Source organism: Cryptomeria japonica, chromosome 11 (assembly GCF_030272615.1).
Source record: "Cryptomeria japonica chromosome 11, Sugi_1.0, whole genome shotgun sequence".
Taxonomy (NCBI): Eukaryota; Viridiplantae; Streptophyta; class Pinopsida; order Cupressales; family Cupressaceae; genus Cryptomeria; species Cryptomeria japonica.
Genome location: NC_081415.1, coordinates 236763215 through 236835303, shown reverse-complemented (window position 1 = coordinate 236835303; position 72089 = coordinate 236763215). Strand labels below are relative to the sequence as shown.

Sequence of the window (72089 nt, the reverse complement as noted above, 5' to 3'; positions counted from 1 at the left end):
ACATATCTTATGTTCAATAGTTACCCTGATCAATAATCTAGAGGATGTAAAGTCTGAAATAGATAAGACTTGGAATGGACATCATTGAAAAGATATCAACACTTCCTTTTACATTCCTTGATGAAAATCAAAAGCCTCTTCATGAACATATTATTATCAAAGAATTCAGTCTACTTATTGGACAAGAGGTGGACAAGGAGGTTTTCTCATTATCTTCTATTGATGAATAAATAGACATCCAATTCAATCTAGATGATTTAGCTTCTCTTCTCAAGAAACACAAGAAATGCTACATGAGCCTCGAAGATTTCATCACTCAGGTCAAAGTCATTAAAAGCCATACCAAAGGACCTGATGAAGAACATATGAAGACAATTCTATATAACTTTGAGGAGTTCATAAAACAAGACAAAAATGGAGTGTTTGGCAACACTCAGTATTTTTCACATTTTAGAAGTTGTAGATGCATTTTTGTAATAAGACTTTGACACCTCAAGTGCCATTTTGTATAGATGTGTGCTGGAAATGTGGGATCAACCTGCATTGCAAGGAAAACAACTCAAACACACACATGGAACATTGCATTAGTGGTTAGAAATCAACAAAACAAGGTAGTGAATCTAAACTCTTTAAAATCGTACCATGCTCCTCTATCTCTAAAGATCCTCAAGATTCAAGGTGGCCCTTACTTGGAAGAGCACTTGATCTCTTGGATGACAACCTAGAGAACAAGATTTAAATGAATCTAGGATCAAAATGGATGCAACTAAGATCCTAATGAATGCTAAGATGATGGATGAGAGCTAGGATGCAAGATGCAAGATTAAATGCTCAAGATGATGAAGATAATGAAACTAGATTGATTCCAAATTAAAGATTAAATGATACTAGATGAGTTAATTAAGCTAAGAAAAGATATGCATTTAAACTAGATGATGTCCTAAAACATGATGCAAATACTAAATGCTATAATGCTAATACTAATGCTTGAAGATGACTTGAATGAGCTCCTTAACCTACAAGATGATTATAATTTAGATGCACAAAGAGATTGGATTCTTTTGAAGAAGGAATGGGCTTTATTTATAGGGAAAATAGAGAAATGGATGGTTGAGATTGAGTAATCTCAACAAGGGCTAGGATTGAAAGTTGCCAATCCATGTGAGGGATTCAACCCAATCTCCAGTTGACAAATATCACCTTGAGAGGGTTTGAGAGGAGATGTAAGAGGCATTAAATGCCTAAGGAGACATGGTTGTTACCTTAGGAGGTAAGGTTATGGTTGGGTTAGTGGATAACCAATGGATAAAGCCTCTACCCAAGGGGTAAACTCTTATGCAAGGGTTAATAGGATAACTAGGGTTAAAGCCATGAGTTCTTGATGAGACCCTTGTTGGTTAGATGAGGGTTAAGTTAGAGAGAAAGTCTCTAACCATGAGGGGAGGTTGAATTAACCATTAATGGTTAATAGGACTTTGGGGGACAAATTTTTAAGAGTCCCTCAAAATTTAGGGAACTCAACAAGTTAACTTGTTGAAGAGATAAAGTCTTTAATGCATTTAGAAGACTTTCTTCCAAACTTGAGAAGTGACCTCCTCAAATTTAGGGAAAGGACATGATTAGGATGGGATTAGGAGGTTTCTAGAAGGATAATTAGGAGGCAAGTGGGATATGTAGGATTTTACAAGTGGGCGAGGGAAAACAAAATTTATTTAAAATAAAATTGATTTATTTCAATTGTTGGTTGCAACTTGCATTTGATAGATTTAAATAAATATTGATAAATATTTAAATGCGAATTTTGAATTTTTGCAAGTGGGGGTTTTATAAATAAATTTTGATTTATTTTTTTGCAAAGGGGGTTTTAATTAAATGTGGGTTTAATTAAAAGGGGAAAGGGGATAAATGGAGATTTTTATTTAAATGTGAATTTAATTAAAATGGCTAGAGGGGGGGGGGGGATTTAATTAAATGTAAATTTAATTAAATGGCTTAGATAGAAGAAGGGAAATATTAATCAAATCTTTAATTTGATTAATAGGATAATTAGAAGAATAGGGATATTAATTAAATCTTAATTTAATTAATCAAAAGAATTAGGGATAATTAAATGAATAAGATTCACTTAATTTGTTGTGCAACTTTTAGGTGTCTACAATATCTATATTTTTACATCTAGATTATGCATGAGTTCTAAGTCAAATAGGACTCTTCTTTGATTTAGTCATAGTTTTGCCTAGATTATCTCATCGCACCTCATCTATATATATGAGGTTCTTATTGTAATTAGTATCTTTAATCTTATGCAACAAAACTCTACCGAAGTGAAGAGGAAAAGTAAAACTTTGTGTTCGTATTGTTATTTTGCAAACTTGATCAAATAAGAAGATATCTTTGGCATTCAAACTTTGTGTTTGATTCATTGTGTTTATGGTGAGAGCATTTTTATTGAATCTTATTTTATTTAAGTAAAGGTGTTGTGGGAAAATATCATTAAAGAGTAGAATAAGTGTTGGTTTGTAAAATTTGTGTCATATTTGAGCTCTTCATTATTAGGATTAGTAATTAGTGAAAGAGATAACATTTTGAAGACTTTGAGCTTCATCTTGTTATTTTGAGAAAAGTTAGCTGAATCATAATAAGATAGCATTTCAAAGACTTTGTGCTTTGTTTTTTCATCTTGGTAGAAGGAGATAATAGCTTGAATACTTTGAGCTTCATATTGTTATTTCGAGAAAAGATTATCAAAAGTTGTAATAAGGGATCAAGATAAAGACTTTATGCTTTGCTTCGATTATCTTAGTTGACACACTAGGTCACAAAAGTTATTTGAAGAAAGGTTGATAGGATAATAGCGATTTATAAGACTTTGAGCTTAAGCACTATTTTCTTGTCCCGAAGAAGTAACAGAGGACTCTGAGCCTTTAAGGAAACTTTGCTTGTTTATTTATTTTTTTCATTCATATGCTCTAATTTATTTCTTTGTAACTTTCAAGTTTTATTAATTGTTACTACTTTGCATTGTAAACTATTTCCTGAAAAAAGAGGAGGGAATAACATCTATTCTAAAGAGAGAATAGGATGATGTACTGCCCATGTTTAGATTAGAAATCATAGTGTGTATTGTATTCTATATTAGTAGAGTAGTTAAAAAAAGGGGGAGCCTTCCCTTATAAATTAGGAGAGATTTAATCTCGTATACTATGGCTGAAACCACTATTTGTAAACCTCCCCAATTTGCAAAATTTTCAACCAACGGTTTTTGGCAACTCTACTGGGGAGAACATACAATCAAATTCTTTTATTTCGATTGCAACAGTATAGTGCTCTCATTTGTGGTATATATTTAAGCATCTCTTCTTGTACCAAGTTTCAAAGTTGCTAATCTAGTCGATCCAAGTTATACTCGTGGTAGGTGAAATCAAGATATTGTTGATCTTGTTTTTGAGTTGCTACAAAAGAACAACTTTGATTATTTTCCTTCTAGATTGGTTTCTCCATTCTAGCATACACAAAGTTATCCTCTTATAAGTGAAAGATCACCTATTCCTAGTCAAGCATCTAGTGCTTTAAGGTTTGTGGTAATTCCACAAGTACACAAGTTTGTAATTCCACAAGTACACAAGTTTGTAATTCCTCCATATCAACCCCTACAACTAGTAGCAATGACTGCTCAAGGACCATGGGGGTAGAATTTTGGTCCTCTTAATTTCACCCCACCTCTTCATCCTCTTCTGCAAGGTTCACAAAAGAATGTTCCCGAGTTCTTTGGAGATAGAAAACAACACCCAGATGAACATATTGCAACATTTCACATTGCCTCTAGAATTCTTGGTATTGTATATGAAGATGTAGTAATTCGTCTTTTTGTTGAGACATTGTAAGGTGCAGTAGAATTGGTTCCACCATTAGGCACCTCAAACTATCACTACCTGGGACATTCTTAAAACTCAATTTGAAGCATGCTTCAAGCCGATAGAAGATGCACCTGCTCTTTTGGCCCAATTAACTTCAATGAGAAAAGAACCACATGAACCCATGAGGGATTTTGTGGCTAAGTTCAATAAGTTGAAGAATAGAATTCCTACCACTTCTCAACCGAGGAAAATCTCAAATTTTTCTTTATAAATGCTCAGTTACCTAAGGTCAACTTCTTACTAAGAAGAAAACCTCCCGCAAACTTTAACGGTTATGCAAACTCAAGCTGTGGAAATTGAGGATCACTTGATCCTTACTGGTAAAGTTAAGAAGGATCCCAACAAAGCTAAAGTAAGTTTTTCTACTCTAGAAAATTCTAATTCTCCTTCTTCAAGTACCACTTATCTCATGTTGCAGAGGCTTGAAAATGAAGTGGTTGCTTTGAAAAATAAAATTTCACAAACATCTTATCCTGCTCCATATAAAGATGTTCCATGAAGGACCTACCCAAATGCTGCTAGCAACTATGCTGCAAAGAACTAGGCTAAACTTCCTCCTCCACCTGAGAGTTTGGCCCTTGAAGCTCCACCTTCTAAATCATTAGTGGGATATTTTGAAGCAAAGTAAGGTGATTTCATATCTTCTAAAGAAGATGTTGCAACTCTTTTCAAAGAGCGTGTAGAAGAGGTTGTTGGTGACTCTACAATTGGTTATATACATTTTGAAGAATCCTCTGAGGTGGTGGATGCCAATATAAATGTAGTTCTCACTCGTTCTTGAAATCAGCCTAATCATCCTAGGGATGATGAGGCAAAGAAGAAGGTTACTCCTTAGCTATCCGTTTCTATTGCAAAGAGGGGAACTCCTCTTCCAGTATTACCCAAAAGTACAACGAGTGACAATCAAGTAAGTACTCCTACTCAACCTCTCGTTGTTTCTATAAACATACCAAAGACCAATGTCAATAATCCTAAAACTCAAGAAACACCTTTGCCTTCTTTGCCTAGTGCATATCAGCCTTTTGATATAATTGATCATGCAAAAAAGAATAAGATCCAAATGTTGGAAGTTGAGTACCTACAATCTAATCCTAATCAATTAGATAGGTTGGTCAAATTTGTAAAGGATAGAGATCTACAACCTGTTGTAAGTTCTTCCCAAAATAATCTTTATTTCTCGAGCTTGGGAATATTCCCAATAACCTTGTCACCATTCATTCATCGGTTCTAGTAAAATATATCCTTTCTATATTTCTTTGTTGATAAATGGTTTCAAGCTAAGTAATTGTGTTATTGATTCTAGAGCTTCAAATAATGTCATGCCTCTCAAGGTAGCTAATGCAATTGATTTGATTTTGACCAAGACTTTCGGTCATTGTTATTTCATGGAGAATAAGCAAGTGCCACTTGTGGAGCAAATCAAGGATGTACAATTTGCATTCATATCCTTCCTTGAAAAAAAAATCAAGATGACCGTTCTTGCTTCATATGGTATGCTACTAAGACATAACTTTTGTAAAGATGTAGGTGGTGAGCTACATATGAGCATGACTCAAGCTAAAATTCTCATAAAGGGAGTCATGCAAAATCTCCTACTTGAAAGAGAAACCAAATATACTAGGTGAAATTGGATGATCCTCATGCACATATTATTTTTGAATCAATAGGCATGGGAGACTATTATCTACACATTGATGAAGTTTCTGAGTTTGCCAAAGATTGGGTAGAAGTTTATGAACTAGAGACATCCGAATTTTATAGTAGTGATGACAATGAAGGATCCAAATCTTCACACATATCACATATTGATAAGTTTGTTGATGCATGTGAAGACCAAGTTTCAGTTGTGATTTCTTGTAAGTCCTTTGTCATGATTGATAAGGGTAATAGCTGCTCCAATGAAGGCGAAATTCCTTTTCCTTGTGATGAAGATGTGCCCATGAGTCCTATTAATGATACTTCCAATGATGTCTGGACTTTGGACTGTGATGGTAGTTGCACCTTAGTTGGTTTCAATGTAGGTGTTGTACTCATTTCCCCTCAAAAAGAATTTTTTCCCTATTCCTTTAAATTACAATTTTATAATACCAATAACATGACTAAATATGAGTCATTGTTGATGGGTATTGAAGTTGCACACAAGAGGGATTAAAAATCTTCATGCCCAAGGTGATGTTGAGTTAGTAGTGTTCCAAGTGAGAAATATATATCAACCAAGAAATGATAGGCTTAAGCATTATCATAATCTTGTTTGGGATAGCATTTAAGGATTCGATGCTTTCAACATTTCTGTGGTTCTACGAGATTTTAATGACAAGGTGGATTCCCTTGTTGCCTCTGCCACTCTTTTGATTCCGCATAAATATTTTAGCTAAGAAAGGTATACTATTGAATCGGTTTCAAGGCCAAGTGTTCCAGACAATTGGGATCATTGGAAAATTTTTAATTATGACAAGCATATCATTAATTTCCTTGAAGTTAAAGATTATTTCAATAATATTTACTTTGAGGGTAGCAATTGTTCTTCTTTAGATTTGGATTCTGATAAAGAATTTGAACAAGATGAAGAAGTTTTGTAATTAAAAGGTAATAAAATTCCCAAAGGACTTTTTCCACTCAAAAAGTTGTTTGATAAACATGACCATTATATCAAAAGACAACAGGTGAGTCTAGATTCCTCAATAGGATATGAAAGATACACCATTGGATCAAAAGATGATCCAAAAATTGTAAACATTGGTAATAGATTTACTCCAAAAGAGAGGCATTAGTTCATTTAGTTGTTACACTAGCACATTGATGTGTTGGTCTATTCATATGATGATCTTAAATCTTTCCAACCAAAAGAGTTGCAACATGATATCCCACTCAAAGCTGGTGCGGCTCCTTTCAGGCAAAAGCAGTGGTTGTATAACCCAAAAAATTTAGGTACCATTATTTTAGAAATTCAGAAAATGTTGAATGATCAAATTATTTTCCCTATTCATCATTAAGCATGGATAGCTAATATAGTTCCAATACACAAGAATAATGGTGAAATTCACATATGTGTGGATTTCAGAAACCTGAATCAATTGTCTTTAAAAGATAATTACCCTTTGCCAGTGATGGATCAAGTTTTACAGACAGTCAATGGCTCTCAAATAATGTCTATGCTTGATGGCTTTTTTGGTTACAACCAAATTGAATTAGTAAATTTGATCAACATAAAACTTCCTTTACTACTCCATGGGGAACTTTTGAGTATCCCAAAATGCCTTTTGGATTGATAAATGTCAGTGCCAGTTTTAAAAGAGCTATGGATTTGGCTTCCCGTGGTATTATTGGTAGGTTCATTGTTGTTTATCTTGATGATCTCACATTTTTCTCCAAGGATCATGAGAATCACCTTTATCATCTACAAGAAGTGCTCAAGAGATGTCATAAGCATGACATTTCCCTCAATCCCAAGAAGTCATTTTTTTGGGTGATAGAAGGGAAGCTTTTGGGACACATTGATCTTGAAAGGGTTAAGTCTATCCAAAGTCTTTGTCTACCCACCAGTAAGACAAAAGTTCATTCTTTCTTTGGGAAGGTAAATTTTCTTCGAAGATTCTATTCCAGACTTCCCTAAAAAGGCTCATCATATTGTTTACATGATGAAAGGCAAAGATGTCTTCCAATGGAATGTTGAAGGGAAAGTTGCTTTCAATGAGATTAAGGAAGCTATTGCTCATGCTCTAGTTTTGGTCTATCCAAATTATACGAAATATTTTATTATGTACAGTTATGCTTCAGAGCATATAATGCTTGCCATCCTAATGCAGAAGAATCAAAAGGGGATAGAATCTCCTATTGATTTCATGAGTTTCCTTTGAAGTCACATGAATTGAAGTACTCCCAAATGAAAAAGAATGCTTATGATGTGGTTAAATCAGTTAAGTACTTTAGGTTCTATATTTTCAATTCTCATACATTTGTCTTGGTTCCAGATACAACAGTTAAATCAATTCTTACTCAACAAGAGTTTGGTACCAAGCAAGGTAACTGGATTGTCAAGATTCAGGAATATGATCTCGAGATCAAACCCACAAAGATTTTTCATGGAAAAGGTTTGTGTCAGTTAATAGCTGAAAATAATTCAACTCATTTAGGTAAAGAAACTGATGGAACTTTAGAAAGTTTGCCTATTGTGTTGTTTGTCAACACTACTAAGGAGTGGTATTCTAATATTGCTCATTTTCTCACTTATGGTGAATGTCCTTCCTATTTGAGTTACAAAGAAAAGGGAAATATTAAACTCAAAGCTGCAAACTTTGTCATTTGGGACAACTGTTTGTATAAGAAAAATATTGATGGCACCTTTTTAAGGTGTGTTGATAAAGAACAACAAGTGAAGTTGCTGGAATCATTTCATAGCTTGGCTTGTCGTGGACATTTCTTTGCACCTGTGACAACCGAGAATATTCTAAGGGAAAGATACTATTGGCCTACGCTTTTCCAGGATGCGTACAAATGGGTACGCAAATGTGATATTTGCTAGTAGTTTGTTGGGAAACAAAAGATAACAAATCTTCCTCTTAAGCCAGTTGTAATTGATGAACCTTTCAAGCAATGGGGAATTGATTTCATTGGCGTTATTAACCCATCTTCTAGAGTAGGACATACTTATATTCTTACAACGACATATTATTTCACTAAGTGGGTTGAATCCATTCCAATGAGTCATGTTGCTTCAGAGGTGGTATGTCGGTTCTTGAAGGAGAATATAATCTATAGGTTTGGTATTCCTAATAATATTGTGGTAAACAATGTAGCTATATTTTCTTCTTATGAAGTAACTCAATTTTTTTTTGAATATGGAATCACTCTTGCACATTCGTCTTATTATTATCCTCAAGGTAATGGTCAGGCCGAATCTAGTAACAAGAACCTGATGAATATCATTAGGAAGCTTGTTGATGATAATTAAAGGTTGTGACATGAGGCTTTATTTGAAGGGTTGTGGGCTGATCGTATTACTCCAAAGAGGGCTATTTGTATGTCTCCTTTTCAGTTACCGTATGGACTTGATGTTGAAATTCCTATTACTTTAGAGTTACCTGGTCTAAAGTTGGCAAGGTCTCCTGAAGATGAGACTTAAATGCTATGGATAAAAGAATCATGTTTCTTACTCAACTGGAAGAACAAGGTGCACAGGTAGTGGATTCTCTTGTAGAACATCAAAAGCAGGTTAAAACTCTCTTTGATAAGAAAACAAGGGAAAGAGATTTCAAATTTGGTGATCTGGTACTTCTCCGGGATAAGAGATTTGGGCCGAAAGGAATGCATGGAAAATTTGATTCCCTATGGACTAGTCCTTTTAGAATATATCAAGTGTGTGGAGAGTCAAGTTATCTACTTGCATACTAGGATGACACTCCATTTGCACTACCTCATAGTGGACAACATCTCAAATTGTTTACTTAGTGAAGTTTCAAGCTGTTGTAAATCCTTGTAGAATTTTGCTTTTATTTTCTTTTATTTCTTGTTTTTGTTTTGTATTTTTATTCACTTGACTATGTAGCCCAATGGAACAGAGGAAGACACTTGGAGATCTGAGGTTCTACACCTATTAATTATTCTTTCAAATTATTAGAAGATGCTTCCTAGTCAGAGCCAGTTGTTATCCTTGTTTTAGTTTTAGGTGAAAACAAGATAAACCCCCTACGAATTTTTGTTAAATTCGTCTTCATTTTTGTTAAATTCGTCTTCATTTCTCTAAGAGTTAGTTTTTTGAGGCATTTTCGTCGCATCATTGGTCTTTTGAATACTTTGTATTCAATCTTAAATTATTGTTTTTTAGTTAAAATTCAAAATTTTAACTTAAAATAAGTTTTTCCTGTTTTGGTGCAAAATCGGATTCTAAACCCGATTTTACACCATCTTAGGCTAGTTAGGTGCAAAGTCGGACCTAAAACCTAACAGTGCATTAAGCAGTCCAAATTAGGTGTAATTCAAACTTGTAAGTTTGACTTACACCTCATTTTGGTCTAATGGTGCAAATCGCACTTGCAAGTTCAAATTACACCATTATTATGAATGATTTCACATTTATTTCTTGCAAGAGTCTCTTTTTATTTGGGTTTTCTTTCTCATTATTCTTCAATTTTAGTTATTCTTCCTTATTATTCCTTTTCTTTTCATGTGAGACTATGAAGATTAGTTGTGAGGTCAAAACCATCCTTCACTGAATACGTATTTTATTTCTTTTTTCATGATTTCGCAATTCACTTTTGCTATTTTCAACTTAGGCTTTATTGGATTTAAGTTGAGTGAAGATCAGGATGATAATCCCAACATACACCCAAGATATATTTAGGTGTATGTCAATTATTCATTCAGCCGTCCACCGTCGTTTATGTTCCTTTTGATGCCCTAGTTCGGTGTGAGTTGGGGTTGTAAAATCGACACACACCGAAGCCCTAGCTTCGATGTATGTTGGGTTTACCCCCGACTCACATCACTTCTTTCTGATTCCTTTCCCAAGTGATTGATGGTGGGGTCGTGACCCCGCCATGCACTAGAGCTTTGTTCAATGGTGCATGTCGGGGTCATAGTCCTATCATACACCTTTCCTCTATGTGTTGCCTTTGCTAAGTGCTTTGCATAGGTGTTAGTCGGGGTTGTATCCCTGTCTCACACCATGATCCCTTCCAAAGTCAAAGTCAAGGATATAACACTGACTAGCACCTTGTGTAGTTTATTCTATGTTTTTGTCATAGTGCATATCAGGCTTATAACCTCGATATGCACCTATATTTTTGTTTGCTTTCCTCAATTGCATATCAGGGTTATAAAGCTTGATATGCATTCCTTTGAGATTTTTGAACTTCCCTAAAAGTACAGATCGAACTTATAAGTCCAATATGCACTTCTTTGCATTTTTCACTAGTTTTAGGTGCTAATCAGACTTATAAGTTTGATTTGCACTAAGTGCACACACTTGCAAATTGATAATATAAAATATTTTTTCACGCAATTAGATACTTTTGTTCTATCAATTGGGAATTTATAATCCTTGTAAGGAGGCAAATTGGCTCAAATACTGTGATGATCTTTTCAAATATTATAGTGCAATCATATTCAATGATAGAGCCATCACCAAGCAAAAGAGCAATGAAGTTCAAGAAGCAAAACCCACATCTGGTCTTCCTCCTTCATCCATGTCGTCAAACATTGAAAACATTAAGGACACAGAATTAGGGCACATTGATCTAGATGAATTCTTGAAAAGGATTAAATATCCATCTGTATCATACAAAATGGAGCCTACTATCAACAATAGAATTCATTTAGTTGCGGCCTTTCCTATGTCGGCACATAAACTTGATTTTGTGTTAGCCTTAGCTAACCGGTATGATCTAGTGAGCATTTCAATAAATGACGCAGAGGGAAAGAAGACCCTCATCAAGTTAGATGATGATTTCTTTGACACTACTTTCAAGTGTCTGCATATAGATCAATATGCCAATATTGATATGCAAACATCAATAACCTACTATGATAACAATTCAAACAAATACATAAGAAACATTAATGAGAATTGGTTGAAGACTCCAAGGTGCAAAATTGCAAGATGGCCTTAGACTATTCACCGAAATGACTTCATTGAGGAGGTAAATGATTTGATTACTCTTCTTAGTAGAGCAAAGGGACTTCTAGTATCATACACTTATCATAAGTGGATGTATCACTACATTTATATAATCTGACAAAATAAGAAGAAAATATACTAGGGTAAATAGATTGTTGATGCATTATGTGAACAGTTTACAAAAGTACCCACCACCTTGAAGTTCTACATGACTTCATATCTTGTATATGCAGCTGCCTCAATGAGGCATTTTCTAGGATTATCTACCACATGAGAGAGGATTCAAGTTCCCGTTTATCAATATTTTACACAATTGACTCTCAAGGAGAGTTTGCATCATTTTAGGTGAGTCAATGATGCCTTCTTCGCTCAGTACATGTGTATGTTTGACAAAGAATTTTAAAAGAAGAGAGTATCAAATGAAGCCTGGAATGTAGCTAACAAATATGGATGTATCTTCTTGCAATTCCCAACATTCACATATCTCAGGATTGGATGCTTCGATGGTAAGCCTTTCATGCTTCCTAGGTATCCATCTGCCAAAATTACTCTCATGGAGTTGGCTTGTTAGATGATAGCAGTGCATGAATGCTAATCCAGTGCTCACAAGAGTGGTCTCAAGCTCTCCATCACAATTGGGAGATATTCTATCAATTCCATCTACAAATTCAGAGCCATGGAAGAATAAATGAGGAGAGTGATAATGAAATTCTTTAAGGCCAGAAAACATTTTAACTATAAAGGTATGAAGAATAAAATCAAGATTTAAGTTAAACTCATGTCCATCGGGTTGAAGATGTGTGTCGTCTAATAGTAGAACATATTGAGAACACAGATCTTGCTGATACCCCTAAAGATTTTGAGATGATGGTGATGTTTTGGATCCTATGTATGAGAAGAACAAGGTTTTTGATTCACCCTTGCCTTTGATTCAATGGTCTGAAAAGGAAAACCGTTCAGTAAGGAGCAAGTTCCAAAACATTCTTGCTAATACCAATGTTTTGCCAACTCAGCATGATATTCAATTGAATCCTTTTCACATCATAGGACCTATGGGAAAGACTTTTGAGTTTTGAACAAAGAATAGACATGACACGACAACTCTGAAGGCTCCCAAGTTTAAGTTCACAGTAGGGAAAGGTAAGAGTCAAGGGGAAACATCTACCCAAGAGACTCAAGCTTGTGATGGAGCTGATTAAGAATATGATGAAGGTGAACAAGAGGAAGAACAAGACACAGAAAAGGAACAAGAAGAAGAATTTGATGAGGAGGCATTACAAGAAATCCCAAGTACTTCCCAGTCTCAAGAGAAAAAAGAGGGTGTTCCTCCTACATCATGTGATATTATAGGTACTACTTTAGTTTCAATTTATGACATTGTTCCTTTTGGTTATACTATCTCATATTCATCTCAAGATCCTATGATTCATATCATCCCTTCTGCAACTACTAGTGAGTCCACCCTTGACACACCTCATGATAACATTGAAGGTGTTTTTCTTCGTAATCTATCTAAGGTAACTTCTTCCATATTGGAAGATTTTGATAAATTTATATAAAAAACTTAGATTCCTCCTAAGGTTTTTGTTTCTCAAAATCTACCTACCATTGTTACCTCCACTCCACCAATAGTTACCACAAGCATTAAATCCCAATAACTAGCATCTCAAGTGTTAACCGCAAGAGTGGATGATAATAGATCTTTGCAACCTTGACTAGTTTCTAACACTCCCAAGAGAAAAAAAGCAATCCATCTCTATAGATGAATTTTAATTTTAGTCAATTGGTTCATGTTAAGTCTAAAGGTACAAAGAAGGCCAATACTTTATCTAGGGTGAAGGTAGATAAAGAAAATAATTAGTATGTTGAGATGGCAATTCCTCCTCTAGATACAGATTTGGATAAAGTGCAACCCACTGATTATGTCATCAATAGGATTCACCTAAGCAAGCAAACACATGAAGGAGCAATGGAAGATGCTCAAGCATCCTTTGAGTATCTTATGGAAATGTTTAATGAAGAAAAGGTAAAGAAGGATAAATTGAAAAAACAGGTGGATCAATTCACTAATGTCTTGATCAAAATAACCAAGTCATCAAAGGTAATTCAACCAATCACCTCATCAGTGGATGAACAAATCATCAAGCAAGTTGAACAGGTCAATTCACGTGAGAGATCAGTTGGTGAGTGGATGGACAAGTTATTGAGTCAAGGTACACATCTCTTTTGTTCAGTAGTTAACTTGATCAATAATCTAGAGGATGTAAAGTTTAAAATAGATAAGACTTTGGATCTATTCTCAAATGAAGTGGAGACACATGAGAATAATTTTGACTCTTGGTTGAAGTTAGAAGATTTCCAATTAAATGTTCTGGTTGACAATGGAGAACTTCCTTCAAAAGACATGTATATTGAACAAAGGGAGGTACTGGAACATCAAATGAACACCCTAAAAATGCTTGTCAAAGATATGAGAAAAGCTCAAAATGAATGTAATGATACAGGAAAGGACATAATTGAAAAGATATCAGCAGTTCCTTGTACATTCCTTAAAAAAAATCAAAATCCTCTTCATGAAGATATTATTATCAAAGAATTCAGTTTACTTGTTGGACAAGAGGTGGACAAGGAGGTTTTCTCATTATCTTCTATTGATAAATTAATAGACATCCAAGTCAATCTGGATGATTTGGATTCTCTTCTCAAGAAACACAAGAAATGCTACATGAGCCTTGGAGATTCCATCACTCAGGTCAAAGTCATTACAAGCCACACCAAAGGACCCGATGAAGAATATACGAAGGTAATTCTATAGAAATTTGAGGATTTGATGAAGCAAGACCAAAATGGAGTGTCTGGCGACACTTATTATTTTTCACATTTTAGAAGTTGTAGATGCATTTTTGTAATAAGACTTTGACACCTCAGGTGTCATTTTGTATCTAAGTTTTTACATCTAGAGTATGCACGAGTTCTAAGTCAAATAGGACTCTTCTTTGATTTAGTCATAGTTTTTCCTAGATTATCTCATCGCACCTCACCTATATATATGAAGTTTCTTATTGTAATTAGCATCTTTAATCTTATGCAACAAAACTTTGTGTTACTATTGTTATTTTGCAAACTTGATCAAATATGAAGATATCTTTTGCATTCTTATTGAATCTTGTTTTGATTAAGTAAAGGTGTTGTGGGAAAATATCATTAAAGAGTAGAATAAGTGTTGGTTTGTGAACTTTGTGTCATATTTGAGCTCTTGATTATTAGGATTAGTAATTAGTGAAAGAGATAACATTTTAAAGACTTTGATCTTCATCTTTTTATTTTGAGAAAAGTTAGCTGAATCATAATAAGATAGCATTTCAAAGACTTCATGCTTCATTTTGTCATCTTGGTAGAAGGAGATAATATCTTGAAGGCTTTGCACTTCATATTGTTATTACGAGAAAAGATTATCAAAAGTTGTAATAAGGGATCAAGATAAAGACTTTATGCTTTGCTTTGATTATCTTAGTTGACACAGTGGGTTACATAAGTTATTTGAAGAAAGGTTGATAGGATAATAGTGATTTGTAAGACTTTGAGCTTAAGCACTATTTTCTTGTCTCGAAGAAGCAACATACGACTTTGAGCCTTTAAGGAAACTTTACTCTTTTTTTTCATTCATATGCTCTAAGTTATTTATTTATAACTTTGAAGTTTTATTAATCATTATTGCTCTACATTATAAATTATTTCCTAAAAAAGAGAGGAGAGAATAACATATATTCTAAAGAGAGAATAGGATGATGTACCACCCATGTTTAGATTATAAATCATAGTGTGTATTGTATTCTAAAATAGAGTAGTAAAAAAAGGAGGAGCCTTCCCTTATAAATTAGGAGAGATTTCATCTCGCATACTGTGGCTGAAACTACAATTTTGTAAACTTCCCCAATTTGCAAAAAATTCAGCCAACACAAATCACCACATAAAAAATACTAACTACTTCTACCCAAAAATTCTTATCCAGATCATCCCTACTAAGAATACTTGTAGATTTTTCTATTAGTGTCATGTTCGTCCTTTCTACAACTCAGTATTACGAAAGGGTGTGTGGACTTGTCTTATATCTAACTATAGCATTGTTCTTAAAATGAATCTAAAACCATGGAGAAAAATTCTCTACCATTGTCCATTCCTTGAAGGAAAATATGATGGTAAGATGATCTCATGACAAATATAGCCATGTTAGTGTGATTTGTGAAAAATATATCATTATCTAAATGCAATAATATAAACATGTCATCTCTAATTTTCTCATGTAATGTAAGTATGATACAAGAAAGTGGTATAAGATATAAGCATGGGAGGACCATAATAGTAGTGCCATACACAAATATTTCATGTACACACCTACATAAAAAATATCATATGAGATGTAAGAATGTAATAGAGTGATAAATAAATGTAATATGTTAATTTTTTATTTACTGAAGGGTGAGTAAGAATTTTCTAGATAGAAAAAAGTCCAGAGGATCCCACAGTTGAGGAGGGAAAGTAAAATGATGTGGAATGTTACCTAAGTGAAAAAGAGACAAAAATAAGTGTGAATATGAAAGAAAGGGTAAAAAAAAAAAGAAAAAAGCAAAAGGTCAAGTAAATTATGCAATAAAAGAAAAATTCAAAGGAGGACATCAATTATGGATGAACATGAAAAGTCATTAAGTAATACTAAATAGAAAAGAAAAAAGGGCTAAATATTTTTGGTAACCATGAATGAAAATGTTGGGGATATTAATTACTTTTAACAATCTTGAATCCATAGGAAACCACACATGAGAAAATACAATACAAAGAAAAAAAGCCTCTGTTACAAAAGGAATGTTCATGACCACTTATGCCATCATGGACCATTAAATGTGATTTTGTGTCATCCCCATAATAGTTGTGAATGTAAGGAATAAAACAAGGAAAATAAAAATAAGTAAAATATATATCATTGTTAGGAATTGAGTAGCAAGTGTTTTATTAACTTTGATGGTTCTTTTTGTTTCTTGATTGTCGAATTTATTAGAAAGATTTTTTTATCAGTATTATAATAATTTTATTAATGCTTGAATTTAAATTTACATTGATATTAAATCCCGAGACAACACCAAATATAGAAACCCTAACAACCCTACCATCATATATCATCATACTATTTTTTAATATAACTCCATCTGATACTCGATCCCTATACAACTATACATAATAAATTCTAAAGAGCTATTACTGTATTTGGCTTTCATACAAAGATTATAGTTATCCACAAATAATAGAAAATAAACATCGCATTCTTACAAAATTCACAGAAAACTACTCTTAAAAAAACTTATTTCGTGCATGAGGGCTCCATTGACCCAATGGTCTTCAAAATTGAGCCTTGCTTGAGCTTTACCCTTTGACTCCTTTGCTGGCCCATCATCCTCATGCTCTTGTTCTGCACAAGCTTTCCTCTTCTACTCCCTCTTCATACCAACATCTTCATGGCCCAAGCATCACTCACATAGATAGTCCTTGCAGGTCTCCCACCTAATGTATGATTTTGCCTTCCTCTTGTCCACATTGCTCACCAAACTCCATCGAATGAAATGGATTTTTAATGGCTGATCTGTAGTACCCCTTCTCGATCAGACTTATTAGACTGATTTTATGTTGCAGTTTACTATTCAGTTGACACTTTATTGCTCGACATTTTGCAAACGTATTTGATATTATTTCCTGTTTATCTGGATATTAGATGCATGAGTTATTTTCAGTATTTCAGTATTGGTGATTTCTAGTATTTCATGGATTATTGCTTTGTACTGACATCTTACTTTATCTAGGCGATGTGTCATATATATGTTGCGTGTTTGCTATTGTATTGGATGCAAGGGGACGATTTTCCTTCACTCATTTCGATGAGACAAGGAACGTCGCGATTCTCCTTCATCGGTGTGCGTGCCGTGTATTCTATATTTATATGCATGCATGTGTGATTCGATGATGCAGGATATTGCAGGTACAAGTACCGGGTAGGTACGGGGTATCATCTCCACCTTGCTTCACAGGTCTGAGCGTGCCTTATATGTCCGATGGGAGTGGAGGAGATAGCTATTGACCCTAGTCCTTACCTCAGTCTATTCTTGTGAGTGTCGTCAGTCGGTCGTCCATCCCTTTTGTTCGAATTTCGAGTCTTCTTGCTTTTCCTCGATTTGCGTGCCATAGTGGTTCGGTTATTTATTTAAAGTTTAAGTTGTCATTCTTTGTTGGTTTGAGCGATTTATTCTTTATTATGCCTTTATGTCTTGAACCAAGCTTAATTGATTAGTTTATTAGATTTTAACCTATAGTTGTTTATTTTGGAAAAGTAATCATGTTTAGATCCAACGGAAGAAGTAGAATAAATAGAGTTAATTGCTTTTAATATATACAAATAAAGCTAACTCATTGTTTTCCTTTTTAGTTGAAAAGTTGATTTAATTGCTATATATGAGAAATGTAATTTTCAAAAAAAGGGAATTCTCATTTATTTTAGAGGAATATGAAAAAGAAAAAAAAGTCAATTGTTTTATTTTAATGGTTTTAAATAGAAAAATATTGCAACCTAGAAAATTAGGTTAAAACATTTGTAGTCACACAAATCTGTCCATTTTAATTAAATGAATATTTCGTATTTATTTGATTAAAAATCCACTAGCCATCAGTTAATTAAATTAATATTTAATTAATTCATCTCCAAACATTCTTCTATTAATTAAATAAATTATTCAATTTATTTTAATTAATTCATTAAATCAAATTCCATTCAATTAAATAAATAAAATCAATTTATTTAATTATATCCCCCTATTCCTCTTTTAAATAAATTAAATAAAACATTTATTTAAATCATTATCCCCACCCCACTTGCATTTTCCTACAAATGCAACTTGCACACATTTTGAAATAAATGAATTTTTATTTTAAATAAAATCTTATTTTCCCTCACCCACCAAATCCACTTGCAAAATCTAATCCCCTTCTAGATTCTTCTAAACCCCTTCCTAATTAGCCTAATCCATCCTCTAAACTTTGTCACATTCATAAGCAAAGGGAAGTCACTTCTCAAATCCTCAAAGTCTTGGATAACCATTAAAGGCTTTCAACCTTCAACCACTAAATCCTCAAAGTCTTTGATAGCCATTAAAGGCTTCCAACTTTCAACCACTTAATCCCCAAAGTCTCCAATAACCATTAATGGTTAACTCAAACCCTCCCACATGGTTAAAACATTTGTTTTGACTCAACCTCTACCCAACCCAAGGGTCTCATCAGGCCTTTAATGCTTTGACCATGATTATCTCTTAATCATTTGCACAAAGGTTTATCCTTGGATTAACTCTTAATCCAATGGGTAATCTTAATTTAGACTTGACCCTTAGCCTTTAGATAACCATGAAGTCTTCTCAGGCATTCAAGGCCTCCAACCCCTTTCTTTCAACCCAACCCTATGTTGACACTTGTCACCATTTAATTGGTGCCAATTGTGCACATGGATCCCCAACTTTCAAGCTTGACCCTTGATTAAACCCTTCAATCTTGGCCATCCATTGCTCCATTTTTCCTATAAATAGAGCCCATTCCTTCATAATCCAGATCCTGCAAACTTGTATGCATCTAAGCTATAGACATTTTAGAGAGCATTCTTAGCATAATCAATCTAACATCTTATCATTTTGGTTAAAATATATCATGTTAGCATCATTAGCATAGTATAGCTTTTTATTTCACATTCAAAGCTCAATACTACAATCTCAATCCTCCATAAGCATCCATAGTGCAAAAAGCTGCTGAGAGCTACACTATTTTGGAACTTGGAGAGGAGAGGAACAAGGGAGAAGAAGCCAAGAGCATGTTAGGAGGCATTTGGAGATGCCTCATCGTATTTATCTTCCTAGTTAGACATTCTATCATGCTTTTTGTATCTCTTTTGATATGCTTGTGTAGGAAAGTGTTTGGTTTATGATTTCTAACACTAACAACTTGGCTTTTCTTCTTATTGGTGTTGTGTTATCAATGACTAACCTAATCCTTTTTGTAGAGCATCAACATTGTTTTACTATTTTACCTTGGAGAAGATTTTGGGGAAAGATATGCTTGTTTGGAGGAGAAAAAGAAATTCTGGAAAAATTTCTTGAAAGGTGGATTTGGGTCTTGAACTAGCTGGGAATTCTGCTGAAGCATACAACTCCTTCTTGGGAACTCTAGAGGTTGGTTGAATCCTTGTTTATTTTTAACAAAAATCCTTGCTTTCTTCCAATTCTCTGTTTAATGTTTAAAGCTTGGTTTATGAGTTTTGGGTTTTGAGTCTTTGCTTGCCATGGGATTGTTGAAGAAGAATTCTATCAAATTTGTTATCAAAATTCAAACTCAAACTCTCTCCAAGTAGTTTCATAATTTAATTATGCTCTTCATTTTTGCTTGTGCAAGAAATTCATGGCTTTTGCTGTTGTAATTGGAAATATTGTTTTTGGGTTTTAGTAGTGTTATGCTGGCAAAATTTTGCCAAGCATTTATAAAATAGTTCTCCCTGGTAATTTTCAGTTTAAAAATAATGATTATGAGTTAATTTTCTCTTGTCCATGCTTGTTTGGAGCAAAGAAAAACCAATTGGGGATTAGAGATTAAGCTTATTCCCATGTAATTTAATTTTAAGAATGAACTGGGCTGATTTGGGTGAAGTTTTCTTGCCTCTGTTTTGTCTCAGATGTTTATTGCTGGCAAAATTGTTATTACCAGTGATTTTTTTTTATAATTTATCTATCTGTTTAAATGTTTAAAAAAAAAAGGGAGGTTATTGGCTGGGGAAATTAATTGTTATTTTTTTTTTTTACAGAGATTTTCATCTCTTATTTCTGTTTGTTTTAACCTTTTGTCTCAGACGTTTTCATAAAAAAAAACAGAATTTAAATTTATTAAAACCAAAAAAAAAATTATAGTTTGGGATTGGGGGCGGTGGCGGGGAGCTGGGCTCAACCCAGCCCACGCACCCCCTCCCTGCAGCTAACGCTACCTTCCCCCAGCTTGGGGTTAGCAGCAGCGCTGCTTCCCCAAGTCTGGGGATAGTAGCACTTGCTGCCGTGGGTGCTTTGGGCCCCACGTAGGTTTTGTAAATTTTTTTTATATATTTTTTTTAGTTTAAAAAAAAATAATGATATAATAATTGTTAGTTGTAAAATATAATAAATAAAGTTATCTTTTTTAATATTAAATAATAATATATTGTTATTTAAACAATAATAATAATATGTTATTATTTAATATTAAATAATAATATTAAGTTAATTGTTAGATTATAATGATATTAAGGTTAATTAACAATTCTTCGATTTAGTGATTAGAATTATTTGCCTTGCATTTTGAAAATAAATAAAATGATATGGAGGTTAGTATTAACGTTTGGAATAAAGGAGAGATTGGGTTAAATTTAATATTAATTTTCGTTATCCAAGTAATGTAATATAATCATATGGTATCATGTTCGCTGAATAGGTATCATATTGGAATTATTTTATATTAGCTTATGTATACATCTGTTTATTTGATTTAAATGTTGACTTGGTTATAGTCGAATTGGGTAATTTGTAATTTTATCATCATCAACTGGTTGGGGGTTTAAAATTGTAAATGTGGTTCCAATTCAACCTTTTTAGACATGTGACTTCATCATTTCTTTATGTTAAATAGATGCGATGTCTTTATTTCCAAAAATCCTTATTGCGAGCATTTTATGCTGTTGACTGTTTAAAGAAAGATTGCTTGTGTAGGATCTTGTGTTTCAAAATTTGCAGTCTAGTTGTTTAAATGTCGTTGCATTATGTCGTTGATGTTTACCCCTTGGTCAGGTGTCGATGTTTAAACCTTGAGGATGTGAGCCATTATGTGTTATGTCCCTAATGGTCAACCCTAGGTTTGTGACTGTGAGTCCTTCACCTGTGTTATGTCTGGATTATTTATGGTTGTCAGTCCCACCATAGAGTTCTCATAGAGAGTCTTATCCAGTTAGTGTCCTAGTAGAGAGAGTGGCTTTCGGGCGGGGGCCGCACCTGAAGTGGATGGCAGGATAACCCCTCGAAAGTCAGCTATTAAGTGATAACCTAATAATTTGATTAGGGGTTGGGTAGTTATTAATTTAATTAAGATAATGTACCCCGTACACGGTTGAGTGCTTGTATAGGCTCAAGGTGTTTGGGAAGGCCTGGAATGGCAAACCTACCACCTTGTCCTCACGAAAGGATGGTAGGGTTTGCATGATGCTTAGATGGAGCTGGGGGTTCGGGAGAGGTTACCAGGATAACCCAAGATGGGGGCCGGGACCTATGGAGACCTACCTAGGGTAACCATCTTAAGCCATGTGATGACACTCTCTCTTTAGGGTCGCTAGTGTTTTGTGAGTTGAGTCACTTGTGTACTGCGGAGTCATGTGAACTGTTGTACTTATCTTGCTTGCTTGAGGGTCTTCTGCTATCTCCTAGCACGGTGGGGTGGTTCCATTATGGGATCACATGGTCGGGTGGTAGTGCCACTTCCCATCGGATATTTTGCTCCTACCTTCTTGCGAGGATTGGCTTCGCCGGTGTATCTTGGTTCTTGCTTCGTGTAGCAACTCATGTCTTGATATTGTACTTTTGAGGCCCGTGTGGTCATTGTATCAGCAACTTGTAACCTTAGTACTTTATTGTTCTATGGAAGCCATGTAATTTATGGAATGTTGTAATTTAAGTTCATGGGATATATGTTGTTTCAATTATCTTTCTTATTATGTATAAATGAATCATTGGAAGTATATATGTTGTAATTCTTTAAACCTATCCTTTGGAGATCAATTTATGAATTTGAGTTATTTAATCGTTATTGACTTTCCCTATTTTAGATGGATAATTGGATTAATATTGTGATGTAGTTTTAATTAGAAGTAATCTTCGTTGGTAACCCTTTAGGACGTAAATGATAGTCTTCCGCTTATGTTTTATTGTGCAAAGTTATGATTAATTCATTTAATCTTTAAAAAAAAAAAATTATTGCTCCTTTCAGTTGCCTTGTTGTGTTGCTATCCTTTAGGGTTCCTGGCGGGGCATTACAGATCACTAATTTTTAGCCAATCTCGTTCTGCAACTAGAAGATCTTCACTCAGTCACACCCACTCCCGAATTGGCCTCAATCCATAAATCTAGTCTTCTTCCACACAGTCCTTGAGGACCCATTGGATGGTCCTCCTTACTTCCCAACTCCATCCCCCATGCCACCAATATTGAGACAATATCAATATTTTGTTGATACCCATGCTTTGTTCTCATGATATCTTCTCCAAATAGTATGTCTAAAATTTGCATGAACAAAGGGTCATCAAACTTAAAAACATTGTGGGGTCTCTTCTCTGAAATTTGGCCCAAGAAAGCAAGTTGTTGTTTGGGAGTGACTAGGGTTTATTTTGCTTCCATTTTTCCTTGCTTCACCACCAATTTGTTGCATGCCAACTTACTCCACTACCAATTCATATTGGACCAAATCAAAACTTGATGTTGAATATGAAATAGACCCCCATCCCATTGCATTAAGTGTGCACACCGTCCCATGATTGTATCTATTTTTGGTAGCTCATGACTTGTCATAGATTAGTGATTGGGATCCTCGTAAATCTTCCCAATAAAATTTTGCTTGATCCTCCATTAATGACACTACCCATTTTGACAACCTATCTGCCACCTTAACATTGTTTCTTGGTACACGATTTTTAATTTTTTTTTAAAGGAAATTAGAAGATTTCTAATAATTTTGATAATTTTATTTAAATTCCAAGCAAGACATTCACCCCTTATTATTACATTAATAATAATTTGAGAATCTCCTTCCAAATACAAATTCACTACCAACATTCTCTTGGCCATCCTGATTGCTAATAATGCAACTTAGATTTCAGCTTCATTATTCATGCCCTCCTTTATCCTTTTTGCTCTAGAGGCAAGAACATTGTTGTCTCAATCTCTTGCTACAAACCCTACTCCTAAAGGTCTCGAGTTTCCTTTTGACACCCCGTCAAAGTTGACTTTCACCTAATCTGTTTCAAGCTTCATCCATTCATCGCCATACTTCACCTTGGGGTCTAGCTCAACCTATACAAGCCTATTAATAAAGAAATCTATTATAAATTTAAAATTATTCTAGAGAGTTTCATTAGAGAAACTTGAATCTATTTCAATATAAGCAAAATAAAAAATACATAAAAGAGGATTGAAGAATTCTAGCTCATTGTTGTACGGGAATTCAGAACACTTGTAGCAACATCAATGGGTGTGTAATGCATAAGTTCCTCAACTTGGAAATGTCCATGATTATTAATATTTGGAAATGTATTGTTATGCATTTTAAAGAGCATTGAAAAATATTTAATGCAATGATCATTAGTTGCATGTACATCATCTTGGAATTATCCAAATGAAAGTATGAAGATATCAGAATAGAGTTCTTCATTTATTTCTAACTATCAATTTACCTATGTTGGATAATGGGATATGTATAGAGAATTGTATGATAATCATGTACACTATGGTCGTCAAAAGTTGACACATTATGAAAAGGTAGATAATGTTCCATAGTATAATCAATGTGGGCATCTAAAAATTTTTATCATTAAAAAATATACATGGATTAATAAGACCTCGTAATGAGTGGCCACTGGAGGTGAAAATATTTGAATAGCTATGCAAGCATTCTCTCAAGCAAGGATTAAAGTAAACAATCAAGACACACGCAAGAGGAATCAACAAATTATAAGAAGTATGAGACATACCAAACCATTGTATATCCTTTTCAATTTAAACATATTGATTAGAAAAGTGTTACCATGTATGTGATTGTAATACAAAAGAAAATAATTTGATATACACAAACATGCATCTTTATTTTTAATTAATCCAATAATCATTGCTTGAGATGAGTCCATTTTCTTCATTAACTTATTGTCTTTCTATTTTTATATTCTTCCTAAGGTGTATCTTATTAAATAAACAATGATTTACTTTATGTTTTTTAAATTAAATTTCAATAAAAATGCAATAGTACTTAATGTGTGTGATTGGTGTTTTTTTATAGTATGTTGACACAATAATTTATTTTATGGAGACTAGTACTTCATGAAACAAAATAACACTAATCTTAACAAAAGAATGCCACATAATAAAAATATCAAATATTTTAGAAGAGAAAATACACATGGCACAAGACTTAACTTGGGAAACCCTTTTGAAAAAATCTCACCGATAAATAACACCACTCTTCTTCTATTTGTAGTAACAAAATTATGATACAATCAGAGATTTCTTCTCATGTTATTAAACATATATTCAAATCACTTCTTGGAGTTATTACAATGATATATTCATGTCTTCCTATTAGTTCATCTTTTCCGTCCCATCTCAAGTGCTCTATAAATAGGCAAGACAACGTTGAGAAAACTTACCATAAAAACTAAGTCATTACAACCAAGAGCCTTTTCAACTTTCAAGGTAAACTAAAAAGCTCTTCCAGTCTAGGCACCCAAATTGAATTTTCACCTTCCATTGATTTTTCTTTATTTTGTAGGATGGCGTGTCTTCATTGTGACCCCATAATATACAATATAAGTATTTTCCTAGCTTTACACATCACTTCTTAATAAACTATTGCTCTACTCAAAATGTGGCATCCTACAACTTTATAAAATAATATATATTTTATGCAAGGTGTATAGTTCACATTCTATAACATTCAACCACTTATTATATACATTAGATAAAGGGACACACATAGATAAAGTAGTTGCTAAGGGGGGACTTCCCCATAGTAGTTCTGCACCACAAGAACTTATTTGTGCTCATCAATATTGTCAAACAATCTGTAATATTCTCTAAATTTTTCACACTTTTCTATCAATACCCTCTTCTCCTCCACAATATCATGAACCAAATAATATTATATATCGATGTGATTTGTTCATGTATAAACATTTAGGGTTTTTGGTCAAACTAATAACAATTTGACTATCACAATCAACACACATTGACTCCCATCTTAGGATAACATCTGAACACAATCTCTAAAGCCACATTACCTTTTTACAATCATGGGTATCTTTCATGTACTCATTTTTTATAGTCAAAAGAGAAACCATAGTCTATCTCTTTTTCATCTAATTGATTTAACCACCAAACAAGTTAAACACATAACCACTAGACTAGATCTTTCAATTTCAACATCACTTGTTCAATCGATATCAACAAAGCCCTGAATATCTCATTTTCCACTCAAAATTTATCATCCTTGGTAGCAATAGAATACTTTAAGGGTTAAAAATATATCTAAAGGCCCTCTTAATCATATATAATTATCTTTCCCTAGATTGGAAACATTTATTTAGAACTATCATTGCTCTAGTCATGTCTAGTCTAGTGTATCCCACATCATATTTAGAACATGACCATCTTTTATATCATCAAGTTTCATGGGACACTATTCCATTAATAAATTTACTCCCATAAGGGTATGAACATTCAATCCTTAATTGTGAATCTTTGTATAACATATAACCAACACACTTTCTTTGACTTAACCAAATTTCATCAAGTTTCATGGGACACTATTACATTAATAAATTTACTCCCATAAGGGTGTGAACATTCAATCCTTAATTGTGAATCTTTGTATAACATATAACCAACACACTTTCTTTTACTTAACGAAATATTTTCATTAGCTCCATCTCTCCCAATCTCCATGCCTGAGATGGACTTATGAGCTCCTAAATGCTTCATATCAAATTGAAGTGAAAGATAAGATTTATTTTTTTTTGTTCAAAATAAGGAGCATGCCATCAAATTAAAGAATAATGACAACGAATTAATCTTGTACTTGCTTTAAATAGATACAATAATTAGAGTTTGTTATAAAAAATTCTAATTTCAAAACATAAGCATTAAACTTTTAATATCACATTGTTGGAGACAAATTCAAACCTTAAAGAGACTTCTTAACATATAAATGAAATAATCTTTACCTTTTTATGAAGTTCTTACGCTATCTAATGCATATTTTCTCCTCCAAATCACCACGTAAAAATTATGTCTTGAAGTCATTTTCTTGATCTCTAGGTAATATATAGTAGTGATATATAACAAAAATCTAATAAAAGGTAAGTTTACAACATGAAAGAAAATATCACCAAAACTTAATGCTTCAACCTAGGAATAACCCTTAGCCACCATCATATTTTTAATCATACCCAAGTAGAATTGGACTTCTTCTTGAAGACCCATTTACAACCATCAAGTTTCCTTCTTTTAGAAAACCCATTCTATTCCTCTCTATGGATACCATCTCTTAATTCATGGCCCCTTTTCGAGACTTACACTCCTTTGCTTGTAATTCCTCTTTATTAGTTCTTGTTTCATCATCAATAGTAGAGAATACAAATATTTGACAAAAAATAGGTGGATCATACATCATGGGTTATCTTCCTTGTTGTGTGCACCTTCTTACATGTGGAGTAACGTGATCTTCTTTCTCCTCAAAACTAATGATCCATATACTTATTTTGTCCATCATGAACATCATGCTCATCCTCAAATGCTTATTTCTTTATATTTGGCTCAAATTATGCCACAATTCTCTCTCTTCATCTCTAGATTGTTCAATAGGAGAAGAATTGATTTCTTTAAAACCATATTATGATTATATATTGCCTTGTTTCATAATTCCAAATCTTGTATCTTTTCACTCAATCATTATAACCAATGAAGATACACTTCTCCACTTTGAGGTCTAACTTAAACCTCTTCTCTTGGGTACATACTCATATGCATCACAACAAAAATGATAAGATGACTAAGAGATGAATTCTTACCCATTCAAACCTCTTCTAGGTTCCTATCAACAAGTATTGTTGTAGGAGATGTGTAGATAAAATAATAAAAAATACTAACTACTTCCACCTAAAAATTCTTATCCAGATCGTCCATACTAAGAATACTTGTAGATTTTTCTATTAGCATCATGTTTGTCCTTTCTACAACTCAGTTTTACCAAGGGGTGTATGGATTTGTCTTATATATAGCTATAGCATTGTTCTTATAATGAATCTCAAACTCCATTGAGAAAATTTTTCCACCATTATCCACTCCTTGAAGAAGAATGTGATTGTAAGATGATCTCATAACAAATATAGCTATGCAAGTGTGAGTTGTGAAAAATATATCATTAGCTAAATGCAATAATATAAACATGTCATCTCGGGGGATGACCCCACAATGCAGTGGTTAGCTGTGAACCTCCTACATGGGAGGTCTTGGGTTCGAGTCTACTCAACTAGTTCTTAGCTCCAAGGAAAAAGCTAAAAATATTGCTTCGGCTGTGACATTAAAAAAAAATATAAACATGTCATCTCTAATTCTCTCATGTAATGTAAGTACATGATATAAGAAAGTGGAATATAATATAAGCATGGAAGGACCCCAAGAGTAGTGCCATACACAAAATATTTCATGTACACACATACATAAAAAATATTGTATGAGATGTTAGAATGTAAAGGATCGATTAATAATGTAATGTGTTTATTTTTATTTACTAACTTGGGAGAGTAACAATTTTTCAGATAAAGAAATGTCCATAGGATCCCACAATTGAGGAAGCCAAGTAAAATGATGTGGAATGTGCCATAAGTAAAAAAAATACAAAAATAAGTGTGAAGGTGAAAGGAAGGAATCCAAACAAACAATCAATAAGCCAAAGGTCAAGCAAATCATATAAGAAAAGAAAATTTCAAAGGACATAAATTATGGATCAATAAAAAAGGTCATTAAGTAATCTAAATAATAAAAAAGAGCTAAATATTTTTGGTAACCATGAATGAAACTGTGTTGGGGATATTTATTACTTTTCACCATCTCAAATCCATAGGAAACCACACATGAGAAAATACAATACAAAGAAAAAGAGCCAATGTTACAAAAGGAATGTTCATGACCACTTATGCCATCATGGACCATTAAAGGTGATTTTGTGTCATTCACATAATAGTTGTGAACATAAGGAAGAAAACACGAAAAATTAAAATAAGTTATATATATATATACTCTTTTGGTTTCTTGATAGTTAAATCTATTAGAAATCTTTTTTTATTGACAATATAGTAATTTTATCAATGCTTAAATTTAAATTTACATTGACATTAAAGTCTAAGACAACACCAACTACAAAAACTCTAACCACCCTACTAGCATATATCATCATACTATTTTTTAACAAAACACCATCTGATACTCTTGACCCCTATACATATATACATAATATATGCTAAAGAGCCATTACTGTATTCACCTTTCATACAAAAATTATACTTATCCACAAAAAATAGACCACAAACATCCCATTCTTACAAAATTCACATAAAACTATTCTTCAAAAAACCTATTTCGTGCATGAGGGGTTCATTGACCCAATATTCTTCAAAATTGAGTGTTGCTCGAGCTTTACCCTTTAGCTCCTTCGTCACCCCATCATCCTCATGCTCTTGTTCTGCACAAGCTTTACCCTTCTTGCCCCTCTTTGCACCAACCTCCTCACGGTCCAAGCCCCATTCATAAAGATAGTCCTTCAAGGCCTCCCACCTAATGTATGCTTATCCCTTCCTCTAATCCACATTGCTCGCCGAACTCAAACAATTAAAGGTTGGAGCTGTGATGGTTGGTCGTCAATTTTCATCCAATCTCCTTCTACAACTAGAAGGCCTTCCCCAAGTCATTCCCACCCCAGAATTGGCATCAATCCATCATCCGATCTTTTTCCACACACTCCTTGATGACCCATTAGATGTCTTCCTTACTTCCCAACTCCATCCCCCACACCACCAATATTGAGATAATATCAATATTTGTTTGATAGCTATGCTCCATTCTCATGAATTCTTCTCTAAATAGCATGTCTAGAATTTGCATGAATAGAGGGTCATCAAAATTAAAAAACACTATGGAGTATCTTCTCTAAAATTCAGCCCAAGAAGGAAAGTTATTGTTTGGGAGTGACTAGGGTGAAGTTTTCTTCCATTTTGCCTTGCTTCACCACAAGTCTGTTTCCTGCCAACCTACGTCGCTACCAACTCATATTGTATCAAATGAAACCTTAATGTCGACAATGAAATAGACCCACATCCCATCGCATTAAACCTACACACCTTCCCATGATTGTATCTATTTTTGGCAATGTACGACCCGGGGTGAACTCACAATATTGGTTCCCACTTTTTGACCAACTTTGACACTTATATGAATATTTTGAAAAAAACCTTCACTTTCCGACACCTGTAACTTTTAAACCGTTAAGAATTTGAAGATGATATAAACTAGTGATTTTTAACATCTTGTTTGTAGATTCTAAGTATATTTTTTTCAAATTTGTTTGAATAAAATTTTATTGATTTTTACATCTCCCTCAAAAAGTAGTTTTTTACAGCAAACAACATTTTTTAAGAGTGATGTGTATCCCGAAACGCATAATTTTTTTTCTATAAATGATCAAAACTTAATTCTTTTGAATTTTGGTTTGTAACATCAATACCCAGGGCATGCTGTTGGTTTGATAATGATATGTTGAATATTTTTCATTTTATTAAGTTTTGAAGTTTGACTAATTATAATTTAGATATAGGTGTACGTTTGAACACATAACTTGTTCTATATATATCAAAATTCAATTTTCTTTTTTTTGCTAGAAAGAAAACATCAATACCTAGTGCATAGATATTTTTTAGATTTTTTTTGAATTAGTTTACTATTTTTCCCAATGCATTGAACAAAGAAGTTCATGTTCGGTGAAAAACCTACATTCATAAGAAATAAAATAAAAATATATTAATGAAATTAAATATATTAATTGTTATACTATTTGGAAATCTTATAATAAGGACTAAATACTTTAAAAAAAAACTTTTAAATGAATTAATTTGACCTCCCAAAGGCTAAGGTAAAATTGGTTTTTTATCAGCATTTGATAGATGCAAAGGAGACTCCATTGCAAGTATGATTTAGAAGTAGAGAGGTTCTATCCAAGAAATTTTGATCTAAGAGCCTTTGATTGAACTCTCTTTAATTAATTACTTAAAATGTGACCTCTTAAAGCTTAAATCATTATTTTTTTAAAAAAATTTATGATTTCAGCAAAAATAAGGACGTACCAAAAAGTGGGAACCAACTTTGTGAGTTCACCCCCCGTCATAGATCAGTGATTGGGATCCCTCGTAAATCTTCCCAATAAAATTTTGTTTGGTCCTCCATTAATGACACCGCCCACTTTGACAATCTGTCCACCACCTTATTACCATTTCTCATTACATAAGATTTAATTTATTTAAAGGAAATTAAAAGATTTATGATCATTTTGATAATTTTATTTAAATTCCAAGTAGGACATTCACCCCTTATTATTGCATTAATAATAATTTGAGAATCTTCTTCTAAATACAAATTTGCCATCGACATTCTTTTGGTCATCCAGATTGCTAGTAATGTCACTTAGATTTTGGCTTCATTATTCATGCCCTTCTTTAGCCTTTTTTCTCTAGAGGCAAGAACATTGTCATCCCAATCTCTTGCTACAAATCCTACTCTTAGAGGTCCCAGGTTCCCTTTCAACACCTTGTCAATGTTGACTTTCACCCAATTTATTTCAGGCATCATATATTCATCACCAAACTTCACCTTGGGATCTAGATCAACTTGGACAAGCCCATTAATAGACCAATCTATTAGAAAGTTAAAACTATTGTAAAGAGAGTCATTGGAGAAACTTGAATCTATTTCAATATAAGCAAAAAAAAAAATACATAAAAGAGGATTAAATAATTCTAGCTCATTGTTGTACAGGAATTGAGAACACCTCTAAAAACATCAATGGGTGTGTAATGCATTCTAAGGAGCATTGAAAAATATTTAATGCATTGATCATCAACTACATGTACATCATCTTGAAATCATCCAAATTAAAGAAGATATAACGATAGAGTTCTTCATTTATTTTTAACTATCAATTTGTGTATATTGGATAACGGGATATGTATAGAGAATTGTGTGATAATCATGTACACTATGGTTGTTAAAAGCTGACACATTATGAAAAGGTAGATAGTGTTCCATAGTATAATAAATGTGGGCATCTAAAAAATTTTGTCATTAAAAAATATATATGGATTAATAAGACATTGTAATGAGTGGTCATTGTAGGTGAAAATATTAGAATAACTATGCAAGCATTCTCTCAAGCAAGGAGTGAAGTAAACAATGAAGACACACACACGAGGAATCAAAAAATTCTAAGAAGTATGAGACATACCAAACCATTGTAAATCCTTTTCAATTTAAATATATTGATTAGGAAAGTGCTACCATGTATGTGATTGTAATACAAAAGAAATTTATTTGACATACACAAATGTGCATCTTTAGTTTTACTAAATCCAATAATCATTGAATTTATAATAATATATGTATTATAAAAAGAACACGAACTAGTCTATTATGAGACATTGGAGCATCGTCACATAAAAATTGCTTGTTTACTACTTAACCCCCATTGCACATAAACAAGGTTGAAAAACACACAACACAAAAGATGCACACATGTTCAAATGATAAGTCAAATCTGTAGTATCCATAATGCAAATGTTGTTGCAAGATTTGATGCTTTCTAACAAGATTAAAATGCAAAGATCTAATATGAACTAATAATCTAAGCCTTGTCCTTACATATAAGATCCTTGGTGATCAACTCAAGGTGTTTTAGCATGTAAGTTGATGGGCAATAGTCAAATTATTTCACATGGTATGCTTAGTAATGTGAGAAAATAAATCTCAATCAAGAGACAAGATCATGAGGGTGTTGTTACTCGATGGTTACATCTGTGGTTGTGGTCGAGTCCAAGATATTGGAGTAGTTGTAATAGGAATTGGTTCAAACCATTCATGACTAAAAAAGGCTAATAAGTTCATAAGTTTCAAGTCAACTTATATACATAACACAATAAACCAAGTGTTATGACAATGAATTTATGTCAAAATAAAAATTAAGTTAAGGAAAGAGAATAAAATACATCTTTCCTCTCTCAAAATTTTAAAATTATTTCCACAACTAAAAATCCTCAAAATCTTAGACAACTTTTTAATTGAACATCTTAAAATTATTCTTAAAAAAGGAAAAAGCCCAACCATATCATCCAATTTACAAAAACAACAACTATATTTTAGAAAAGTAATTCTCTAGGTTGATATGTGACAATTAAATGTTGAGTTCTATCTCAATGTAAGTGCTCAATCTTGTAATTAAGTTTCTTGGCATTTATATAAAATTTTAATATATAGAATCATGCAACGTCTAAATTGTTTAAATATTTATCAAAATTCAATTGTCTAGTTTGTAAGTCAAGCTCATTGATTCGATTTTGAGTAGTGGTTCACAAGAATCTAACTCTTTTGAATATGAATAGTTCACTTAATACTCATTGTATCTAAATGAAACTTTTTGACTTCCTAAAAGATCATCTATTTGAATTCCATTCCAACTCGAATATATTTAAAAATTAGTTTTCTTTCTCTAATAAAAATAATAATTAATAATAACTATTTATTATTAATTTAGAAAAAAGCTTACTTCTGCAAGGCTGTGTCTATTTTGGCTCAAAAAAAGACGAATCTATCAGACTGACAAGACGTGTTATGCATTCTCCGTCGTTGGATAAAAATCTACAGTTGACATTTACGACTAACATCACGTATTAATCGCACCGTACCACTTTTTGGAACCGGAATAGACACTTGTACAAAATCCATCATAAATTATAATCATAAATTATATCAAACAAAAGTGGTTCCAAATGAATGTGAAGAGATGATACAACGCATCTGTTCGTAATTTCCTCATTTATGCTTTCTTGCAGCGTAAGAAGTGCTGTCTCAAACGTGCGGCGTGCCCCTGCTTTGAATTTTGCTGCAACGGTTGTTTTTAAATGGATTTTAGGTCAACTAATTCTATCATTTCAGACCGAAGCTCACAAAATTGCCTCTTTGACACGACACTCAATTCTCCGCCAGCAAAGCACAACTGTTAACATTTACTCTCGACCTTTTGCTTCTTACCAATGAATAATTATTTCAATCACGCGCAATGCGTAGCATCTAGCCAGGCAGAAGAGAGCCGTCTTTTGGGGAAGACCGCCGCTTCAACTGTACAATTTCCCAGTAAGCCCATTGCAAATTGCTCATTTGTTATCGGCACCTGTGACTGCCAGCGGTGTAAGCCCTGTTGTCAATCCCTTTCATCGCGCTTTCACTTAGCCGTGTCTGCCTATTTAAACCCATTCTTCTGTTGCTTTTCGATAAACCATACTCTTTCTTCACTACAGTTCAAATCTTTCAAAGCTGTGTTCCTCTGCTGAAAAATCCCACTTAAAATGGCTGTTCTAAGGTATCAGAGGATCGTGATGCATTTCATGCTAGTATGTATGGCGGCATTGTCCACAGTGGATGCCGCCGCTCGGCCCCTTTTTCACTGGAGAAAGCTTTCTACTCTGGTACAAGAAGAGCCTCTTGTGCTTAAATACCACAATGGCCCTCTTCTTACCACAACACCCACTCTCAATCTTCATCTCATCTGGTACGGCAATTTCACTTCAGCGCAGCGTGCCATTGTCGCCGATTTTGTGCAGTCATTGGGAATGGAAAGAGGCGAGCAGGGTTCTCCCTCTGTTTTCACCTGGTGGAAGACAACAGAGGCCTACAGAGGTTCTGCTCCTTCCCAAATAAACCAAGCTCAACCTTTAACCCGACGGCTGGGGAAGCAGAAGCTGGACGGAGCTTATTCTCTCGGAAAGTCACTGAAAAGAAGTGACATTGCTGTCCTGGTGAAGAGTGCTATCCAGTCCAGAGCTCTGCCTCCACCCCAGAAGAAGAAAAGCAATGGTGAGGTAGAGTTGTATTTGGTGCTGACATCTGAGGATGTTATGGTGGAGAACTTCTGCAGTAGCTCGTGCGGATTCCATGATAGCAGCAAATCGGGCATTGAATACGCTTACGCGTGGGTGGGGAACTCGGCAACGCAGTGCCCGGGGCAGTGCGCATGGCCATTTCATCAGCCAATTTACGGCCCGCAGAGCCCTCCTCTGCTGCCTCCCAATGGCGATGTGGGCATTGACGGTGTGATCATCAACATTGCGGCGACGATTGCGGGAGCAGTGACGAATCCGTTTAAGTCAGGATACTTTCAGGGCGATGCCGCTGCTCCGTTGGAAGCGGTCTCAGCGTGTCCGGGCATGTATGGAAGCGGAGCTTATCCTGGTTATGCTGGGAAACTGTTGGTGGACGAGACGACAGGTGCCAGTTACAACGCTCATGGTGTCAACGGCCGCACGTTCCTTCTACCGGCAATGTGGGATCCCACCTCACGATCCTGCAAGACCTTGGTCTGATTCAGTCGTAACAGGTTTTGAAAATTGTTGTATACGATTCTTTTATTCATTTATTATTTAAATCAATAAACAATTTTTCATAGAGTCATTTGCGAAAGCAGGACCTGTAGTAGATGATAATTGCTGTGTTTGTTATTATTTATTATTCTTTGTAATCGCTTTAAATGGATTGTGTTTTAAAATATATTTTATATTTTTTAAAATTTCCACTTAAAAAATTTACTTATAATGAATCGCAAACTCCATATAGAAAAATTCTCCACCATTGTCCATTCCTTGAAGAAGAATGTGATGGTAAGAAGATCTCACGACAAATGTAACCATGCGACAAGCGTGAGCTAAGTAGTTGTGAAAAAGATAACATTATCTAAATGCAATAATATAAAACATGTCATCTTTAATTTGCTCATGTAATGTAAGTATTATACAAAAAAGTGGTATAAGAAATAACTATTGAAGGACCACAAGCGTAGTGTCATACACAAAAGATTTCATGTACACACTTACATAAAAAAAATATCATATGGGATGTAAGAATGTAAAGGAGTGATTAATAAATGTAATATTTTTACTTATTATTCACTAAAGGGAGAGTAAGAATAACTTGGACAAAAATGCTCATAGGATCTCACATTGAGGAAGTTGAGTAAAATGATGTGGAATGTATCATAAGTGAAAAAGAGGAAAAAAAGAAAAAGAAAAAAAAAATTGTGAAGGTGAAAGAAAGGAATTAGGACAAACAAACAATAAGCAAAAGGTCAAGCCAATTATGTAAGGAAATAAAATTTCAAAGGACATAAATTATGGATCAACAAAAAAAGGTCATTGGGTAATATTAAATATAAAAAAAAAAATACAATTTTTTTGGGTAAACATGAATGTAATTGTGTTGGTATATTTATTACTTTTCTCCATCCCAAATTCATAGGAAACTACACACAAGTAAATATAATACAAAAAAAAAGAGAACATGCTACAAAAGGAATGTTTGTGACCACTCGTGTCGTCATACACAATTAAATATCTATATCATTGTTAGGAGTGTTTTATTAAATTTGGTACTTCTTTTGATTTCTTAAAAGTTGAATCTATTAGAAAGTTAAAACTATTTTAAAGAGTCATTGGAGAAACTTTAATCTATTCCAATATAAGCAAAATAAAAAATACATTAAAGAGGATTAAATAATTCTAATTCATTGTTATAAGAATTGAGAACACTTTTAGAAACATCAATGGGTGTGTAATGCATAACTTCCTCAATTTGGAAATGCCCATGATTATTAATATTTAATAATATTAATAGAGTGATAATCAACTGTATGTACATCATCCTAAAATGATTGAAATGGAAACAAGAAGATATCATGATAGAGTTCTACATGTATAATCAATGTGGGCATCTAAAATTTTGTATCATTAAACAATATACATGGATTGATAAGACCTTGTAATGAGTGGCCATTGTAGGTGAAAACATTAGAATAACTATGCAAGCATTCTCTCCAGCAACGAGTAAAGTAAACAATGAAGACACACACAAAAGGAGTTAATAAATTATAAGAAGAATGAGACATACCAAACCATTGTAAATCGTTTTCAATTTAAACATATTGATTAAGAAAGCATATCATGTATGTGATTGTAATACAAAAGAAAATTATTTGACATACATAAATGTGTATCTTTATTTTTACTAAATCCACTAATCATTGAATTTCTAATAATATGTGTATTATAAAAAGAACACAAAGCAGTCTATTATGAGACATTGGAGCATCATCACATAAAAATTACCGAATTGCTACTTAACCCCCATTGCACATAAACAAGGTTGAAAAAACATAACACAAAAGATGCACACATGTTCAAATGATAAGTCAAATTTGTAGTATCCATAATGCAAATTTTGTTGCAAGGTTTGATGCTTTCGAACAAGATTAAAATGTTAAGATCTGATATGAACTAATGATTTGAGCCTTGTCCTTAGATATAAGGTCCTTAGTGATCAATTCAAAGTGTTTTAGCATGCAAGTTGATAGATAATAGTCAAATTATTAAACATAGTGTGCTTAGGAATGCAAGAAAATAAATCTAAATTAGGAGACAAGATCTTGAGGGTGTTGTTACTCAATTGTTGCATCTGCGGTTGTGGTTGAGTCCAAGATATAGGAATAGAAAACCATTCATGACTAAGAAAGGCTAATAAGTTGATAGGTTTCATGTCAACTTATATACCTAACACATTAAACTAAGTGTTGTGACAATGAATTTATGTAAAACTAAAAAATAAGTGAAGGAAAGAGAGTAAAATACATCTTTCCTCTCTCAAAATTTTAAAATTATTTCCACAGCTAAAAATCCTCAAAATCTTAGATGACTTTTTGATTGAACATCTTAAAATAATTTCTACAAATAAATAAAACCCCGACCATGTCACACCATTTACAAATACAAACTAGATTTTTGAAAAGTAATTCTCTAGGTTGATAATGTGACAATTAAATGAACTAATGATCTAAGTGTTATCCTTACATATAAGACCCTTGGTGATCAATTCAAAGTGTTTTAGCATGCAAGTTGATGGGTAATAGTCAAATTATTGGAGAGAGTGTTGTGGTTGAGTCTAGGATATAGGAATAGTTGTAATAGGAGTTAGTTCAAACCATTCATGACTAAGGCTGGCTAATAAGTTGATAAGTTTCATGTCAACTTATATACATAACACATTAAACCAAATGTTATGACAATGAATTTATGTCAAAATAAAAAATAAGTGAAGGAAAGAGAGTAAAATGCATCTTTCCTCTCTAAAAAAATTAAAATTATTTCCACAACAAAAAAACCTCAAAATCTTAGATGACTTTTTGATTAAGCATCCTAAAATTATTTCTACAAATAAAAAAACCCCAATCGTGTCACACCATTTACAAATACAAACTATATTTTTCAAAAGTAATTCTCTAGGTTGAGAATGTGACAATTAAATGTTGATTTCTATCGCAATTTAAGTGCTCAATCTTGGAATTAAAGTTTCTTGACATAAAATAAAATTTTAAATATATAGAATCATACAACGTCTTAATAATTTAAATGTTACATCAAAATCAATTGTATAGTTTGTGAGTCAATCTCATTGATTCAATTTTGAGTAATAATTCAAAGAACGTAACTCTTATTAATATGAATGTTCACTTAATACTCATTGCACCTAAATGAAGCTTTGAAACTTCCTAAAAGATCATCGATTTGAATTCCATTCCAACTCGAGCATATTTAATTCTAAATTCTTGTCTCTAATTAAAAAAAAATTAATAATAACTATTTAACTAATTTAAAAAATAAACCTACTTGTGCAAAGTCTATTATAAATTACAACAAACAAAAGTGGTTCAAAATGAATGTGAAGACAGAGACAACGCATCTGTTCGTAATTTCCTCATTTATGCTTTCTTGCAGCGTAAGAAGTGCTGTCTCAAACGTGCGGCGTGCCCCTGCTTTGAATTTTGCTGCAACAGTTGTTTTTCTAGAATTTTAGGTCAACTAATTCTATCCTTTCAGACCGAAGCTCACAAAATTGCCTCTTTGACACGACACTCTATTATTCGCCAGCAAAGCACAACGGTTCCATTTACCCTCGATCTTTTACTCCATACTGATCAATAATTATTTCAATCACGCGCAATGCGTAGCATCCAGCCAGGCAGAAGAGAGCTGTCTTTTGGGGAAGCCCGCCGCTTCAACGGTACAATTTCCCAGTAAGCCCCACTGCAAATTGCTCATTTGTTATCGGCACATGTGACTGCCAGCGGTGTAAGCCTTGTTCTCAATCCCTTTCATCCACCTTTCACTTAGCCCCCTCTGCCTATTTAAACCCATTCTTCTCTTGCTTATCCATAAACCATACTCTTTCGTCACTACAGTTCAAATCTTTCAAATCTGTGTTCCCCTGCTGAAAAATCCCACTTAAAATGGCTGTTCTAAGGTATCAGAGGATTGTGATGCATCTAATGATAGTATGTATGGCGGCATTGTCCACAGTGGATGCCGCTGCTCGGCCCCTTTTTCAGTGGAGAAAGCTCTCTGCTCTGGTAGAAGAAGAGCCTCTTGTTCTGAAATACCACAATGGCCCTCTTCTTACCACAACACCCACTCTCAATCTTCATCTCATCTGGTACGGCAATTTCACTTCAGCGCAGCGTGCCATTGTCGCCGATTTTGTGCAGTCATTGGGAACGGAAAGCGGCAGGCAGAGTTCTCCCTCTGTGTTCAGCTGGTGGAAAACAACAGACGCTTACAGAGGCTCTGGGCCTTCCCATTTAAACCAAGCTCAGCCTTTAACCCGAAGGCTGGGGAAGCAGAAGCTGGACGAAGCTTATTCTCTCGGAAAGTCCTTGAAAAGGAGTGGCATTGCCGTCCTGGTGAAGAGTGCTATCCAGTCCAGAGCTCTGCCTCCACCCCAGAAGAAGAAAAGCAATGGCGAGGTGGAGTTGTATTTGGTGCTCACATCTGAGGATGTTATGGTGGAGAACTTCTGCAGTAGCTCTTGCGGATTCCATGGCAGCAGCAAAGCAGGCATTGACTACGCGTATGCGTGGGTAGGGAACTCAGCAAGGCAGTGCACGGGGCAGTGCGCGTGGCCATTTCATCAGCCAATTTACGGCCCGCAGAGCCCTCCTCTGCTGCCTCCCAATGGCGATGTGGGCATTGACGGTATGATCATCAACATTGCGGCGACGATTGTAGGAGCAGTGACGAATCCGTTTAAGTCAGGATACTTTCAGGGCGATGCCGCTGCTCCGTTGGAAGCGGTCTCAGCGTGTCCGGGCATGTATGGAAGCGGAGCTTATCCCGGTTATGCTGGGAAACTATTTGTGGACGAGACGACAGGTGCCAGTTACAACGCTCATGGCGTCAACGGCCGCACGTTCCTTCTACTGGCAATGTGGGATCCCACCTCACGATCCTGCAAGACCTTGGTCTGAATCAGTCGTAACAGTTTTCGAAAATTGTTGTATACGATTCTTTTATTCATTTATTATTTAAATCAATAAACAATTTTTCATACACAGTCATTTGCGAAAGCAGGACTATAGCAGATGATAATTGCTGTGTTTGTTATTATTTATTATTATTTGTAATCGCTTAAATGGATTGTTTTTTAAAATATATTTTATATTTTTAAAAATTTCCACTTGAAAATTTTCCTTACTGAATCTCAAACTCCATATAGAAAAATTCTCCACCATTGTCCATTCCTTGAAGAAGAATGTGATGCTAAGATGATCTCACGACAAATGTAACCATGTTACAAGTTTAAGCTAAGCAGTTGTGAAAAAGATAACATTATCTAAATACAATAATATAAACATGTCATCTTTAATTTGCTCATGTAATGAAGTATTATACAAAGAAGCGGTATAAGATATAAATATTGAAGGACTACAAGCTTAGTGTTCATGTACATACCTACAAAAAAAAATATATCATATGGGATGTAAGAATGTAAAGGAGTGATTAATAATTGTAATATTTTTACTTATTATATACTAAAGGGAGAGTAAGAATAACTTGGACAAAAAATGTCCATAAGATCCCACAGTTGACAAAGTCGTAAAATGATGTGGAATGTGCCATAAGTGAAAAAGAGACAAAAAAAAAAGAAGTAAAAAGTGAAAGAAAGGAATCACGACAAACAAACAATAAGCATAAGGTCAAGCCAATTATGCAAGGAAAGAAAATTTCAATGGACATAAATTATGGATCAACAAAAAAAAAGGTCATTAGGTACTATTAAATACAACAAAAAAAATCCTAAATTTGTTTGGTAAACATGAATGGAATTGTGTTGGTATATTTATTACTGTTCTCCATCCCAAATTCATAGGAAACCACACACAAATAAATATAATACAAAGAAAATGAGCCCATGTTACAAAAGGAATGTTCGTGACCATTCATGTCATCATACACAATTAAAGGTGATTTTGTGTCTATATATATATATATACATCATTGTTAGGAGTGTTTAATTAAATTTGGTAGTTCTTTTGATTTCTTAAAATTTGAATCTATTAGAAAGTTAAAACTATTTTAAAGAGAGTCATTGGAGAAAATTTAATCTATTCCAATATAAGCAAAATAAAAATACATTAAAGAGGATTAAATAATTCTAACTCATTGTTACAAGAATTGAGAACACTATTAGAAACATCAATGGGTGTGTAATGCATAACTTCCTCAATTTGGAAATGTCCATGATTATTAATATTTGGAACTCTAATGTGATGCATTCAAAGGAGCATTGAAAAATATTTAATAGAGTGATAATCAACTGCATGTACATCATCCTAAAATGATCGAAATGGACATAAGAAGATATCATGATAGAGTTCTACATGTATAATCAATGTGGGTATCTAAAATTTTGTATCATTAAAAAATATACATGGATTAATAAGACCTCGCAATGAGTGGCCATTGTAGGTGAAAATATTAGAATAACTATGCAAGCATTCTCTCTAGCAAGGAGTAAAGTAAACAATGAAGACACACACGAGGAATTAATAAATTATAAGAAGAATGAGACATACCAAACCATTGTAAATCCTTTTCAATTTAAATATATTGATTAAGAAAGTGTTAGAGTTATCATGTATTAGATAATAATTATTTATTTAATTATTAGTCTATTATCCTCTACACTTAAGCTAAACTTAGGCATTTAATGATATTGTAGGTATTTAATAATATCCCTTTAGGGTTTCTTTAGGGTTGCATAATCTCCTTTTATAAGGATTGTATTGTATTTCTTTATTCATTCCCTCTCTAAATGATAATCTTTTTCTTCAAAGCTATTATTGTTTTTTTGTCTCCATTCTTCTCTTGTGACATGTATTTTGCTTCTAGGTGTTCTTGGGATCTCTGAAGTTGTATTTCTCAACTTCTTCATGGTATGAGCCTCCATTTGCTGCTACTTGTTCTTGATTTTTTAGAAGATTTTTGGAGGCTAGGGTTTCAAGTTTTTGAGAATTTTTTATTTGAATCTGGGGTGCTTCTTTGTTTATGGGCATTTTGGGCTCAAACCAACCTTACCGTTGAGCTTAGAACACCCCAAAACCTCCATTTTCATATAAAATTTGTCCAATTTGGACAACTTTGGTCTTTGGATTTTTTTTGGGTTTTTGCCTTTTTTGGGCTTTGCCCAGACTGGGTGGTTATTAAAGCGTAGCGATGATCATAGCCACCGCTAAGCAGCTGTCGCCATCAATTTCTTAGTCACCGTGACTAGTAGCTGCTCCAACGGTCTGCGCCTTGCTGCAGTCGTTGCGGAATGCAGACCGCTAGCGGTCTCCGCAACCGCAGCTAGCTGTCCACCAGCAGTGATCGCCACACCTCTGCCCAACCAACACCACCGCTTGGCCCACCTGCCACCTCCGCCTAGTCACCACTCCTGGCTCCTCTTGAAAGTCTTTTTTGATAGGGGGTCATTTTTTTGCCATAACTTGGGCAAACAGAGTCGGATTTTGGCAAACAAATAGGCGTGGGAAAGCTCTTTCTGAGTTCTCTTCAGATTTGGAGGTTTAATCTTCTTTTTTGTTGTTTTGATGTCAAAGCCATAAGTTCTTTTTTGCACTCCAGAAGGCATATCTTGAGCATCCAGACTCCGTTTTTGGCACACGAGATATCGTTGGAAAGATGGTTTTGTGCGCTTTCCATTGGTATGGGTCTTCTTTCTAGATTCTACTCTAGGTACATTTTATTCAATCTTTTGCATTTATGCACTCTGGTGAATATCTTGGATGTTTCAGCTCTTGAGATCCTTTTCTTTGTGTGGGATAACTCATCTTTGGCTATTATTTATGTATTTCCAGCCTTTTGTCTTCTTTGAGTATTGTATACATCATTTTGTAAGCATTTTCCTTTTTGCAAACACATAGAGATAAAGTGCCACTATGCCTTGCATGCTTGGGATCTTGCACATCTTGTGCCTTATTGTACTCGCACTCCATTATAAAGTGTCATGGGGGTTTTGATGTTTGCCTTTGTTGACCATCTACCTTTGTCACGTGAGTGTTCGTTCCATGACATTAGTCTCATGATGTGTGTCAAGTGAGTGTTCCTTCCACGACACTAGCCTTTATTTATGTTTATACTTTTTGTTGCACTTTTGATGTTCCTGGTTCTTCGTCATGCAGTTTTTCTTGGCATTCAGTTTCAGGGTACCTGTCACCTCTCCCTTGTCAACATTATGGGGGGGGGGTTCTCCTGTTGGTTGTTGGTTCTAATGCTTCCTTGGTTCATTCGAGTGAGCTATGTATTCAGTATTTGTTCCTATGTACTAGGCGGGTGCAGTGGCTGGTTACCTATGCATTTCGGTGAGATAGATCATTTACCATATGGACACTCTTTCATTCCTATTTTTGGAGGCAACCTTCCATCTTCGATTGATCAACTCTTCAGAATTTGGTGTTTTTGCCATATGTATCTTCGAGTTCAGTTGTTTGCCTTTGTTTTCCATCTGATTCGAATAGTGTTATTTAAGGGCACTCATGCAAATTATAGTCTTCTCTACCTGATCATCTTCTATTTTAGTGGAGGTTCTTCAATTCGATAGTGTTTGTAGCTTCATGCTTCAGTGGTGTTCTTCATGTTATATGACTATTTCTCCAAGAGGAGATAAAGGGTATGTGCAAGCTAATGAGTCACAAATTTGCGGAAGTCTGCACATTGGAAAACGCACTCCACAAACCGGGGGCCCGTTAATGGTTCAACCTCCCGAGCCGAAAGGTCACGGGGTGCCGAAGCTAAATAAAACGGGCCCCCATTTTGTCACAAAACGGGCCCCCGTTTATAAACAAAATGGGTCCCCGTTTATAAACAAAACGGGGGCTCGTTTTTAAAAAATGGGCCCCCGTTTTGAAATTCTATTTTTACCATTTTTTTGGACAATTTTTCATTTTCACCGTGACAGTGAGTTGACAAGAAGAGATCAAAAACGGGCCCCCGTGCTGTGGTTTCTACTTCAAGCCTCCACCACTATCCCAGGTACATTCAGTCATCTATTTTCACATTTCATAATTTTCTTGTATATTTTTCTTGTTTTTTTGTGTATTATTTAGTTTTTTTTTTATTATTTTAGTTTTTTTTTATAGTAGCATATAAATAAATTATTTTTTATATTTATAAATTCTTGATTTTGATCTAAAATATTTTTGAACAGTTAACCCTAAACCGTAATCAACAAATTTAGAAACCAAAACCAAACCTAGATAATTAACAAAACGAAATCGACACAAACAAAAAATCGAAAATGAAATGGAAACAAAAACAAAAACGTTCGAAAATGAAATTGAAATAAAACCGAACATATGTACCTAGATTGTTCTTAATCCTCATTAGGCAATACAAAAGTTACCACTAAATTAGTATAACCTTAAAAGTAATTAACATTACTCTTCAAATTTTAGATATGAAAGTTTAGGCTTAGGTTTATGCCATGTCATGGCATAAAGGTCCTATTATGTCATGTGATGGTATAAAAGGATCAATTATGGACACAATTTTAGAGCAAAGCTAGATAAGTTACTAAAATTGGAGTTTGGTTTACATAGGTTCATAAAGGAAGCTAATATGCCAAATATATAATTCATTAATACAAAATAAAAAATATTCTTGATTTATAATGTTGATTGATAATGAGTTTTCTAAATGGGGTGCTAATTATATATACATCCGAAAGATTTGAAAAATATAATTCCCAAGAAGTATTTTGAATATCTTTAGAAGTATATTGGTATATCTAGAATGCAATTTATATTATAAAAGATTTGATATATGAATTGAAGTTGGTAGATATTTTGAGGAAGATTTATTAGATTATGTTATGATTAAGCTAATATTAGAAGAATGGTTTTAACAACATCTTTTGGTTTTAAAAGGTGCACAAGGTTTGAAGTTGAAATCATATTCGATTGTATATAATATTAAATTGTTAAGGAGCTATTTTTTTTTTAAATAGTTAATTTAAGATATTAGTTGAAGCTATTTGAGAACATGAGATAGTCCTAATGAATACACGAATTAAATTAATGAACCTAGGACAATCACAATGAACATATGATAGTCCCAATGAGCCTCAAATGATCCTAATGAATGTAGGGCAGTCTTAATGAACCTAAGAAAGTCCTAATGAGCCTAAGAAAGCCATAATGAACTTGGGACAATCCTAATGAACCTAGGATAGTCCTAATGAACCTATGATAGTGTAAACAAGCCTAGGATAGTGTAAGAAAAAATCACTACAAAAAAGACCTCAAATGCGTTAAATGAATTTCCCAATAACGCACTCGTGTTTATCTTTTTTTGGTCATTTGGCTACCTTTTTTTACAACATCTTGGTGTATACGCCCCTAAGAAGACCTTTTCCTCAAAAATTTCTTGGATCATGAACTCCTCATGTGCACCAAACATAAGTTGCCACTTGGAAGCTTCTAGTGCACACAATCCTTTCAATCAATCTACTCCATTGATCTCTCAAAACAATCTTAGTCTTTAATCCTCTATCCTTCATGACTATAAATAAATCATTATATGAGCTATTTTCAAGAACTCTTGTAATGCAATGTTATGTTGCCAGTTTAAGCACCTTACATCCTATCTTGGTCACAAATCCATCTTGAAGCCATCAACCTTTAGCTACAACAAGAGTTTTCTTTCTGAGATACTATTGTCTTTCATCTTTTATACATTATCCTTTAACTCGATCTAAAGGTGGTACTTATGCATAGCATAATGGTTTGAAATTCATAGTTTAAGTCCTTTATTGATTTTTTATGCTTGCTTGCATACACATATATTGCTAGAATTTAGCAATTCTTTATAGCTTCTGATTTAGTTTATTTATGAAAGAGTATAAATGAAGCTATATTTAAAGTCAAAATTGTAAGATCCCCTCAATCATTGAGGTAGAATTCAAAATTGATTTCACCTCTAATTATATGAAAAATTTAATTTGTCTGTACATATCAAAATCTTTCAAAATTTTGCATATTAAACAATAAAATATTGTGATGAACAAGTCTCTAGAGTCTTAAAAACCTTTATTTTCATAAAGTGCCAACACTGCATTTTTTCCCTAAAATATTCTCTTTGATTAATACGAAATTTTAAAATGGTTGCCACTAAAAGTATTAGGTCAGCGAAAGGAATTGGGATATTTAAAAATAGGCTTGCATCACTTTTTTAGCTTCATTGAGTTGTAGTTTGTTCATTGACTTAATAATTAAGTGCTTGCAAGTATGATAGTGGAATTTAGGAATGAGGATCATATAGTATGTTAGGAATTTTATTTGGAATGTTAGTCAAAATAATATTCTAGTTGATAATTATAAATGCATGTGTAAAAAATTGTTGAAATTGATTATTTTAAAAGTAAATATTGCAAGGTTAATTTTGTTTTTAATTGTTGGCATGTTGTGTTGATTTTTATGTAAGAGTTTCATTTCTTATTCAACTTTGTAAGAGAATTTGTGTATGAATTGATATCTTAAATTTTATAGAAAGATTATATATGAAAACAAATGCTTGCGGAGTTTTATAATAAATGATTTATAGAAAATAATATTTTTTGAAGGTTTTGTAAATTATAATCTTGTGTAGATTTGATTATGGGAGAAATTTAATGGTGAAATATGCTTAACTCTTCAAAAGTTTTGATGTTTTGTCTTTACATGACAACCACTTAGAATATAATATGTTTTAAGTATGTCATTTATAGTCATGGGAGATTAGTTTTTTTTTAAGATTGTCTGAAGACTAATCAATGTAATATGAATTGATGGCAATTATCTCAAAACTATGTAATTGAATTCTAATAAATTATCATGTACATAAAACACTAGAAATATGGAGCATCCAAACACACACGTGCATTTTTCAAAATAACTTTAAGTTAAAGTTAACAAAATATTATGTTGTCTTAGTAATATTGTTTCCATGCTATATATTCTTACACTAGAAGGAGGATCATCTTATTTCTCACTTCTTTATTGATCTTATGTATGAAATATTTTATATTGATTTTAATAGTTGATGCATTTTACAAGAAATGAATTTATTAAATTGAATATATAATAGATTTATGATGTTTCATTGAAAGTTTTTATTAAGTTTTGTGCGCAAATTTTATATTTCAAGATTCAATAGTATGTACATGTATATTTTTTTAAGTTCAATATTATATTATATATTTCATGTGTATCTCATTCAACAACATAGAAATGTTACTATTTATAAATGTTTTTTTTTAATTTAGTAAAATAGATTCTTCTTTGACATAGAGTTGTATATAATTCATGTATATCTTTATATATGCAAGAGTTCTTTGTTATCACAGATGTCTTTGACATAGATGAACTATTAGGTGAAAATCCCCCACCACAACCCCCTCCTCCTCCACCTCCACCTCCACCTCCACCACCACCACCACCACCACAACCCCCTAGATTGGATGAAATTCTTTTAAGAGAACGAATTAATGAAAACCTACAAGTGATTGAACAAAACATTGCTGCTATCCAAAATGAGCAAGTCACGCCACCCCATCTTGTAGACTTTGCAAAATCAATGCAAACTTTTGTTGAGTCAGTTAGATCTGTTGATTCTCAATTAGATCAATTTCATAGACGACGACAAGAGTTGCATGATTTTTATGCCGATGGTTTAACTTATAGGCAAATCACTAATTTGAAAATAACCAAAGCTCATTTATGTCCATATTTTACCAACCCAAAAACAAGAGAACCAATGCAACCTAACCAGAAAAGAATTTCAATTAGGTGGTGTGTGCATCCAGAAATTACGATGGTTTTTGATTATCCACCACATCGTAATTATGAGGTCCCTTTTTATTTTTTGAAGAAATTATACTGTGAGTTTGTAATGAACCAAAAACCAAATTATTTTGATATTAAGTCATTCCAGAGTGTTGGTCGTGGAATGCCACAGCATAGATTAGGGGCACGAAGTAATAATCCCCTACCGGATCCACCCATAGTTCCACTTGTTGCTCCATCGATTCCTGCAGATGTCCAAAATACATCATTCATTTCGACATTAGATGCTTTGACTTCCCTCACAAGTAACCTGAGTGAGCAAGCTGCTCACATGGCATCTGCTCCTCGATGGATGCCACATATGTGTTCGAGTTGTCATGAGACGTGTGTAGGTCCTACTACTGCTGCAGGATCTACTTCAGTTCCAGATGAGCATGATGCAGCAGATGATAGTATGATGACATCTTATATGGATTTTCTTTGCTCAGATGTTCATCTTGACCAGGTATAGATATATATACATGTACATGTCAATTTTTTTATACTTCATTAAATATAGGTATAAACTAAGTGCATCTCTTTTTTTATACAATCTAATACTTCATTAAATAAATTTTGTTTATGTAGATAAGGACTACACCTAATATTAGAGTCAATATTGCATCTACTGGAACACAACTCGACACACCTTATGGGGTATAGTATAAATTTCTATCTAGACATTGTACTAGATCTTTTTAAGTTAATATGTTATCATCGTATACTATATAAATTTTCATGTTGATACATTGAATGCTTCTTTCTCCAGGATTCAAGTCATGAGGGACCCTCTACATCACATCGAGAAGAGGGTCTGACTATTGTGACACCATCTATGGTATGTATCTTATAATTCTTAAATTAAATATGAACTCTTACAATATTGTAACTTAACTTGAAATTATTTAGTACACATATATATGTTCACTAAATATGATTTCATTAAATGCATGTATGCAGGTGGACACTACCATTAGGATAGGTTATCCTCATAATTTTGATCAGAGCCAATTTGAATGCACATCGACATCCTTTGAGATATTAATATGTAATACTTAATTTGATCTTATTTTGACTCTTAATTTAAGATTTAATTGGACACTTTGAATTTGACCTTGTACAGGAGTTAGCTAGCACTACATTTGGTGTTGATACTGCACAAGATACTGCTAGAGGAGATACTGCTAGAGGATCTGATGAGCATATGGTAAGTTTGTAACTTAATTTATGAATTCTACTATATTTGATAAATGATTCTTTTAATAGTTAATTTCAAGTAATATTTTAATATTATTTTTTTATTGTACAGCATGAGACAGGTGGATCTGGACCACGTCCCGGGGACAAGAGAGATACTGCTAGAGGATCTGATGAGCATATGGTAAGTTTGTAACTTAATTTATGAATTCTACTATATTTGATAAATGATTCTTTTAATAGTTAATTTCAAGTAATATTTTACTATTATTTTTTTATTGTACAGCATGAGACAGGTGGATCTGGACCATGTCTCGGGGACAAGAGAGATACTGCTAGAGGATTTGATGAGCATATGGTAAGTTTGTAACTTAATTTATGAATTCTACTATATTTGATAAATGATTCTTTTAATAGTTAATTTCAAGTAATATTTTAATATTATTATTTTTATTATACAGCATGAGACAGGTGGATCTGGACCACGTCCCGGGGACAAGAGACCACGAGATGTTATTGATGATAGCACTTAGATTTTACTATTTAGTTGGCTTTGATATGTACTTTTTTATGGACTTTACACATTTGTTTACACGTGCACATACTTTATATATATGGATAGTTGCATAATAGGATTAGATCATATATATTTTGTGCATACTTTATATATTTTGTGCACATTAGATATTATGTGGAGTGAACATCATGTTACCATCTAGACATATATATGGATTAGATATTATATGGATTATGTGGACTTGAAATTTTACTGTTTATTTGGCTCTGATATGTACTATTTTACGGGCTTTACATATTTGTTTACATGTGCACACACATACTTTATATATATGGATAGTTTCATAATAGGATTAGATCATATATATTATGTGCATACTTTATGTGTATTGTGCCCATTAGATATTATGTGGACTTGAAATTATGTGCACATTAGATCATATATATTGACTTGAAATTATGTGGACTTGAAATTTTGTGCATACTTTATATTTTATGTGGACTTGAAATTTTATTTATGGAAGTTGTGCTTAAACAACTTTATAGGCATTATGTGGACTTGTAATTTTATTTTTGGAATTTCATTTAAATAGTTCTTGTGATTAGATAAACTAAATGTGCATACATCATGAACTAAGTATCGAAACATATCTTATAATTAGAACATATTCTAAATTAAAAAGTATCATTTAACAAATATAATGAATAGAACTTGATTAAAACATAATTATCTCATTCATAAATTTGACCAATAGTCTCTCATTTATGTATATTGTACACAAAATGTAATCAAGAAGACATATCTAAAATAAAATAAACAGTCTATTTAAATAACTTTGTTTTCATTGATGCCTTCTACTTGTGGTAGACCTGAAACAAAATTTTACTATATTCATTCCGTTATACCATTTGCATCCTCTCTCTTTTGCAAAGCATCTATAATTGTCTCGTTCTCTTCCATAGAAAGAGTCCATAATTGTTTATTAGCAGGCCTGCCACGATATCTATCCAATTTTATATTAGTTGCCACTACCAAATGCGAGTAATGTATAATCTTCTTCTCTAATTCATAATCTTCAAATGCGGGCAATCCATTCTTTCTTGTTAGATATTTGCGTAGCCAAGTGCCAACAACAACCACAGATCCTGTTGGATAGTCATAACCATCATCATCTACTCAAGGAGTAGTTAGCTTATGTTTTGGCTCTACACATCGAGCCAACCAATACTCTGTCCCCTCTTCATTGTCCTCTGGTGCAACAACAACATAGACATGTCCTGTGCACAAAACAATTTTATTTTAATATTTAATGAGAAATAAAAACAAAAATATACACTGTAAGATTTCATAAATTTATGTACTATTTAATAAATCAAAACAAATTTCAAAAATAATTTTACCTTGTTGTATAAGATCTGAAATGCGATCATAGTCATTTGATGCAAACATTTGATCCATATCTTCATCAGTTCTTTCATGCGGATCATTTGCATCTATGGGTGTCAATGATCTTTGTTGCCATTCTTCAACCCATTCTTTATTCTCACAAAATTCCCAATCTCCAGAAACACAAAATTGACAAAAGCAAGCAAGTTGCCTTGTGAATATAGTCCATGTGTTTGAATTAGAACTCTTAAACGAATGCCATTTAGCTGATCCAATGATGGTATTACAATCATGTCGAATAGGAATACTATCTTCCTCTATCAACCAGAAGAAACGTCGAATTGCAGAGTTTTCAGTTGATCCTTTTGACAACTTTGAATTGTACCAATCTACAACTGCATGAGCATCTCTGAATTTCACTGCATCCTCGAATTTCAATTGTTCTCTAGCAAGAGCTCTTTTTATACAGGCATTGGCTCCATCGTGTTCCCCCTTACCATGTCCCGCTTCAAAAAAACTCCATAAATGTTGGACATTGGTTATCTTGTGAACTTTGCATAGCCAATAAAACATTCTTGCATTTTTGAATTGTCCAGTGCAGTTATCTGACCATATCATATGTTGTTTCATGTCAATTTCTCTTTCCTTAAGATTATCATAAAATACCTCGAAGCAATGTTGGACAAACTCTGAAGAGTGTAATCGATTATCGCTAACATAGAAATGATACTCCCTCAAAAATTTTCTGTTATCTTCTGTACTGTCATGGTCATGTCTATATATAATGTGCACAAATATGGCCACTTGCACTGAGTTGTAGTATTGTGATTGAGTTTCCTCTTGTGGTTTTAGAGTATAATTTTCTGCAAAATCCACAACTGATACTATTGTTCCAACTGGAAATGTGTTCTTGCATATGCGAAACTATCCATCAAGCCATCGGGCATGTTGGGAATGTTTCACATATTTTGGAACAATATGAGTTTTAAACTCACTAATAAATGCATTCACACTATTCTGTTCTGTAATCAATTCTAAACGTTTCCCCATCTTTCCATCCTTTAGAGGGTATTCTATATTTTTAAATCTCCTAACATCAACCATTTTTTGTCCAAACTCAGATGAAACATGTTCATGCAAACATTCACCTATCGAAGAATAGTTCCCACATAAATTGCAAAGACCATAAATGCATGAACTGGAAAGAAATAATTGTTCATTAGGTGGTTTACAAAATAAACTTCCAATAAAATCTTTTATAGTTTCAGGTGGAACATAAACACCACAATCCTGCACAAGATCATTACCATGCAACATACAACGAATATATCGAAAAACATCATAATAGTAACGAAACTGGACATGAGTTTTACAACAACAAGATATTCTTTGTTTATTGATTTTAACATACCAGGGTTTGCATTTTTCAAATGATCTTTGACTAATTCGTAAATTCATTAACACAGATTCATCACTAAATTTTTTAAAGAATTTTTGAGTCATGTCAAGAAGATGTTTTGGATGAGGATCACGAATTTTTGATCCCACCCTTAACTTTAAAACATCTCTACCATTTGATGAAACTCTAGTGTTATCATGCCAAAATTTTGCAATTAATTGTTTAGTTTCATCATTTAATTTCATGTCCGACCTTTGAAGTCTACCACTAAAACTCCAACAATGGTTTAGTGGATCGATTTCAATTGTGTCTCTTCTTTTGGCCGCTCTTGACAAGGTTCTGCGATGTAAGTTCAAATAGCCACTTATATCACTTAACATTCTTTTACTAACAATCATTTTGTCAACTATAACAGTTGTTATAACTCTACGTGCTGCATTCTTATCTTTAGATCGACTTGTTTTTCCTATAGAATCGATGGCACTAGCAACAGTAGATACAACTTGCTTATATGATTCATCTTTTCTTTCTGGTTTTGCATAAATACCTATTTTTTTCATGACTTTACGCATTTTTAACATTTTTATTAACTGTAGCATTAATTGACATTGGAATCCTAACTTTTTATTATATAAAAATTGTTTATATAATCTATTTGCATGTGTTCTGATTTGTCTCCAAGAAACTAACCCATTAAGATTATCTAGCACATTGCTATCAATAGTAAACAAATTACATTCATTTTCTTTTAGAGAGGGTGGTGTAATATTTTCAATTTTTATTTCTTTTCGTATTGTTGTATGAAATTTATATCCAGCTTCATTTAAATCAGCAATTTGATTGGCATCATAGTCATCAGGATTTAAAAACATACCAGGATTCGCATCCACATCAACATTTGCATCAACAGTCATACCCGTGTGTGGTTCTACATTTCTTGCATCCATCATGATGTCTTCAATGGTCTCATCTACAATGAGCACTGAACTAGATGCTTCAGAAGTGTTATTCAATTGTCGTTGTTGTGATCTTCGATCTCTTTGGCGTTTTGCCTCCTTCTCTCTTTGTGCTTGAATTTCGTCCACTGTCATTGTCCTCTTTTTTTTCTTTTGACGTTGCTTAGAACCCATTTTTACAAACTCGTCTTCAAAAAATAATAACTTTTTACTGAGTTCTTCAAAAAATTGTGTAAAAAATATTAAAAAGTACTGCCAAATGATGTAAAAAATCTTTGTCAGTACGGATTTCAATGATAGTGTGGTAAATCGATGCAATCTATCTTTTTTTTACAGTAACGGTTATTTAGAAACGGGGGCCCATTGTTAAATCCAACGGGCAAAAAATGAAACGGGCCCCTGTTTATAAAACGGAGGCCCGTTATGCAAAATTTGAATTCACAACCCGCCACTTGCCTCGGGATTAGGCCCGGGATAGGCCTGGGATGGCCACACCTGAGACATGAACCTGCAAATTCAAAGCTCCATGAATGAAAGCACAAATATGATGAAATGAAATAGTTTACGTGCCTCTAATCAGAGAATTTTTATACGAAATTGAAACCCATTTCAGATTATACTGTCTAGATTCTAAATATGTAAATTAATTAAAAAATTGATTATTTTAACTATTTTTCATTTAATTTATACTAAATCGGGTTCATAAATTTGAAATATTAACTAATTTTCTTAATTTAATAACTTTTTTATTTTAATGAATTTTGAAAAAAAAATTATATGTCATCAATCTACACAAAATTCTTTTCAATTTAAAAAAAAAAAATTCAAAAAATGCTAAGTTTACGTCAAATTATGTGGGTCATACACGTCAAATTTTTAAAAAGATAATTACGACCATTAAAAAATTAATTAAAAAAAAAATATTTGAAAAAAAAAACAGAAAAATATGCTCATCAATCTTCAGTGTGTTACAAACCATTTCCCAAAACGGTTTGAGAAAATAATTTTAATTGTGTCAAAAAGTGTGGGTCGTACACATGCATGGTATGGTCCTGAAACATGCATTTTTAAAACATAGTTTTTAGAACTCCATTCAAAAAGTTATTTTTTATTATGTGGGTATTAAAATAAATTACATATTTGAAAAGTACACTCAGAGAGCTATCTTTTATATTACTAACTTTTTCCAAGATTCAATCTCTAAGTGTTTCAAAATTTAAGCTCAAGTGAGACAATATCTGAAAAACAAGGAAAACACTTCCACTTTTTGGCCAAAAAGTGGACTCATCTTCTTGCACTGACCCTAAAGTAATAAAATAACCCTTTTAAAATTAAAAAGAGAGATTAAAAAAAAGATATTATAATCCTTTGGTTTAAATAAATATTAATAAATAATGTTTATGACAAACTCTCTTAAGAGAGGAATAATTATAATTTTTAAAGGACAACTAAAGGTGACCTTTTCGAAAGGGTGTGATGGTTTGGAAACTACCCTTGAAAAGGTTATATAAGTCATTTATGTGAGACTTGGGAAGGGGCATGGAGATCACTCAAGGAAGAAGAAGAAGGTGGCTTGGTGGGCTATGGGCATGGGAGGAAATATAGGAATTTAGAGGGCACAAAGGAATGAAGGTTAAGGTCATTGCTTGGCATGGGCATTGGAGAAGGAGCACACAACGTGTGTCCAACTTAGGGTACGGTGTACACTCTAGAGTATCCTGACCAGGGTTGTGTTTATTTTGTGTTGTAAAGGCATGCAAGGTTTTGTGTAAGAACTTGTCCTCCTGTGCTTACTTTCCGTAAAAGAGCCTAGACCTGTGACCATTCCTTTGAATTGTTGATAATATGGTTGGTTCTGTGTAAGAACCGATTTCCTTCGTGGGGTGCCATAGCCATAAAGTACCCAAGGCCACTAGAATCTTCTTGGAGTGAGAATGACTATTCCAAGTGCTCAAGATTAGGATAAGTATTGGAAAACCTTGATGCTATAAGATATTGAGAATGGTTTATTTATGATTTGCCAATAATATGGTTGAATTAAGTGTTATGTTATTCCATTTATTATGTTATTAATTTTCTTTGTAATTATTATCATTTACATATAATTTAATGATAATTACCTTTAATTAATAAATTTTACATTAAAATTTAATCTATTAATTCCACTGCAAATAATTAATTAAGTTTGGTTAAAAAGTGTCATTACATTTGGTATCAAAGCCTAATGATCATGCCTTCCTACCTTTGAAATTTTCCTTTATGTTTTGAAATTTCATTTTAACTAGTCCTAAAAATGCTCCTAGTATATATCTAGCATTATTGCCCTAACTTTGGAATTACAGGAGTTGGTTATATAAGACCTAGATTATAACCTTTGTCCAAATGTTTACTTTGTGTTTTCTATTTTTCTCATTGGCATTATTGAAATCTTAGATTGTACATATGTATTCATGTTCATAATCTTGAGAACTTCATATTTATACCATAGTAAGATTATAACCTTTGTCCAAATTAGGAAATGATTATCATTATTTTTATAGGTGATATTTGAAAGGTTTTCATGGTAATTGTTTCTTTTTTCAACATAAACTTTAAATATTAGGGAGTTAAAGGATGTGATTCAGTTTAGAGGACAAGATTGCAAGTGTAATATAATAATAATAATAATAATAATAATAATAATCTAGACTAAGTATGTTATAAGCTAGAAGATATATGATTTAATGTTCAATTCATACTTGATGTTAACAAATATATCAAATTAAGAAAAGAAAGTGAGGTTAACTTATATTCACATAGAAAGAAGTAAAATTATTTAAAAATTAATTATATTTTAAAAAATTTCATAAAATTTACCAATAAACATTAAGAAATGTAACAACAAAATTTGGCTACCAATATAGTAATTGTTCTAGAGTGATATTTGATGGATGGTATGGAAATATGAACACTGAGAAAAATAATATGATGACACCATCTCCTAGAGTATATACAAGCTCTATTGGTATAGTGATAACATTGAACAAACCGATTAAATGAGAATCGATAAAATGATGGTACATAGTCACTATTGGATCTATTCACATCTACAGTTGTCACACTTGGAAGAAAATAAGTTTTTAGGAGAACATGATATTCCATCAAACAATTAGATAAAATTTGATATATTCCTATAAACACAATGTCCCTCAATTTCATAGACATGGACAAAGGCCAATTGATTATGTATGTGTCATTTAGAACTTTAGAGATTTGGAAATTCGTTTCATATTCAATAGTTGCAACAATAGCTGGAAATGACCCTTCCTCAATGGTTGTGACTGATATAACTAATCACTCCGTGGATATTTAAACAGTACATCAGAAGATAACGTTGGTAAGTTTAGACCATTCACATACTTTGTTATGAGATCGCATTTCTGTGATGAACTAAATCAAACTCCATTCCTATCATTCATTCCCCACTTGCGTGGAGTATATATCAACAATAAGTTGGTTCGACTGACTCGACCATAGTGAGCACTTGGGATATTCCAAGGCTTGCATCATTACATGGTATTGACCTAATCCTCTCTTTTTTTGTGCGTTAGTAAGTGAAGACAATTTATAAAAATAAAAACTTCATGTTTTATACATATTATCAAACCCTGTCATTGACTGCATACATTCACTACTTCAGAGATGGATGATGACTCAAATTTGAGACACCAAATATTGATGAGAATATTTTTGCTTATTTTTTTATTGAATGTATTTTTTTTAATTAATTTTTAACAGACAATAAAGTATATTTTCAAAATATCGGGTGTACGACCACCATAATTTGATGAAAAATTCATATTTTTCATTTTTTTTTTTAATATTCAAAAGAATTGTATGTAGATTGATGTCATATAATTTATTTTTCTAAAATCCTAAAAACAAAAAAGTTATTAAAGTTTTAGTGAGCCTTGGTATTTTAGGTTTAGGTTCCACTTTTGATTAATAAATAATACAAAAATAGTAAAAGTAATCTTATCACCATGAAATTTACATTTCTGAAATCACGACGCTGAAAACTCTAATGGGTTTTCGTTTTGTCAAAAAATTCAATCAGAAAGGCCCTCAAAAAATTAGGCCAAGGTAGAAATCTGATGTCGTTTTACCTTAGTCATTTTTTTGGAGGTCCAAGCATAGGCTTGGTGGGACCAAGCCTATCTCGAAGCAAAAAACAAAGCTAAGGGTTGTTTCCCGCCCCTAATTTTAACAAATGGGCGCCCGTTTTAAAAAACGGGCACCCGTTTCATTCAATAATGAGCGCCCGCTTCTGAAAAGATCCATTGGGCCAGAATCTGGTCGACAAGCACAAATCCCAATAATTGAATGATTTTTCAATCATTGCCTAACAGGTACGAGAATGTTTTGATTAATCATTCTCTTTGTTTGTCATATTGTTGATTTGGTAAGGAGATCGATTCGAATTCAAATTTTGGTGTAGCCATAGGATCAAATCAACGCAGGAAGAGGCAAAGGAAGGTTCTGACAACTAAGGAGATTGCAACAAATAGGGAGAAGGAGGCAATGCATCAACGAGAGAGAAGATCAAGAATGAGATAAGGAGCTTCAAGTTCCACAATCGTTTTAGAAGAGGAGAACATCAATGAGACCATAAATGCTGACGAAGGAAACACAATAGAACCATTTAATTCAGGTGCATCTTCTAATCCATTATTGGATACATGTATGTCTTCACAACCCTATGTTTATTCTCATGAAGAAATTGGTGATTTAGTAGAAGCAGGTTACTTATTAAATGAAATTCTAATTGAAAATCAAACCCCAAATGAAATTAGAACTCAAGTTGAAATCCAAATTGAAACCCCAAATGAAACTAGATCTCAACTTGAAACTGAAATTGAAACCGAATTTGAAACTCCAAATGAAATTGAAAATCCACCTGCAACTAAAACCAATAATGTGTATGTAGACATGGAAACACCAATTGAAAATGAAACATGTTTGAATGATAATCAAATGAATGAAAATTTGAAATTAAAAGTGATGTACTAGACAACCTTCCTGGCTTGGTTTCATGGAGACAGATTAGGACACATGAAAATAGATTGTTTAGACATTTTTTTTTATAATAAGAAATTTGGGTTTCAATGTCAATTAATGGTACAACTAATTAAAATGACTAAAATGCGAAAAGTGATGAAGAAGTTAGGCTTTTATGTCAAACCCAAGAAGAAGGACGAGTCTTTAAAACAAGTTGTATCGACTATTGCTAGCGCCTTTGATACAATTGGAAAGAAAAGTCGTTCTAAAGATAAAAATGCAGCACAACGGACAATAACAACAACTTTAGTAAGCCAAACAACTTCTAATAAAAGAATGATGAGTAACATAAGTGGATATCTTAATATTCATCGCAAAACTTTGTCCAGAGCTGTAAAAAGAAGAGTTAATTTTGAAAGTGATCCGGCAAACAAATTGTGTACTTTTAGTGGTAGACTACCAAGGTCTAATATGAAACTTACTAGTGAAGTCAAAAATTTGATCGAAAAATTGTGGCACGATAATACGAGAGTATCACCTAATGTTAGAGATGTTCTTAAATTAAGAGTTGGGTCAAAAATTCGTGATCCACATCCAAAACACCTATTGAACATGACTCAAACTGAATTGTATAATTTATTTTTGGATGATAAGGTGTTGACTATTAGCATTTGTCAAAGGTCTTTTGAAAAGTGTAAACCTTGGTATGTTCGAATTAACAAGGAAAGAGTCACATGTTGTTGCAAAACTCATGTTCAATTTCGCTACCATTATGATGTATTTTGATATATACGTGTTCCCATGCATAGTAATGGAATGTTCCAAGAATGTGGTATAAATATACCACCTGAAACTATAAATGAGTTTATTTCAAGTTTGTTTTGCAACCCACTAAATGAACAAAATTTTCTTTTCAATGTATGTGTTTCTGGTGTATGTGATATATGTGGCAATCTTGCATTGTTGGATGAATGTTTGCATGAAAATATTTCAAATGATTTTGGACAACAATTAGTTGATGTTAAAAGATTTAAAACTGTTGAGTATCCACTAAAGGATGGAAAGGTTGGAAAACGATGCGATCTAATCACTGAAAAAGTTAGTGTTCATACATTTATGAATGAATTCAAGAGTAACATCATACCTAAATATGTTAAACACACTCAAAATGCAAGATGGTTCGATGGTCAGTTTCGAATATGTAAGGATACATTTTCCTGTTGGTAGTATACTTTCGGTTGTTGACTTTGCAAAGAACTACACACTTGCACCACAAGATGAGGTTCAATCACAATACTATAATTCAGTGCAAGTATCGATTTTTGTCCATATTGTCTATAGGCATGCACCATATAGTACAGAAAAGGATCACAAAATTTTGAGAGAGTATCATTTCTATATGAGTAATAATAAATTACACGGATCTGAGTTTGTCCAGTTTTTCTTCAAGACCTTTTTTTAGAATTTGAGGGAGAGAGAAATTCAGATGACACAACATCTAATATGGTCTGATAATTGCACAGGGCAATTCAAGAATGCTAGAGAATTTTATCTGTTGAGTAGGATTCATAAGAAAACTAATATCGAACACATGTGGAGTTTTTTTGAAGCTAGACACGAGAAAGGAGAACATGACAGTGCCGGTGCATGTGTTAAGAGAGCCCTTTGCAGAGAGCAATTCAAAATCGAGGAAAAGGCTAAATTTAAAAATGCAAGTGCAATTGTGAATTGGTGTAGTGCAAATTTATCCACAGGATCAAGTCAGAACTCTACAATTAGACGTTTCTTTTGGCTAGTTAAAGAGGAGAATATCCTTCCAAGATATGATTGTGATACAATCAATGGGTCAGCTAGATGGCACTCATTTAAGAGTTCTAATTCTAACACTTGGACTATATGGACTAGAGAGCTTGCATGTTTTTGTCAATTTTGTGTTGCAAGTGAATGGGAAGAATGCGAGAATACGGAATGGGTCGAAGATCGACAACACAAATCCTTAACACCTACTGAGACACAATATGAAGATGTTAGAAGAAATGAAGACGTCGATCATGCATTTGCATCAGAAGATTATGTTTGTGTTTCAGACCTCATACAACCTAGTAATTTAATTCAATTTATTGTTTATAACTTTAAATTATATATTTTTATGTATTGTCATATAATTTATGATTACATATTTGAATTATAAATTCTAACAAGTTTTATTTCTACATGTACTTAAATTTGTTTTCTAGGACATGTGTATGTTGTTGTTGCACCTGAGGATAATGATGAGCAGGCTGAGTATTGGCTAGCTAGATGTGTAGAACCTAACAAAAAGTTGATATGTGATCAAGTAGATGATGATAGTTTTCAGTATCCAATTGGGTCTGTTGTGGTAGTTGGTACATGGCTACACAAATACTTAACAAGAAGGAATGGCTTACTAGCTTATGAAGACTACCAATCAAAAAAGAAGATTATACACTATTCTCATTTGGTGGTGGCAACAAACATCAAATTAGAAAGATACAAAGGTAGACCTGCTAATAAGGTATTGTGGACACTTTCAGTAGAAGAGCATGAGACAATCATAGATGCATTGCAGAAGAGAGAGGATGCAGATGGTACATTAGGTTGAATCAAATTTATATGCATGTAAGTTTGCGTTACTTGTGTGAACTCTTTTATATTTAATCATGATAATTATTTTTCTTTGTCCCTTTAACATTGTATTTGTCTACATTTGATACAATTTTGGTTTCATAAACAACATTGTATTAGTTATCTTCTTCTTAATGTTATTTTGTGCACATTGTAATTGTGTTACAATTGAATTCTAATTTTTTATGATATATTTATTTTATCGTAATCTCTTCATAGATTAATTGTAAGTTCAAAGATAGAATTATGTCTTAAATATGACAACTCTATATTTATCTTTGTATGACAAATCTATATTTATAGTGTGCTTTTTTATTTTAGTACCATTCTATCCATGCTTTTCATACCACTACTAGACCCGCACTTATAAACCTTCAATACACTAGTAAAGTAGTGTGGTCAACTTAAGAGGAAAGTCGATACTATGTTTGTAGCTCTTACTCTATTACACATTTTACATTCGAAGTTGTTACACACTCCTTTCCCAATGGCTTTGTTATAGCTATATAAATGAATTATATTATGGAAAAGGAGGTCACAATGTTCACCTACCATCTTTCAATGTAATTATTCCATATAGCAGGGCTTCCTTTACTTATTCCAACCCTTCAAAATGTCAAAAGAATTATGCATATCAAAAAGAAATTGACAAGAAAGAATCTATGTCTACTTCCTTTCAAATCATTGAATAATGTTCTTCAAACCTTCCTAATAATTTGGTTAGCCTTAGTTCCATCAATCTATTGGATTCCTCTATGAGATTAATTTATAATTAATAATCCTTTTATAATTTTCATATCAAATTTATATGCATGCAAGTTTGTGTTACTTGTGTGAACTCTTTTATATTTAATCATGATAATTATTTTTCTTTGTCCCTTTAACATTGTATTTGTCTACATTTGATACAATTTTGGTTTCATAAACAACATTGTATTAGTTATCTTCTTCTTAATGTTATTTTGTGCACATTGTAATTGTGTTACAACTGAATTATAATTTTTTATGATATATTTATTTTATCGTAATCTCTTGATAGATTAATTGTGAGTTCAAAGATTTTATTATTATTTTAAGAATAGGATGTTATTGTAAATTGGGATAATTATTTTATTGAATTATAAACTGTTGCACTATAAGATGATCAATCACAATGTTAAAATATAAAGTCATAAATAGATCGCATAACAAGTCATAAATAAAAAGTCCTATAGACAATCACATAACAATTCCTGATGACATAATAACTAGTCTTGAAAAAATAATAATAAGGAAATGACATTAAAACAAGTCCAAATAACATAATAACAAAACAATGTATCACATATATAATCACTAGAGTGCGCCAAATCACATATCACGACCTGATATCATAATAGCAAGGAAATGACATAATAAAAAGTCCTATATAATCACATAACAACGAGTCCTATATATAATCACATAATAACAAGTCCCAGGATAACATAACAAGTGTCATCATAAAAAGTCCATAATACAATAACATGGCATGATCTAAAATATACAATCTAAGAACTCGCATGCATCTCATCTGCAGTCCTCTTCACTCCACGTGAAGGTGACTGAGATGAATCATCCTGCTGCACGTGGTCCTGAGATGCACCATCCTATGTCTGTGCAATATTAGTGTCTCCACCCTCTTGTACAGTATCAGTGACTCCACCCTCATGTGCAGTATCAGTGTTGGCACCCTCCTGTACATTATTAAAAGATTTTACATGAGAAGAAGATTTAACATGAGAAGAAGTTACTTGCATAATTCACTTATAAAGTAATTAAATACTAAAAATTTAAAATAAATTACCATACGACCGTGCTCTACAATGCCCTCATTGGTACGTGGAGGTCCACTATCATGAACAAGAAAAGTGGTCGTAGTCAAGTCCTACAAAAAAAAACATTGTACATCAATTTTGATAATCCCTATAAATGCTAGGTACATAGTATAACAAATTAGAAATTATTTTTCTAATCATCACCTCAAATGACAATGTGGATGGTTGGATCTGGCTCAATCCCATAGCCATACCAATACTGGTAGTGGTATCAACCTGAACAACATATATAAAGCATGAATCAAACTTGTATATATACATAAATTATAAAGTATATATATAGACTACAAGATTATCATATAAAAGCATACATGTGATGCAGGCAAAGTAACTGATGGTAGAAGGCGTACATGTGATGCACCATCAAACAATCCAGAAGCCTACAATTGCAAAAAATAACGAACATGAATCAAAGTTGTACATAAATTTATAGTAAGCATATAAACACTTCAAATTAATGGATGAAAAACATACTAGTGGTATATGAGGCTGAGCCTCAGTGGTCCACGAGTCACGTGAAGAACTACCCACCTCAGTGCTACATGAAGCACCCTACAAAATTGAAAAAACATATCATACACATCATTACATTAAAAAAATTATTATTTATTTTAAATGTACATATCAATACAATGTATCTAGGCGAAAATGCATACCGTAAATGGGGCACCAACATCTCTAGGTACTGAGGTAACATGACGTTGGTTCCTCAATGACGTGGTATGATCCATCCTCTATTCAGAAAAAAATGACTCATGTTATGGTTCATATGTGTATATATAAAGAATTTAATATTGCACTGTAAATTATATAAATAAACTTTTACCTCTGTAGGTTGATCATCGTCTGCCCATAGGAGATCAACATATGAAGAGATGGCATTAGCATGTGCAGCCTCCTTGACATCATCATAACCACCATGGGCAGCATCAACATCATCAAAATCACCATCTCCCCTAGGGGCAGCCTCACTCTATGGACCCGTACATACATCCCCACAGCTCGTGCAAACATGTGCTAAGCTGGGGGCAGCCCTCACCTCGCGCAACTGTTGTACCAAATTGCCTAACAAGGCACTCAATGAACCTAGAGAATAATCCACTGCTCGATGATGGGTAGGTGCTGGAACAACTGGTGATGGAAGAGGAACCAATGGATCATCGCACACACAGTTTCTAACCCTGTCGCTCAATTTTGCTCCTGGCCTATCCTAGGGCATGCCTCTCCCAACCCCCTGGAATGATCTAATATCAAAGTAATTGGGTTTTTTGCCCAATTCAAATTCGGCCCATAATTTCTTCAAAAAATACATCAGGACCTCATGATTGGAGTGTGGTGGATGGTCAGACCATCCACCACCGCTCCGAAAAGTGTCTAGCAATGCCTGGGTGCCTACACCATCAAATAGAGATCTGTGGCTTCTTCGGATCTATCACTTCACCCATCTTAGGGTTCAAAAAATATTTTTTCAAATCCATTTTTGTTATTTTTAATTCATTAACTTGTTTGTATGTGAGGCCATCAGCGTAAAATGCACGCAATCCCTCACGCCAACTACGATAGCTATCTAGCTTGCTATCTAATGCCTGCACAGACTGTACAATGCCTTGCATACTATCTGCAAGGCGTAACAACTGGGGAGGTGGATGAGGCTCGCACCTAATAGTATGAATATCTCTAATCAAAGAATCAATATTCGTCTTAATTGTCTGTCTCAACTGATCGGGTGGAGGTGGAGGTGGAGGTGGTGCTAGACCTAATAGCTCATCTATCTCAAACTCATCCATTATGTGAAAATAATTTGCATATATATACAAACATAAAAATTTACAATTACAATTACAAACATGAAAATTTACAATTACAATTACAAACTGTTTAATTTACATTTCACCTTCCAAAAAAACTTATAATTAAAAACAATTTAGCAACTTAAATATAAAAACAGGAAACTCACATAGATCTATAATATTATTAATAGGTGGGTAATAATAAGCATCATTTAAGAAATATTATCCACTTAAATCAAAGTATAAGAAATGATGCTCTGCAAAAAGGATTAGAAAATCTGCTTGATGGCAACACACACAAGAGCACAAGAAACAAACGTTAGTGTTAGCAACAAAAGATATCCTAAATAGGCATATCAAGAGAGATATTAAACATGAAATAGAAAGCATACAAACATAGAATAGATAAACTATACTCCTCCAAATGCTAATCAAGATGCTCATAGTTGCTCCTCCCTTGTTCCTCTCCTCTCCAAGTTCCACATGAGTGTAGCTCTCAGCTTTTAGCACTAGCCATGGATGCCATATGGAGATTCAAGATGGTTGAATATGATAAACAAATGCTATGCAAGTGTAGATAGTGATGCTATGAAAAAGCTCTATGCTAATACCAGTATAACAACAATACTCTAATGCTTCCTTTTTGCTTGAGGAGAAGGGTTCTATTTATAGAAGAAATGGGGAAATGAAGGGTTAAGATTGAACAATCTTAACAAGGGTTAGGATTGAAAGATATTCAATCCACGTGAGACTTTCAACCCAATCCCATGTTGACAAGTGTCACCATGAGGAGGCTTGAGAGGAGAGATAATGAGCATTAAATGCTTGAGGGGACATGATGGCTACCCTAGTCAAAGAAATAAATGCTTTGAAGAGACCCATGAGTCAAAAGGATGGTTAAGTTAGAGGAAAGTCTCTAACCAAAGGTAAAAGGTGAGTTAACCATAAATGGTTATGTAAGAGCCTTTAATGGTTTGGAAGACTTTAGAGGTTAACCATTTGAAGACTTAAAGCCTTAAATGTCTTTCAAAGACTTTGAGGGCTTTGAGAAGTGACTCCAAGTTGCTTAGGAATGTGACAATATTTAGGGGATGGATTAGGCTAATTAGGAAGGGGCTAGAAGAATCTAGAAGGGGGTTAGGATTGTAAGTGGGTTTTGTAGGAGAATGCAAGTGGGAGGAATTTTGGGATTTTCAATTTAAAATAAAATTATTTATTTCAATTAAATGGTGTAATTTTCATTTGGATAGATATTTAAATAAATATAATTAATGTGAATGTGAATTTTGGATTTAAATAAATCTTAATTTATTTACATGAGAAAAAGGAAGATAAAGCATTTAAATGCTTGAAGACTTTGAGGGAAACCATTAAAGGCTTAAGAAGACTATAGAAATAAGACATTAAGTTTGAAGACTTTAAGGGAAGTCATTAAGTTTGAAGACTTTAAGGGAAACCATTAAAGGCTTAAGAAGACTATAGAAGGAAGCCATTGAGTTTGAAGACTTTAAGGGAAACCATTAAAGGTTTCAAGTGGGTGAGGATAAATAAGATTTTAAATAAATAATTTATTTAAAATAGTTGTGCAACTTGCATTTGTAGGAAAATACAAGTGGGTGGAAGATAAAGGTGATTTAAATAAATAATTTATTTAAAATAGTTGTGCAACTTGCATTTGTAGGAAAATGCAAGTGGGTGGAGGATAAAGGTGAATTAAATAAATGTTAATTTATTTAAATGTGAGAGGTGAGATTTTGGGGGAATTTAAATAAATATTAATTTATTTAAATGTGAGAGAAGATTTAATTAAATAAATATGATTTATTTATTTAATTAATAGTCTGAATTTGGTTAAGTGAATTAAATCAAATAAATTGAATAATTTATTTAATTAATAGGAGAAGAGGGTTAAGATGAATTTAATTAATTATCGATTGATGGTTAAATAATCAAATAAATACTAAATATTCATTTAATTAAGTGGACGGATTTATGTGACTACAAGAAATATTCTACAAAATAAAACATCATAATGCCCATGCAACTCAAACAATACTTTTTAACATCTAAAGATGAATTAGTATAAGTTCCATCAAAATCACAAAAATAATCATGAGAGAGAGATAATAGATAATGAATAAATGACTCCATTGATTTAGATAATGAAGGTAACTTCCATGGAATTACATTATAGTACCCTTGCAATATTTAACATTATCGTCAATTAGGCTACCACTTTATATTTTCAACTTGATAGGATTCGATTCAACTACTCTCTTTTGGTTAAATTAACTAAATTCATTAAAGTCACAAGTTATATCTATGAACTTGTCAATACATGTACTACTTTGTTGTGTTCTTAGCTAGAATCATTGGATGATTTAGTGATCGCAACTAGTAGTACTACACTAAGTTGAAGCTTGAATAAATAGTAGGTTCTTTACTCTTGGAAGAGTTAAAACAAGAAGAAACTATATTTTTTTTATATTCAATTTTATATTGGTATTTTCTTGTTCAAAGTCGCAACCAACAAAATGTGATTCCAATATTGATCTATATTTGATTCTTATTTTTATTAAATCTGCCACTAGTGTGATTTATTGTCCTCTTAACTTAAATCAAGCTATGTAAATTTAAAGCCTCGTAACTTTTGATAGAGGGCTTATTTTTTCATGCTTCATGTGGCATTGAAAAGGTGGTTCATAAATCTTCATAGATCACACAATTATTTTCTAGAATATTTCCTCATATTTTATATTTTATTTTTTGTGATTTCACATTCTAGTCATTTACTTGGACATCTTGGCACTTGAAAATGACCATCATGAGATGAATTTGTTTGATATGTTTTATATATGTATTGATTTTATTGATCTTTTAAGTTTTTATTTGAGGAGTATCATAGGTTTCTCTATTCATCCTTTTGTGGTAAAATTAGAAAGGGATAACTATGATTCTTTTGTATAATGGTATCTTGATAAGTTTTAGGTGTTGTAATCATTTTCCTTTTATGTATGGAGTCATACCTAAACTAGAAATACTAGAAATTATATAATCTTGGTGTAACATCATTGACCATGTAGGAGTGATTTGATCTAGTATCAAGATCATGATTCTATGTGTATTGCATTGGATATTGATTTCCCCCACACACTTTGGAATAGACTTTAGGAGATCCATGGAGACCCTCATATCTCTCAATTCCTAGAGGATCCTATTGTAGATTGTTTCATTCCCTTTGTAGATGAAGATCACATACCCTTCGATGGTGATACTTAAGAGGAAATTTATTATATCATAGGTCTTGCATGTTTTGACAATTTAGAGGCTTGTCTCATTCTTCAGGTACTCATCCTATCAAGAACTAATATCCATCTTAAATGGTTTTTATTATTTTATATTATTATCACCAATTCCATAAACCCAATTGATTTAGTCTACATGGCATTAATCACCTTCTAAACATGACCACTAGGGATTCATATCTTTTGAATATATTATCCTTGTTTGAGGAGTTTAGAATTACATATGTTAAATATTATTTTGAGGATATTGATATCCTCTTTCATGATTGGGCTAAGTTAGGAAGTAGTGAGGATTAATAGTGATAGTTAGAGTATTATCAAATTTAAGAAACCTATTTTTCACACACAAAAAAAAACATATTCATATTCATTATCATTTTAAAGTTCAATTTAAACATAAATTAAACATCTAACTTTTACAAAAGAATCCTATAATTAAATACAACATTTAGAAATATAAATTTATACATTTAGACTTTTAGGCATGATTAAAATAGAGAGAGAGAGAGGGAGAGTAGGTAATTTGAGATACAATGAGTTAGAAAGAGAATATATAATTTGAGAGATAGAGAGTAGGTAATGATAGAGAGAGTGTAACGTGTGAAAGAAAGAGAGGGGGGTAATGTGTGTGTGTGTGTGTGTGTGTGAGAGAGAGAGAGAGAGAGAGAGAGAGAGAGAGAGAGAGAGAGAGAGAGAGAGAGTGAGTGTGTGTGTGTGTGAGAGAGAGAGAGTAATAACATAGATGGTAACGTGTACGTGTGTGTGTGTGAGAGAAGGGGGGTTTATTGTTGATTTTCATCTAGGCTTTATTGTTTGTTATTTAGGGTTTGTTGTTCGTTTATTTTCTATGCTTTATCGTTCGTTTTTTTCTATTTAGGGTTTAGTGTTCGTTTTTCCGTTCAGGTTTTATTGTCTATTTTTTGTGTCTAATGTTTATTGTTCGTTTACGTTTTTGTTTTTTGTTTTTTTCCTACAGTTCAAATACTATTCATGTTTTTTGTTTTTTTCCTACGGTTTTTACTATTCATGTTTTTTGCAATATTTAAAAACTAAAAACTATTTTAAACATGCAATAAAATAAAATAAAAGACGATTTTCAAACTTTAAAACATAAAAATTAAAAAATAACAATACATTAACATTTTTTTATGAAAAATAATAAAAATAAATAAAACAGAATATAAAAAATAAAACTAAATACCTGGAAGGAGGTAAAAATGATTTGGGGGGTCAGCTGGGGTGAAAAAAATGGGTACCCGTGCTCCTCATAAACGTCTACTCGTTTTCCAAACAATGAAAATGATGGAAAATGGTTTAAAAAAAAAAAATACATTTCAAAAACGGGCACCCGTTTTTTTCAAATCGGGCGCCCAATTTGAAAGAAACGGGCACCCGTTTAGCTTTGGGCACCTGCTGCTAAACGTGCGCCCATTTCTTAATGGCTCAGGCACCCGAAGCTAAACAGGTGCCCAATTTGTAAAAATCGGGCACCCGTTTCTAGTGGACTCTTTTCCCAACCCGCGGACTTCCACGGGATTGGGACCCAACTTTGTGCATTTACCCAATAGCAGCAATACAAATCCTACCACTAATCACTTAACATCATAAAATTTCCCAAATATGCAAATAGCACAAAGTCTACTTATCAAAATTGGAAAGCTCTCTTACTCACATAAACAATATCACCAATATCAAGGAATTAAAAAACATATATAAGCAATGAACATGGGAACATTAACTCATATAAACAATCTTTGACACAACACAAAGTTTGAGATCAAATGGAATTGATTTCTTTATTTGCTTGATTGAATCTTCACAACAAAAAGCTCAAAGTCTTAGTTGAGGCAAAAATTCGGTAGTCTTGCTTAGCATAATAATAGATAAATATTTACAAATGAGGCTCCTCTATATATAGGAGAGAGAAGGAGAAAAATGTGGGCATAGTTGACTAATTCAACTACACAATCCCACTTGACTACAACTACAACATAAAGGGAACATGCAGCTGTGAGAAAACTTACAACATCTAAAAATGCAACTACATTAAAAATGCATCTACATGAAAAACTAAGTGTCAAAAAGGGGACACTTTATTCATCTCTCTCCTCCTCATTGGATTTAAATTCTTCAAATTTAGCCAAAATGGATTTCATCTAAGCTTCATCTAGTAGGGCGATGGAACTTGATATAGCATTGATCCAGAATATAGCATCTCCGGTCTTCAAATGCTGCTTATTTCCATCCTTGAGCAAAGAGGCAACTCTAAACCAACCTGTATTTTAAGAAGCTTATCAAAAGCGTTCAGAGTGAAATCTTGCTCTGCCCAGCATGAGATTAGAGAGTGGAATTCCTGGATGATGGTATCATTTGTGACCAATTGTTGATTATACTTACCATAAAAGAAGCAAGGGACATCAACTATTCTTGCTGAAATTTGATCAATATCATTATCACAACCCTTAATCTCACCTTCAAGATCTGTGACCATATGCTTGATCAATTCATTTCTATGTGCTAGTAAAGACAAAACTTGAACATACTTTCCTCTTGTTTCTAGCACTTTATTCTCTACAAGGAAATCAATGTTGAAGTCCTCCATCTTTCTCCACAACTGCAAGTTCCTTTCATTCTCGTCTATCTCTTGTGTGAAAGTAGTTTTGATTCCTTGTACTTGACTTTACATGATTTCAAAGTCTTTCAACAACTTGATGGTTGAATCTAGGAGGAGGGAGCCTTCAAATTTCAACCTTTCAATCCATTGATCTACCACTTGACCCTTAACCCCCACTTGTTCCATTCTTTTGAGTGCTTTTGTATCGATGGATGAAACAATTGGTTCTACCTATTGAGAGGTCTGGGTCACTTTGATCAAAACATTGGTTAGTTGCTCACACTTTTCCTTCAATTTCAGCTTTTCAGCACGTTCTTCATCAAGTCGTCTCATGATAGCCTCATTCGCAGCTCTTGAATCCTACTTCATGCTCTCATGAGTTTCTTCCCCAAGCTCGACAACTTGAACTATATAATCTGTCGATTGAATGTTCTCTTTGGTTTTGCCTGTAGCTGGCACAATCACTTTGGCATATTTTATTTTACTTACAGGATCAACCAACACCCTTGATATTGTCTTTGACTTCTTGGTCGCCTTTGCCTTCGAAGGAGCTAACTGTTCAAAGTCGAAGTCATCTGGTGGGACAACTTGCTTCTTCCTTTTTGGTGCCACTATGTCCAACCAAGGAGGTAAGACTGATTGCGTGGTTGGAGTAGTGACCTCCACTTGGGTAACTGTAGGTAAACTAGTAGGTGGCTGACTAGAAGATATTGTTGTTGCTGATGGTCCCACTTGTACTAAGGCCATTGTAGTAATAGGCATCATAGAAGTAGTCACAACTGGAATTGTAGACACTGATACTGCTGGTGGTAGTGACATAGAAGTTTGTAAGACATTAACTGTCCCAACTGTTGTATCTATTGGTAGCGTTGATGTAATAACAAAAGTTGTTGCAGAAATGACAATTATGCTCACCAGGGGTGGAGTTTCTATCATGGCAGCAGAAGTAGGCAGATTTACTAAATGTTGATCTTGAGTAATGTGTTCCATGGCTTCATTAAAATCTAAGATTGATGACTCAATCATGGAAGTTGGAATGTCATCAAAGCTAGGAATGCTAGAAAGAGTAACAAATTCTTCATTGCCCCCTTCTTGACCTTGTTCATCATCCAACTCAATATATTCTCTCACTTCATCATGTTCTTGCGCTTCTTCATCAGAATCAAAGTCAATAGAATGAATCTCAACATGAATAGGTGATGATGTCTGAGAGGTGGTTGGAGTAGAACTTTCTCCTTATTCTTTTTCATCTCCAGCATGAGGAATTTCTCCCTCTTCTTGTTCTTTTTCTTCTTCCTCGGTTTGATTAGGCCCTTGGGTTGATTCCTGTTGCACGACCATGGAGGAGGATTCCCCTTTCTTCGGGCCTTTAACTGTGAATTTGAATTTTGGTGCCTTTCCCTTAGATTATGCTGGTGAAACTGATGGTGGGGTTACCTAAGTGTCTTC

At 33.3% G+C, this 72089-nt stretch overlaps 2 protein-coding genes across 2 annotated transcripts; both read left to right on the top strand.

The window, feature by feature from the left end:
• The first annotated feature begins 33883 nt into the window (after positions 1 to 33883).
• Positions 33884 to 35148, top strand: LOC131064001 (protein EXORDIUM-like 2). The gene has a single exon (XM_057998008.2). The coding sequence runs from the start codon at positions 34052 to 34054 to the stop codon at positions 35063 to 35065; it is 1014 nt and encodes a 337-aa protein (XP_057853991.2). The 5' UTR covers positions 33884 to 34051; the 3' UTR covers positions 35066 to 35148.
• A 3689-nt stretch (positions 35149 to 38837) lies between these two features.
• On the top strand, positions 38838 to 40131 carry LOC131064000 (protein EXORDIUM-like 2). Its single transcript, XM_057998007.2, has one exon. It carries the CDS (start codon positions 39034 to 39036, stop codon positions 40045 to 40047), a length of 1014 nt encoding a protein of 337 aa, XP_057853990.2. The 5' UTR covers positions 38838 to 39033; the 3' UTR covers positions 40048 to 40131.
• Positions 40132 to 72089: the final 31958 nt, after the last annotated feature.

What these genes read in the sequence shown, in the direction of transcription:
- LOC131064001 (XM_057998008.2), top strand. Translation starts at nt 34,052, where the DNA reads ATGGCTGTTCTAAGGTATCAGAGGATCGTGATGCATTTCATGCTAGTA.
- LOC131064000 (XM_057998007.2), top strand. Translation starts at nt 39,034, where the DNA reads ATGGCTGTTCTAAGGTATCAGAGGATTGTGATGCATCTAATGATAGTA.